Below are 72,089 nucleotides of genomic sequence, written 5' to 3'. Positions count from 1 at the left end.
GCGAACTTACTATTGTGAGTTAAATCGGCCTAATGCAGTAACTGCAACTACTGCTACTTATACTACTACACTTCAACTGATAGTAGTACTTTTATTGGTTTGATGGCTACTACTACTACTAATACAGCTACTATTATTCATATTTCTATTTCTTTCATCCTACTACCACTACTACTACTAATATTTGTATTATTCTAGTACTATTCTACTATTTTTACTACTACTAGTACTGTTACCACTATTTCTACTACTTCTACTACTTCTACTACTACTACTGCTACTACTACTACTACTACTACTACTTCTACTTCTACTTCTACTTCTACTACTACTTCTACTTCTACTACTTCTGCTACTTCTGCTACTTCTACTTCTACTACTACTGCTACTACTACTACTACTACTACTACTATTACCACTACTACTACCACTACTACTTCTACTACTACTACTACTCTATCTAGAATAGCATATAGAGGTTATAAACATCTGTGAGAGTTGTGAGTCAGGTATTACGTAACCACGTCAAATGTTACAGTGACCCCTCCTGAGTCGACCTTTGACCTTTCACTCCTGCTGTCCCCGTTTGATGATGTCAGCAGCGCCACACGCGGTTCACAGCTTCATGAACTCAAAGAAAGGTTCAGTAAATACAGCTGTGTCTCATCTTTAAACATGAGGACGATAAAGGAGTGGACAGAGCTTTTGGAGACATCTGGTGGCCAAGACGCTCATGTCAAGTTTTATACGTCTAAACTTTGTATATGGTCCTTTAATGGCATTACCTCCTCTTCCTAATATTTTTGACCACTTTAGTGCAAACTACATACATTTGTAGCTTTCTAAATCTAAGTGTGTGCTGCCTTCAGTGGCCCCTGTCATTTTCAGTAGTTGGTGACATCACACAGGACTGTCCTGATCAGACAGGTGTTTCTGCTACACACACTTGTCTGTCTGAAGTGTGGAGTACGGAAGCCGAGAGGGGTCACAACAAACGCAAACGCCGCAACAAATACAAATGCGACAACACAACAAAAAGCCACAACAAACCAAAAAAAGCCACAACACAAACGCAAATGCTGCAACACATTAAAAAGCCACAACAGAAGTGACCGCGGGACTCTATTTTCTGACGGACCGATCAAGCGGCAAGTGAAGAAGAACTACAACGTGAAAGGAATAATGATAAAACAATAAATTCCTTTTACGTTTCACTTGCCGCTTGATCGATCCGTCGGAAAACAGAGTCCCGCGGTCACTTCCGTTGTGGTTTTTTAATGTGTTGCGGCGTTTGCGTTTGTGTTGTGGTGTTTGTATTTGTTGCGACGTTTGCATTAAAATAGAGTCCCGCGGTCATTTCCGTTGTGGCTTTTTTTGGTTTGTTGTGACTTTTTGTTGTGTTGCCACATTTGTATTTTTTGCAGCGTTTGCGTTTGCTGTGACCCCTCTCGGCTTCCGTAGTGGAGATCTGTCAGACCAAACACACTGTTCCTTTATTTATTTATATTTATTTATTATAGATTTTCTGAAGGCATCAAAACTATGAATGACACATGGAATGCAATAAACACAAAACACACACACAAAAAACACAATAATAATAAAAAATATAAATAAATAATATAGGCTCCATCCACGTTTACGTCACAAACCAGGAAGTCGTTTAGAAACATGTGATGAAACTTCCAGTGTAGTTCCCGACACTGGGCTCGACCCACTGAAGTAAACGTGATCAGCGGTAAAATGAAGACTGCATACTGGATCTGCATCTGGAATTTGGCGCCTCATCTCTTCTAATCACACGTACCCGGAGCACTCGGGGTTGTGTGTCAGTGGGGAAATGATGAAAACTGACGTATGGTTGGAACTGTTGATGAGCCGAACATAACGGAACACTACAATGACACGGAGATGAAGAAAACTGGGCTCTGTTCATGGTAATAAGTCTGAGAAAATGCCCCAAAGGAAGTTGTCATCACATGTTTCCAAACTTCTTCCTGGTTTGTGACATAAGTGTGAATAGAGCCTTTAGCCTTTACCCTTTGCTTCGTACCCTGGTTTGCACTTTCGGCATGTCTTGACCGTGACGCACAGATGTGAAGTGAAAACCATTTCAGGAGACGTCATCATGGAGCTCACTGAGACACGGCCAAGGGTTTGAAGCACTGTCGAGTAGGGTTGCCAACTCCCTGAAAAATAAATAAGGGACACCTCATTGGCAGGGCCGGTGTACTGTCGTTTTGAGCTACATAGCACTACTGCGCATGCGCACAACCCCCAAGTGCTGTTCCAGTGTAAATGCAGTTGATTTGAACTTCCGAGGCAGAAGTGGAGTAACAAGTCACATTTTAAAAGTGTATTGGTTTTCTTGTATGTTTTGTTAAGCGTGTAAACATGTGCGTGTTAGATTTGTGGCAGAATACCTACGTTAGGCTAGGCTAGGTTAGGTAGCTCATTTCGATGGGGCAGCCCATTTCAACAGAGCACGCGGCCAGGCCGGAGATCAGAGTCAACCTCGACCAATGAGATGATGAGCGGGGTGTGTGTGCTGTCAGCTCATATGTCACAGAGCAGAAGAGGCTGAAAATACCTTTACTGTCAATTTTCTTATGAAGTGCATTCCACTGATTACACACTATTTCTGATTCTCGTGGTGATACGGGACAATGTGTGTCCCGTTTCAGTTCAATACGGTACTTTTGTTTCTCAATACGGGACGATTCCGTTTTTCAAGGGACGGTGGGCGACCCTACTGTCGAAGGTGGAGACTTTGAGAATTTGAATCTAATGTCAAAAAATATTCCGCTGAGATATTTAACTATTTTGTCTCACTACATAATTCCATCTATCTTCATATAGGCGAGTTTCAGCTGACGTCATTGTTATTAAAAGCCCGCGTTGCATGCTGGGAAATATTTTGGTCAGAGGCAAGAAACACGGTAGCGTCAAACACAGTGTGTAACCTCGCATATTTATCCCCGATAATGGTAAATTCCTGCTGCATTATCGGATGCACAAATAGAAGCACGGAAGAAGGAAAATGTCTTTTTCGTATTCTGAGTGAAAAGAACCACTAACAGAGAATTAAATGACTTTCAAACATTCGCAGAGCAAACGTAGAAGATCCTAACAAACCGTGGACTCATCGAGACTCTTGGAGGTTTTCATCTTTTCTGCTGTGAATGGCCCAGGAGTTTCCACCAAGTCATTGTGGATATCACCAAAGTGAATATTTGTCCAGGTAGTTGGAGATTCTGACCAGAAAAAGCGCTTTTGTCAACAATGAAACTCACCTATAGTTGAGAGTTGAAACATTCAGTGAGACAGTGTGTCCAGACTGGTAATGCAGTCTTATCCAGTTTTTGATACAACTTCCATATTTCCAGTGTTGGGAAGGTGACTTTTAAAATGTATCCCCCTACAGATTACAGATTACATACCCCAAAATGTAGTTTGTAATGTAATCTATTCAGTTACTTTAGGTGAGTAACGTAATCTGAATACTTTGGATTACTTGATTTTCTGTAGAGTAGCAAAGACTCAGATATCTTCACGTAAGATGTTTTGTCTGATAAAAAAACAATGAAAAGCCCAGACTTTATTGAACCAATTTAAATATATTGATAGAAGACAAGGACACACTGTTGCGCAGCATGGTTTAGTCCTTTTAAATCCTGTTTTAGATCTGGTTTAGTCTTGGTTTAGTCCTGGTTTAGACCTGGTTTTAGACCTGGTTTTAGACCTGGTTTTAGACCTGGTTTAGACCTGGTTTTAATCCTGGTTTAGTCCTGGTTTAGACCTGGTTTTAATCCTGGTTTAGACCTGGTTTTAATCCTGGTTTAGTCCTGGTTTAGTCCTGTTTTTTGTCCTGGTTTAGCGTCCAGCAATCAGTGGAATTACTGAGAAAAAAAGAAAAAGGGATTTAGCCCAAAATGTGAAAACGGGAAAATACCACCATGTAATCCACTGATTTCAACAAAGTAACTGTAATCCAATTACCACTCACTGAAACAGTAACTGTAACTGAATACAGTTACTCATAATTTGTACTCTGATTACATAACTCTGGTACATGTAATCTGTTCCTCCCCAAAACTCCATATTTATCCCTCACACCAGTGAGTTTACCTTTTCTGTTCTCTCTCCGTCCCAGATCGTCACAGTCACAGTTCAGTGGTCGTTCAGTTCTGTTTAGTTTAAAGCTGTATTGTCCATCTGTCAGTGAAATGAACAGCTCCTCTTGTTTACAACCACCACAGCCTCACCCTCTGGCCCTGTCGCTCTCCAATCTGTCACATGTGTGTTTGTGTGTGTGTGTGTGTGTGTGTGTGTGTTGTGTGTGTGTGTGTGTGTGTGTGTGTGTGTGTTTGTGTGTGTGTGTGTGTGTGTGTGTTTGTGTGTATGTGTGTGTGTGTGTGTGTGTGTGTGTGTGTAGGTGAGTGGTGTGTTCACTGTGTGTCGGGCGTTTCAGTTGCGTCACTGCTCTCAGCTGTGGAGCACTATATGGAGAGATCTGTGTGCTTATGTAACCAGCTCAGCCTCCTGTCTTCTCCTCCTCCATCCCTCTGTAGTTCCCCTTCTCTCTCTCTCTCTCTCTCTCTCTCTCTCTCTCTGTCCTTCCTTTCTCCGTCTCACTTTCAGCTCCCACTCTCCCTATAGTTTCAGTTCACTCTCTCTTTTTTCACTCCGTTCTCCCCTCTCCTCTTGAATCCATCTTTCTCCCTCAATGCCCCTCATCTCTCTCTCTTTTGCTTAACTCCCCTATGTGTCTATCTCACCATCCTCCCTTCTCACTCCTCTTTTCATCCTCTCCTTCCTCTCATCTTCTGAATCTCTCTCTCTTCTTTAATCCCTCTGTCACCTCTCATTCCCTCCTTCTGCTCTCTCTCTATTCCCTCTCTTCTTCCCTATTTTTCTTTAGTCTTCACTCTCCCTCTCTCGCTCCCTGTCTCATCCCCCTCTCTCTCCCTCTTCCTTTCCTCCTCTCCTCCCTCCTTTCTTCTGTCTGGAGGTAAACGTGATTCTACTCCAAATGACGGACTTAAGCTCCTCGTTTCAAATCAAGGCCACGGGAAACGAAGCTGCAGAAATAAACCCCGCCTCACAGGCACAGGGAGAACATGCAAACCCCATCACACAGACACAGGGAGAACATGCAAACCCCATCACACAGACACAGGGAGAACATGCAAACCCCATCACACAGACACAGGGAGAACATGCAAACCCCATCACACAGACACAGGAGAACATGCAAACCCCATCACACAGACACAGGAGAACATGCAAACCCCATCACACAGACACAGGGAGAACATGCAAACCCCATCACACAGACACAGGGAGAACATGCAAACTCCACACAGACACAGGGAGAACATGCAAACCCCATCACACAGACACAAGGAGAACATGCAAACCCCATCACACAGACACTGGGAGAACATGCAAACCCCATCACACAGACACTGGGAGAACATGCAAACCCCATCACACAGACACAGGGAGAACATGCAAACCCCATCACACAGGTACAAGAACAACACGCAAACTCCACACAGACACAAGGAGAACATGCAAACTCCACACAGACACAGGAAGAACATGCAAACTCCACACAGACACAAGAAGAACATGCAAACTCCACATATAGATCCATGAGTGAAACATGCAAACTCCAAGACAGACAGATCAATAATGTTACACTGTTTTTATCATCTTCAATAATGACTCTCTTCTTCATCTTTTTCACTATCAGCCATTGCCTGGAATGTTTCATATTATGGCATTAAACTTGTTTATCTAAACGGAGACGAGCAGATGACACTGCCAGGACAAGTTACGAGTCAGATCTGTGACGCGGCCTGCATGAGATGACATGTTTTTTCCTTCTTTGCATTAGAACCACCGTGCAAATAAATCAAATGCAAGATGTGAGTTTAAACCTCTACTGTGGAACATTCCAGTCAAAGCATTCAAATCTCCATGGAGACCAGAAGGAAACCGACGCCTCACCAGAAAAGTTACCTAATGCTTCTGGAAAGGCCCATGTCATGCTATTTTCTAATCTTTGTTCTCAAGTTGTTTCCTCGTCACATACCTGAAGTTGTTTTGTTTCATGCACATGTTTAACACACAAACTCTCTACAACACTCTGCTCCACCTTGTGATGTCATGTGGTGATACAGGAAGTGCTCCACTGTGTTTTTAAACTCCACACACCTTCACTAGAATCATTTGGATCATTTCAGCTCTGGAATTTCCAATCTGTACTGAACTAAATGTAAAACGAGTTGTTCATTTGAAAACTATCGTTATTCATGACATCACAAGGTGGGACAGAGCAGTTTGAGTTTTGGAGATGTAGACAGACGAATAATAAAAAGTTACTCAAACATGTGAACGAAACAAACACAACTCCAGGTCTGTTTTTGATGAGTTAACAGGATTATAACATGGCTTAAAGTTCACAAGAGTCAATTCTGTGTAGGACCTTTTAGTTGTTATAGTTGTTGGTTTTTTTTTTGGAACTTATTTTTATTAAATAATTTTGGTAATTATGAAACAGCAGTAAGATGCAATACAAGTAAAATGACAATAAAGTTCCAGTGTAGATACAGTCATACACAGTCTCCTCATTTATCATTCATAATATACACGACACACATACTACAACATAACAGAATAAAAATCCTACAAAACATAGTCATCCTTTTGAAATATAGGCCTGAACTGAAGATCATTTTTCCATGAATAAATCTGTCTTCATTTGTAACCTTGCAGTTATTTGCTCCATATGATATACATCCTTTATTTTATTTTTCCACTGGGTCATTGTGGGGGGCAGCGGCCTGAGCCAGGAGACCGTTATCATTTTTTTGGCAATTAAAAGTAAAATTTTCAGCAAATGAAAATGGCTATTTGTTCTTAAGTCATTTGGAAAAATTCCCAACAGCACAATACATGACTCTAATATAATTTTGATCCCCAAACAGTTTTCAATTTTGCATTGCACGTCCCTCCAAAATGTTGTTAGTTTAGGACAGTCCCAGAATATATGGGAAAGATCCCCCACCAGACCACAGCCCCTCCAACATTTAGTACTGGGCTGTTTGTAATTTTATATCCCTCCCGAAGTGTCCGATCCCAGTCCTCATCCTTAATTATTGTGTAGTTGTTATAGTTTTAATTGACTTTGGAAACACAATCTCATTTTTTTTTTTCTCGTTCTAAACTGCAAAATAAGCTTTTCATTTGTTCACTTCTTTCATGTTCCTATTTCCAGCACAACTACAGTGACTTCTGCTGCTCACGTGTTTAAATATAGAATTTTCCTTTGGGCCATTTTAGACCGAGCTTCCATAGACCTCGACAAAACCTCATTTACTATAAAGCTACAAAGAAGGAAGGAGGGAGGAGGAAGAGGAGGAGAGGAGTAAAAGAAGAGAGAATCATGGAGAGAGGGAGAGGAGGCTGAACCCTTTAAATAAATCAGGAGACACAGAGAGGACATGGTGTTCTGCTGCAGCTTTGGTCTTGAAGCTTTTTTAGGAGAATTTCAATGAATATTTTACAGTGAGTCCATGACACTCAGAACATGATGTCATACTCTCTGAGCTGGAGGGCGGGGTCTGTGCAACTCTACAGAGATTTACTGTTTTTAAAGAAATCCCCAAATCCATGATCCACAAATGTTTCTCCTTCTTTTATTATTGTTTGGGATCAGCTCCGCAAACCCGTCATATTCATCTTACGGTTTAAAGGACCAAAATTACACACATTTCTGATTTATGTTATAATATTGTCTCCTCATCACAAACAGACACTGCATATTTTTAGAGTTTTTTTCTCTCAAACTGAAAATGCACTGTTCCACCTTGTGATGTCATGTCAGGAAGTGCTCCATTGTTTTTTTTTTTTTTTTGTTTTTTTTTTAATTCTATAGGGTTTTTAAACTCCACATACTTTCACCAGAATCATTTGGTTGATTTCAGCTCTGGAATTACAACTGAACTAAATGTAAAAGGAACTACCACTTCATGACATCACAAGGTGCAAGAGCATTTTGAGCTTTGGAAATGTAAACAGACTGATAATAAAGAGTTACTTAAACATGTGTAGTGTTGTAGTGTAGAGCGCACTCATCCAGACCAAGACCTGGCTGAGACCACAGTGTCCAGAGACCACGACAAGACCAAGACCTCTGAGGGTCCAGACTGAGACAAGACCCAGACTTTTAAAGGTTTAAACTGAGACCACGACCCATCGAGACCAAATCAAGACCATCTTTTGTCATTTTCAACATTTGTATTTGTATGTAGTTATTTTGACACATTTATATCAATGTTTTTATGAATCTACATTTGATCACTACTTGAGTGTCAGACCTCGAGACCGAGACAAGACCGAGTCCAAGCCCCTTTAAGACTGAGACAAGACAGAGTCCAAGCCCCTTTAAGACTGAGACAAGACCAAATCCAAGCCCCTTTAAGACTGAGACGAGACCGAGTCCAAGCACCTTCAAGACCGAGATGAGACTGAGTCCAAGCACCTTCAAGACGGAGATGAGACCGAGTCCAAGCACCTTCGAGACGAGATCCAAGCACCTTCAAGACTGAGAAAGACAGAGTCCAAGCACCTTCAAGACGAGAGACGAGACCGAGTCCAAGCACCTTCAAGACGGAGATGAGACCGAGTCCAAGCACCTTCAAGACCGAGATGAGACTGAGTCCAAGCACCTTCAAAACTGAGACGAGACCGAGTCCAAGCGGATTCATGACCGAGACGAGACAGAGTCCAAGCACCTTCAGACTGAGAAAGACCGAGTCCAAGCACCTTCAAGACAGAGATGAGACTGAGTCCAAGCACCTTCACGACCGAGACGAGACCGAGTCCAAGCACCTTCATGACTGAGAAAGACCGAGTCCAAGCACCTTCAAGACAGAGATGAGACTGAGTCCAAGCACCTTCAAGACTGAGACGAGACCGAGTCCAAGCACCTTCACGACTGAGAAAGACCGAGTCCAAGCACCTTCAAGACCGAGATGAGATTGAGTCCAAGCACCTTCAAGACCGAGATGAGACCGAGTCCAAGCACCTTCAAGACGGAGAAAGACCGAGTCCAAGCACCTTCAAGACCGAGATGAGACTGAGTCCAAGCACCTTCAAGACCGAGACGAGACCGAGTCCAAGCACCTTCAAGACCGAGATGAGACCGAGTCCAAGCACCTTCAAGACCGAGATGAGACTGAGTCCAAGCACCTTCAAAACTGAGACGAGACCGAGTCCAAGCGGATTCATGACCGAGACGAGACAGCGTCCAAGCACCTTCAAGACGGAGAAAGACCGAGTCCAAGCACCTTCACGACCGAGATGAGACTGAGTCCAAGCACCTTCAAGACTGAGACGAAGACCGAGTCCAAGCACCTTCAAGACAGAGATGAGACTGAGTCCAAGCACCTTCAAGACTGAGACGAGACCGAGTCCAAGCACCTTCACGACTGAGAGACCGAGTCCAAGCACCTTCAAGACCGAGATGAGACTGAGTCCAAGCACCTTCAAGACCGAGACGAGACCGAGTCCAAGCACCTTCACGACGGAGAAAGACCGAGTCCAAGCACCTTCAAGACCGAGACAAGACAGAGCCCAAGCACCTTCAAGACCGAGATGAGATTGAGTCCAAGCACCTTCACGACCGAGACTAGATCGAGTCCCAAGCACCTTCAAGATTGAGACAAGACAGAGTCCAAAAGCAGTTGAGTCCAAGATCAGCCCAAGACCACAAAAAAAAAAAAAAACAAAGTCTCGAGGCCTTACTCAAGACCAAGACCGGTCTTAAGTTCTACGACACTGAACATGTGTGAATGAAAATGAAACAAAACACAACTCCAGGTCTGTTTTTAATGAGTTAAAATGATAACATGTCTTAAAGCTCACAAGAGTCATTTTTGTGTAAAATGTGTAATCTTTTCAACTGTTGGCTACATGCTGGCTTTTTTATTTAGATAATGCCCCCACATTTTGCCAAAATAGTTAAAAATATGCTGATTTATGCTGATGGAGAAGATCTTCCACTTTGTGTCTGTAAAACGGGGCATCTGGCTTAAAATCTCAAGATATATTGAGAAGATATATTGCTGTGGACTTGAATGAAAAATAAAAAAGTGCAGTGTCAACAGGGACGAGCAGGAGGAGGACGGGAGGGCATCTGACACACGCTGCACAGTCTGATCACTGCAGTCCTGGTCATGAGTCTGCAGGCACAGGGTGAATCAGCAGAAACGTGTGTGCGCCTTTGAAACGACCCCCACTGCAGAAACACACGGAGAGAAAGAGAAAGGGATGGAGAAGAAAAGGAGCAGAGAGGAAAGAGAGAGAGACAAAAAGAGAGTAGATAGAGAGGGATAGAAAGAGGAGAGGTGTGGAGGTGGGGTCAGAAAGATGAGAGGGGGTATGAGTTAGAAAGAGAGACAGGGAGGAATAGTGAGAGGGGGAATCAGAGGAGAAGGATAAAGAAAGAGAGGGGGAAAGAGTAGAGAGGGAAAAGACAGAGGGGATAGTGCTAGAGATGGATAGAAAGAAAAGAGGGGGAGACAGAGGAGAGGGACAAAGAAAGAGTAGAGAGACAAAATGAGTGAGGAGAAAAAGAGAGAGACAAAAAGAGGGAATAGACTGAGAGGGGATAGTGTGAGACAAAACAAAATCAGGACCAGAGCTTTTAAAGAGGGGAGAGAGTGTGTTTATATGAATGTGTTGAGAGCTGGTCGAGATGTTTCCTCATGCTATATTTGAGACTGAAGCACCACTCGTGCAGAACCTGGCCTCTTCAGCCCGGCTCCAGTGTTTCGTATAATTACCGTTTTGATCTCGGGACAATGAGGAGATAATGTCTGGCTCTGCTCCAGGTCTCAGGCTTTAGAGCTGTTAAGTCCTCCTCTGTGTGAAGACTTCACAGATGTCCCACACTGAAGGAATGAGGTGTCAAAAAGTAACAAATGTTATGATATCAAATTTGGTATAAAATATAATATCAAAATTCTGTGGCAAAAGGAGAAATTCTATTTGTCGACTGGACAAATGTTTATTTGGTCGAAAACGTTTCGCAGCTCATCCAAGCTGCTTCTTCAGTTCTGGTCAGACTCTGGTGGACACTTCCTTATATCTGCCTGAAGGGAGGAGCTAACTACACTGAAACTACTCTGAAACTAACACATCTACTTGTTTACAGTTTCATTTTGTTACCTCGGCCTATTGAACTGCACTGAGTGTGGGCTCATATTAACAGAATCATTCAGGGTCATAATGGTGCTGTTGTTTTCTGAGCTTGTTTTGTTTTAGATTTGAGGATGGAGTTGTAAACAGGAGACAGATGGTGTCTGAGTCCCCCGTTTCAGTTCAATGATGGCATCTCTTTTTTAACAAAAATAGATTATTTAACCCCCGTTTCTTTTCTCTGGCTCAGATCTGTACCTCACTGTCCTCAAAGGAGAGGCCTGAGGCTTTTAGGTGGAGATGTCCAGCAGACTGAGGTTCTTTTAGGTGGAGATGTCCAGCAGACTGAGGTTCTTTTAGGTGGAGATGTACAGCAGACTGAGGTTCTTTTAGGTGGAGATGTGCAGCAGACTGAGGTTCTTTTAGGTGGAGATGTACAGCAGACTGAGGTTCTTTTAGGTGGAGATGTCAGCAGACTGAGGTTCTTTTAGGTGGAGTACAGCAGACTGAGGTTCTTTTAGATGGAGATGTCCAGCAGACTGAGGTTCTTTTAGGTGGAGATGTACAGCAGACTGAGGTCCTGTGTTGCTCTCTCGTCTTTGTTGGTTCATCCTCTTGTGAAGTGTCTGTTTTGTTTCTCCAGTGTAGCTCTCACTGCAGTCTTCACTACACTGGAGTAGATTGTATTAAAGTATTAAAATGTATTAATATATATATTTTTTAATTATTGAAACTGTATATTTTCCTCACTTGTTGTGCCAAATTGCAGTAGTACTGTGTGTTCTGATGACCTTATAGGGCCCATATTTCCTTATTTTCTGATCGATGTTATACTATTGTTTCCTCCTCAAAAACAGACCTGTTGTTGTGTTTTGTTTCATTCACATCTGTTTGCATAATCCTGTTTTTTTAGTCTATGTTTCCGAAGCTCAAATGGAGGTAACAACATTATAACACGGCTTAAAGCACAAGAATCAATTTATGTAAGGACCTTCAACTCTTCAACAGGAATGTATGGGAAAAAAGAGTTCAACAGTTCTAAACCAGGTCAAAACTAGAATCTAGTGTACACAAACAGGACCAGGTCTAAACCAGGTCTAAACCAGGACTAAACCAGGACTAAACCAGGACTAAACCAGGACTAAACCAGGACTAAACTAAGACTAAAACAGAACTAAACACGGACTAAACCCAGGTCTAAGTCAGGACTAAAGTAGGACTAAAACAGAACTAAACAGTATTAAGTATTAATCAGTCCTATGTATCTAAACCATGTCTAAATCAGGACTAAACCAGGGCTAAACCAAGACTAAACAAGGACTAAATGAGGACTAACCCAGGTATTATTCAGACCCAAACATAACAAAACTAGGTCTAAATCAGGACTAAACCAAGACTAAAACTGAACTAAACAAGAACTAAACCAGGACTAACCCAAGTATTATTCAGACCTAAACAGGACTGAACCAGGACTAAACCAAGACTAAACCGAGACTGAACCAGGTCTAAACGAGGACTAAACCAGGACTAAACCAGAACTGAACCAGGTCTGAACCAGGTCTAAATCAGGACTAAGCATGAACCAACCCAGGTATGATTCAGGCCTAAACATATCTAAACCAGGACTAAACTGAGACTGAACCAGGTCTAAACGAGGACTAAATCAGGACTGAACCAGGACTGAACCAGGACTGAACCAGGACTGAACCAGGACTGAACCAGGACTGAATCAGGACTGAATCAGGACTGAGCCAGGACTGAACCAGAACTGAACCAGGTCTAAAACAGGACTAAACTAAAACTAAAACAGAACTAAACATGAACTAAACCAGGACTAACCCTGGTATTAATCAGACCTAAACCAGGACTAAACCAGGACTAAACCTGGTGTTATTCAGACCTAAACGGGACTAAACCAGGTCTGGAGCAGGTCTGGAGCAGGTCTGGAGTGCTCGTGCTGTCATCCTCTACAGCCCTTCTCCTCCACACCTCATGCCCTGTGAACCCGGCTCTGTGATTGGCTGCTTCCGATTGGTTCGCGGTGATTGGAGGAATGTGATTGGAGGATCGCGGTGATTCATGCGCGTGTTACTTCGCGGTTACGTAACGGGAGTCTGCACAGAAACACCCCAGGACTGAAGGGATGTTCACCACAGACGCACGAGGCTGGAGTGTGGCGCCATCTGCTGGACACGAGCGGAACAACAAGGCGACACCAAGAACTCAACAAGGACTGAAATGTCTGGATGAGTCAGGACCAGAGGACAGGAGAGTGTTGGGAAGGTGACTTTTAAAATGTATTCCCCTCAGATTACAGATTACATACACCAAAATGTACTTTGTAACAGAATCCATTCAGTTACTTAAGGTGAGTAACGTAATCTGAATACTTTGGATTACTTGATTTGCTGTAGAGAAGCAAAGACCAGGATATTGTAAAATAAGATGTTTTATCTGCTAAAAGAAAATAAAAAGCCCAGACTTTACTGAACCAAATTAAAAATATTATTGATAAAAGAGGAGGAGACACGGTCCACATGATTTAGTCCTGGTTTAGTCCTGGTTTAGTCCTGGTTTGGACCTGGTTTATTCCCGGTTTAGTCCTGGTTTAGTCCTGGATTAGACCCGGATTAGACCCGGTTTAAACCTGGTTTTAGTCTTGGTTTAGACTTGGTTTAGACCTAGTTTAGAGCTGGTTTGGACCTGGTTTAGACGTGGTTTGGACCTGGTTTAGATCTGGTTTTAGTCCTGGTTTAGACCTGGTTTAGACCTGGTTTTAGACCTGGTTTTAGACCTGGTTTAGTGTTCGGCAATGAGTGGAATTACTGGAAAGAAAAAAAAGAAAAAAGGGATATAGCTTGAAATGTGAAAACTGGAAAATACCGCCGTGTAATCCATTTATTTCATCAATGTAACTGTAATCCAATTACCATTGAAACAGTAACTGTAACTGAATACAGTTACTCATAATTTGTACTCTGATTATGTAACTCTGGTACATGTAATCTGTTCCTCCCCAACACTGAGTGAGGAGAGGAGCTAAAAACTGTACTGAGCGTTACTTCAAAACAGAGAAAAGTACTGGTCAAGTAAGTCAACTAACAGTTACCTAATTTGGAGGACAATACTTGAAATAATACACAAAATCTGTATTTTTCAAAGGACAGACACAAAAACAAGACAAACTGCAAATGACAAAAAACACAAATGTTCAAATCATTTCACATTGTCCCATAAAGATTTTGTCTTCGTGGGAAGAGGAACTACAACTTAACTCAAGTGAGAGTACTTGTACTTCAAATAAGCATCAAAATATTATTCAAGGAGTAAAATATGTGGCTAGAAATACTCTGAAAACTACATCCATCCATTCATTCAGGTGTTCCCAGGTTATCTGAGAGACCTGGTCCCTCTAGTGTGTCCTGGGTCGTCCCAGGGTCTTTCTCCCGGTGGGACATGAACACCTCCCGAGGGAGGTGCCAACTACAATGACTACACTACAAAAACTACTATTTCTTTTAAAAGTTACTTAAAGGGTCCACATTACGCTTTTTCTGATCTATATTGTTTCTCTGTTTCCTTGTCACAAACAGACCTGGAGTTGTGTTTTGTTTCATTCACACGTTTAACACCTGCACATTTAGGCAGAATTTTTCACTCTGTTCCACCTTGTGATGTCATGTAGTAATACATCAAATGCTCCACTGTGTTTTTAAACACCCACACCTTCACTAGAATCATTTAGATCATCATTTCCTGAAGACTGGGTCGTGACCCTCAGGTGGGTCGCAAGAGATTTTTTTTGGGTCTCCTTGGCAGGATCTGCATGTAGATCTGAAATACAGTATACAGTTGTACATGGATCTGTGACCTTATCATAATTCTGGATCAGCATTTGGTCAGAATATCTTATCCTCAGTAGGGTCAGTATTTCTCTGCTTATTCCTTTCATTACTACATATATTTGTGTGAAAGACAAAACACAGAAACAGACTGAAGCTGCTCCTGATCTGCAGCTGCGTCTCCTCCTGCAGCCGGACTGAACACACTACAAAAACACACACAGACCAAACTATCTCACTAGAAATGTTCAGATGTTAAGACATGTTTTGTATTATTTCGAATTTCTTTGTAATTATTGTATTGATTATTTTGTTCCAGTATTACTGGTTCATTTGAATGTTGAAAAGAAAAATAAATGTTTTACATTTAATGTCCAAATAGTTGACTTCTGGATCCTTTTATTGCTGCTTCAGTGACTGTTTTTCATTGTTTTAAACTTGAGTCATACTAATTGTTCAGAGACACACGATCAAACTATCCTCATTAATGTTCAATAATGGTCAAATCCACCTTTATTTTGTGATTCATGAAGAATGTCTATTGACTTGGGTCGCAAAGATTTGTGACTTTTAAAATATGGGTCACCAGAAAAAAGAAACACTGATTTAGATAATTCAAACCTTGGAATTGCAAAACTCTACTGAACAAAATGTAAAAAGTATCTGCTCACTGAAAACTACCACTTCAGATGGAACAGAACATTCTGAGCTTTGGAGATGTAGCTTACTCAAACATGTCTGAAAACAAAACACAACTTCAGGTCTGTTTTTGAGGAGGCAACAACATTATTACATGGATTAAAGCTCATAAGAGTCAATTTTTTGTAATATAGGACTTTAAGTAAATGTAACTGAGTACTATCCACATTTGGCCATGGATTAAACCAGGTAAATATTAAGTTGGTCACAGTAGAACCTCTGTAGTTTAAACTGAGCTGGAGACGGGTGAATCGTCAGGTGGAGTCTGCTGTGGAACCGTCAGATGTAGATTTGTTGACCTGGTTTATGGTTCATATCTCTGTCATTACTGAATCAATGAAACCGGTGCAAAGTCCAACATCTTCTCTGTCAGTATAAATAACCTAAAGTGAAATTATGAGTTCACAACAGCTTCAGAAAGTGGTGCCATTATTCAACCCCAAAGACGTGAAAGGACTTTAAACCTTTAAGACTTTAAGTTTGTGGAGCTAAACCCAAACAAATAAAGAGAAATTTCTACATTTGTGGATCAGAAGTTTGGAGATTTCTTTGAAAAACACTGAATCTCCTGCAGAGTTCTATAAGCCCCTCCCCTCCATCTGAAATCATGACATCATCAGCATGTAAAATATTCATTAGAGCATTTAAAACAACAGAATTCACACGTGTATTTATTTTTTTGCTGAAAGAGTTTTTATTCGTCCGGGTTTGTTTCATTCACACGACACATCACTTCACTGTGCTTCTGTACAGGCAACGATCTGAAACCATGACACGAAAAGCCAAAAACACCGTCCAAAATCTCCAACTACTCGCACGTTAAAGGCGACTGAAGAGAAGAGAAGACACCGGTGGAGGAGAAAATAGAGAGACATGTCCAAGGATTTCTATCAGCAGCGAAGAAGCGAAATCAAACGAAACTTAAACGGTGCGTCGTGTAACTTTTCTGGAGAAGAGTCCGTCGAATGCTTTTCTTTATGGAGCTTTGTCTGGAATGTTTCACAGTATGATGTTTTTAAACCTTTCTATCATCATCGAGACCAAATCAGACCATTACAGGCCAGATCTGTGGAGAGGCAACCCTACTCAGGGTCAGAATAGCTGTTTTTGTAAGTATTTTTGAGCTATAAACCCACCTGTAATTGAATAAATGTAAAGTAGAGCTGTTTAATGTCACATGACCCTTAACCGAAAAGTTACATAATGCACCTTTAAACTCAAATAAAAGTGCATTAGTTGAAAATTTACAGATATAAACACATTTGTTGCATTTGTTTACTTCTAATTGTCCGTTCGGTTTCATTAAATACAGCAGTGCACACTCGAAACAGGAGCTGAGGAGGACCACGCCATCACAATGTTCAATACTGATTTAAAGATGTAATGTGGAACTTCTTTGAACCAACACCTGCTTGTCCACATGGAGATTAAGGGATTATGTTTTTCTTTTCATTTTCATTGTTTTAATTTGCTTTATTCATTTAAGATTAATATGAAATAATGACGAAGCAGAAGAGAATCTCGTGGCCAGAGCGACTTCTCAAAGTCTGATCTCGTCAGATCTCAGAAGTTCAGTAAAGCCAGGTCTGGTTAGGACTTTGATAGGAGGCTGCTGGGAAAATCAGGTGCCACGGTGGGGCGACAGTCACAAAAACTGTCGTCATGTGCTTAGGCAAGACACTTGGCACTTAGCTGTGGTTACAGTAATAGTTTGCCACCACCGAATATGGAGTGAGTGAATAATGCTCTGTAAAATGTCTTTGAGTGTCCAAAAGTGCTGTATAAAACCGATACATTAATAATAATAATAATATTATTATTATTATTAAATCTAGACTTGTAATATCTGCTCCTTTAGGTTATTACTTTGACTAGTATGTTCTATAATGTGACATTAAGCTTAATTATGTCACTGCAGACAACAGCTGACACAGCCAAACCAAGTTACAGGTCGGATCTGTGCAGAGGCAAGCCCGCTGATAGTAATTTAATGTTTTTCAAGGTTCATCTTTCTAACATAGCAACTCAATGCAGTATAGACAGATCAGGAGTCTCCGACCTGTAGCTCTCCACCCCCTTTTAAGTAGCTCACCAAAGGATTTCTGAAGTACACAAATTGATTTGATGAACCACCATTCTAAATGTATAATCCTGATGTCTTTGTGCACTAATAAATGGATAAAGGTTTATATTTTATAGATATCTAACTTTGCCCCATCTAAGGCTTTCCTATGCCGTTTCTTGTGACCACTAAAATGAGAAGCTCTTTGGCATTTTCTTTTTGCACATGTAAAAGGTTGAAGACCCCTGAGGTCGATATTCTCCATGGAGACGAGCAGGTGGCAGAAGATCCCACATTTGCACGTTAAAGTGTACAAATGAAAAGTATATATATTAAAAAAAAAAAAAAAAAACATGACGTAAACAAACAAAAGTAGAGCTTATAATACAGATTTGACCCTTCCTTCAGTGTCTCAGGCAGGACACCCAGACACGGGGAGAACATGCAAAACCCCATGACCACCTCATACTGACAACATTTCAAAACTATACTGAAAATAATCCATTAGTGTTGTTTAAATGTACAAATACATCAAGGATTTCAAAATAAAACTCAATTCACAGTTAGATTTTAGGTGGTGTTTCGTTTCTTAAAAAGTGCACGATGTAATTTTTTTGGTTGGGGTTCCGTCACCTGCTCGTTTCTATGGATACGTCATTGCTCTGCCTGGAATGTTCCGCAGTATGACATTAAACGGATCTACTTTTATTCAATCAGAGGTGGTTTTAAAGCTCAAAATAAGATCAAGACAAGATCTGACCTGTAACTTGGTCTGGTTTAGTTTCCATGAAGATAGAAAGGTTTAATGCCATACTCTGAAACATTCCAGACAAAGTAATAACATCTCCACTGAGAAAAGCATTTGACGAACCCTCCACCAGAAAAGTTACACAATGCACCTTTAAGTAAATCTAAACTGTATGGCCCTCCTCAGCTTCCTTACATACCAACAACTTTTAACTTTTATACATTTTGCATTCTCCAAAAACACAATCCCAGATATCTCAGTCTTAAATCCATCTTCTCTACAAACTTTAACTTTTAAATAAATAAAATAAAACTTTGGTGCAAGCAAAAACGTGACAGAACATTCAAAAACTACATTCAGAGATAGAGCTGGAGGAACAAAACGTGAGAAAAACCAAAAAACGTGAAGATTTTTTTGATCATTTTTCGAGATTTTAAAAAGGACTGAGGGGTCTGTAACACTGCTGGTCTGCTCCCGTTTTCTTACAAAAGTCTAGGATCAAAAATTGTAAATATTCTGTGTACAAATGCGTGTTACAATAAGAGGCAGGTTTTTGTGGCGTCTCAACTTGCATATTTTAGATAAACATAAGCGTGGTTTCTCAAATCTCAACTATTTACACACAAATTTAGTTGGAACTTTTAGTTTTGAGTTTAGTTAGTTCCCATTTCGACGAACGTGATGCAATTCATTCAGTAATTACAATCTGCAACGAGTAGAGGTGGATGACAGAACATAAGATAATACTGGAAATACTGAAATTGTACTTTTGTTGTCTGTTTGGGTTGAATAATTCGGAAAAAATTGTGATATTTTTTGACACGATTTATGTTTCACTACTAAGATTCTGTTCAAAGTTCACATTTTGTTAAAAAAATCAGAAATCTGAACTGAGAAACTAATACAAGAATCATATTTCAGAACATAAAGTAAGAAAGGAAAAACTTTGGACCACTGCAAACTATTTTGGATCGTTTCTAATGCAACATAAAGTCAACATAAAAAAATGCTGTTCTCAACTTATCCACTTAAATGTTGAAATCCTACTCAAAAAAACTGGACTCTTTACTTGTTTGTGCGTCCGAGTGTGAAAATGTTCCGTAATGACTCTATGTCTGTGGGTCTGAGAGAGAATATTCCGTAATGACCCTTTAAATTTGTGTGTGAAAATGTTCTGTAATCACTAGGGATGTAACAATAACCAAAATATCATGATATCGTATTGTCAAAGTTCTCACAGTGATATCATGGACCATCAGAATTGATCTCTTTGCTTAAATCAGGCATGTCCAAACTATGGCCCTCAGGCTTCCAAGTGAATTGGCCCAAATGACCTTGCATCGATTAAAAATTTACTTTTTACTGCACATTTGTTTGAAAATCTACCTTGATAAAGCTCATATTTAATATTTAGTGTGTGGTTTTAAAGTTCTTAATATGAATAAAGACTGATGGCTCATTCTAACGTGTTCAACATGCACATATTTTAATTATTCCCTGTATTGTGCACCAGTCTACAGCCCTCGATCAACCCTCTGCTTCGTCTGTGTTTAGATATGTGGCCCTTGATGAAAAAAGTTTGGACACCCCTGGGTTAAATGAAGAGTTATGGTGCAGCAACTGGAAAAAAGACAGAGGGAACTACATAGACCATGATCCTTTGCTCCATTTCAGTGCAAACTATAGGAAGAAATAACAGGTCTAACACTTTTAAGTCTTAGTTCTTTGGATTAAGTTCTGTCAAGACATTTTAAGAGGAAAAAGGAGAATATTAACAGTTTGTTTGCTTCCAAAAAATATCACAATAAATATCGTACTGTGAGTTGTATATCGTGAAACTATTGTATAAAGAGATTTGGATATTGTTACATCCTTAATCGTGAGCTTTCCCATGATATCACAATAAATATGGTACTGTGAGGTTCATACTGTGACGATATCGTATCGTGAGACTTGGATATCGTTACACCTCTAGTAATGACTCTTTACATCTGTGAGTGAAAATATCTCGTAATGGCTCTTCATATGTGTGGGTCTGAGAGAGAATGTATCGTACTGACTCTAAATTTGTGGGTGAAAATGTTCCGTAATGACACACAACATGTCCACAACAGCTCCTCAGATGCTCCTCAGATGTTTTTTTTTTTTCTGTTTTAAGACTGTAAAAATCAGGTCCTTTAATGTCTCCCTCCTCTATAATGCAGTTGAACAGTTAGACAAAATTATAAGTTTTTAAATGACTATTGTGTCCTTAATTTTTCACTTCAATTCTGTTCAATTTTGTTTCCATTTCTGCTTAATCAGATTCATCCACTGAAATGTATGAAACCAAAATATGCAAAGTGAGACAAAATTTCCATTCGAATTTCACCCAGATTCTTTCAAACACTGACTTCATCCGTCCTTTATGCTTTTTTTTAATCAACGCGTGGAAGCTGAAATGCACTTTATAGAATTAAAAATCTTATCTTACACCACGGTTTCAAAAATGTAATGTTAAAAGTATAACGTCTGTCCGGGGCTGTTTTGGAGATACTTTTTGCACCAGTTTTAGGTTTAAGTTATTGTCCAAATGTTCATCTTAACCAGTGTGTTTAATACTGACTCCAAAAACGTGTCATTTTTGAGAATTAGTGCAATTAAAGACTTGGTAAAAACTACAAACTAAATGTGTGTATATGGCATAGCGCTTCCTAACTGAACAGACATAGAAGTTTTGTTTTTAGAGTTATCCACAGGAGCATATGGACTTTAAAAATGCAATTTCACCAAATGAGATGATCAAATCTTTACCCATTTTCGATAAGACAATGAAAGTTGAATTTTTTTCACAGAATTTTCAAGATTTTAGAAGCATTCTGATAGTTGCTTAAAGCTGCACTATGTAACTTTTTGGTTGGAGGGTCTGTCACCTTCTTGTTTCTATGGAGATGGCATTGCTCTACCTGGAATGTTCCACAGTGTGACATTAAACAGTTCTACTTTACATTTATTCAACTATAGGCGGTTTTAAAGCTCAAAAACACCTAGAAAAACATTCTGAATGAGCGGGGTCGCCTCTCCACAGATCTGACTTGTAACTTGGTCTGGTTTAGTCTCCATGGAGATAGAAAGGTTTAAAGTAATACTCTGAAACATTCCAGACAAAGCGATAACATCTCCATGGAGAAAAGCATTTGACAAATCCTCTGCCAGAAAAGTTACATAATGCATCTTTAAATATTGCCTTCAGTGTTCAATAGGGCTAAAGTTGCACTGTGAAACATTTTTGATTCTTGTCTCCATGGAGATGTCATTGCTTTGCCTTGAAAGTTCCACAGTATGACATTAAACTTATTTTCAGGGTTCCCCCTCTTATTCACTGACACAATTTCCAAACTGATGATCATGACCTAAAGTGAATTTTCCATGACTTGTGTAGAATAGATCAGACTTTTAGAGCTAAATATGAAATGTGAACTCTTTCATTTTTAGGGATTATAGTTTTGAACATGACTGACAAATCCTGTCAGTGCATTTATTGTCCTCTCTTTTAAACAAAAGGCGCAGACGTTCAGAAATAATCAGAACAGTCTAATGAGAACTTAACAGAACACTGGAGTTGCGTGAAAGAGATACTCAAATTCCATGACTTTTCCAGGCCAGGAAAATGACGTTTTCAATTTCCATGACATTTCCAAGATTTCCATGACCCTGGATCTTACTTTAAGAATACGTGTTTTTCAAGATTTTTTTTTGTTATAAAAACACATACAAGTTGCTATCATTTATATCACGGGTGTCAAACATACGGCCCGGGGGCCAGATCCGGCCCTCCAAGACCTTTAATCTGGCCCTCAGCTGATTTTCTACTAAAATATTGTAATTATATTTTCTATTAAAATATTGTTAATTTTCTGTGGTGTTTATCACAGCAGTGTCTCCAGCGTCTCTGTACGTGGCCCCTCCCACCAGAGCAGCACAAATGAAGACTTGTCTCTTTCCAAACGCTCTTAAAGGACGATCGTTTTGACTGTTGACCGTGACACCCTCATCAGAAAAATGTCCAACATGAGAAAAGTGGAGCCAAGTGCAAGATTTTACAAGAAAAATGTTAAAACATTGTGTTGAAATTGTATTTTTCTTAAAGTTTCAGGTTGTTCATAATATTATAATATTTTGTAAAAGAAAGAGTTCATCAATTCAAAAAGATTTCTGTAATAGATTTGTGTTTCTCTGCACAAATATTTGAACTTATTGTTATTTTTGGGGTTTATATGACATGAGTTTTACTGATCCGGTCCCTTTCGGGATCAAAGTTGGTTGGATACAGCCCCCGAACCAAAATGAGTTTGACACCCCTGATTTCTATCAAAGCATATGTTTAATGCCATATTGTGGAACATTCCCAGCATACCAATGTAATCTCCATGAAGACATCATGAAGAATCCCTGCAGAAAATTTACACATCGTTCCTTTAATATTTCGCCATGTCTGATTTGACCAGGTCTGACCACAGCGCCGTCATATTTACTCTTTTAAAAATGTTAAAGAGTTAATAGTTATTCTAGAAACTGATTGCCTTGTATATCGCATAACGACGAAGTGATACTAAACAATTCAATTTCAGTTTAGAATTTTTAAATGAAGTCCAATTTTGGTTCCAAATGCTTTTTTTCAGTCCACGATGGTTTCCTGTGTAGATACTTTGCACACACACTTGTTCACAACACGACTTAGACAATCGAAAGCAGATGACAAAAATAAAGGCACAAATACCTCCTTATAACCTTGTGGAAATATTTCTAACAAAAAAATAAGTCTAAATGTCATCTTCGTTAGTGTCTGTAAGGTATATAGTCCACTTCTTTCTCTGGGGCTTCAAAATCAAACTGAAATAATGGCAGTAGCAGCAGGATTCCTCAAAATTTTCAACTACACAACTTTCAATTTAAAGGTTCGATCCATTTTAGTTTCAGACACGTCCCACGTGTACCAGGCTTCAGAGGACGAGGAGTTACAGTGGAACTGTCTTGTTGACGTTTTGCTGGCGGACGTTTTGAGAGCGAGAGATAACACTAAGGGTTTAAATCGATGCTTTTATCAAACTGCTGTTGCTGGTGACGCACGGAGATTGTAGAGAAAAATACAGCCTTTTCTTGATATCCCAAATTCAAACTATGATAAAATTGGTTTGAAAATATCTACCAATATTATTTATGCAATTTAAAGTAAGAATTTTGGACAATACAAAATAGAAAAGTGTGTTTATCTAGACAACAGAGGCCTGGGATCGATTGCTCTAATCATATATTAGAAATATTTTTAGCTCCAATGAGGGGTCCATGTCCTTTACAGAAGGTTCTGGGGGAAATTACAAAAATGTAACTGAAATCTGAATTGATTTTTCCTTGTAATTTTTCCCTTGTAGATTCAAATAAATTAGTTAATTACAATGCCCTTCACTAATGCTTAACCTATACAGTTCTCCAGCAGGACTAAACCAGGATTAAACCAGGACTAAACCAAGACTAAACCAAGACTAAACCAGGACTAAACCAGGACTAAACCAGGACTAAACCAGGACTAAACCAGGACTAGACCAGGACTGAACCAGGACTAAACCTGAATTAGACCAAGACTAAACCAGGACTAAACCTGTATTAGACCAAGACTAAACCAGGACTAAACCTGTATTAGACCAGGACTAAACCAGGACTAAACATGAATTAGACCAAGACTAAACCAGGACTAAATCTGAATTAGACCAGGACTAAACCAGGACTAAACCTGAATTAGACCAGGACTGAACCAGGATCACAAAAAACCTTTAGAATCATCCTGTTTCGACTGGATGTTCATTGCTTCTTAGGACCCAAGTTTAGTCAAATCTGAAATGTAATCCAGTGATTTCTTAGATTTTTTGTCTAAATTAAAAAAAAAAAAAATCTAAGTTTTCTAACACATTTTACTTTTCAATATTTGATCAGATATATCCAGGATTAGTGAAAGGCATTGTAACCATTTTGCTTTTCAAATCATTTTCAGTGTATTAGAACCACTCAAAGCTGATTGTAATTGTAATGAAATACTGTTATAAACTGTGATCCGTCCTATTTTCAGCGTTTTCTCATCAAAGTCTAGCAGCATCTGTCTGTCTCTAACCAGGTCAAAATAAAAAGTTGGGGAATACTCCGGGGAACGCTCCATATTGGGAGAAAAATTGACTTGTGGCGTTGTTTTTCTGAATGAGAGTTTGAAACAGGCGCGTGGTGCAGCTTTGGCAGCGGACACAGAGGAGACAGACACAGCACTCGGACAGTAGAGGGCGACAAAATCCTCCCAAACAAAAGTCAATGAGGAAACGGGGCTGCTGCAGTGCACTCTGGGAGTTGGAGTCTATTTACAAGCTGTGGAATGACCAGTGTTTGTTCAGAATGTGTTCAGAGAAATGAGATCCAGACTTTTCAGCAGGTGTGTAAGGAAAAACAGGACTGGCCATGACATACACTGTGTAGAGGACACTAAAGGGGTATTCAATAAAACAAACTTAATATAATCCAACACCGCGCTGTGCTCAATAATCAGAGTGTGAATCTTTCAGCAGGAGATTAGATCATTTTGTTCCTCGTTTGATTTTTTTCTTCTTAAAACAAGAATTTCCCTATTTTTATTTCACTGTGGTCTAATTTCTGTGCCAAATTTCCAGCACATCCCCCTTAAAATTTCCATCAAAAAAATCAAGAACTCAAAAATCAGTAAGGGAAAAATCAATTTGTACAGTTTAGAAATAAATATTGGGCATTCCAGTTCCAGTTAGGGCTATGAAAACTGCTTGTTGTTGTGTCCTTGGGCAAAACACCTGACCTACCTTACCAGTGTATATATGTGAATGTTGATATTAGGGATGGGCATGATTAGTCAATTAATCGATAACTGATCATTAAGAATTTTGTCGATAACGTTCATTTTTAATCGACAAACCAAATGTAAGTTGCTGTGCGTAGCGTAGGGGGACCAAATGTCTGTTTTTCCCCAGACATGTCTGTTTTCCACGTCCTGTCCTGTTAAATAAAGTGATGTAAATGTCCGGGTTTTCATTTCCTTTCATTGGGTCATTAAACTGAGCGTCTCTCGTAGCGTCTGTGCATCAGAAGGAGCGAGCAGACACAAACAGTCGGTCAGTCTGCAACATGCTTTCCGTCCCGGTCGAGAAAAGTGAGAGTCCATGTGCACAGTGTAAAAACAGGCACATATGTTTCGGTGTCCAATGGAGGTGTCAGGGACCTCAAAGCATCAGGACACCGAAAAACATGAAAAAGCTTTGTCAGGTGAGAGTCGCTCAATGTCGATGACGAGGCCCCACCTCCCTCCCCCCGTACGGTGTCCTGGTTTTGACAAATGCAAATATGGTCACACTAACCTGTATTCCACTGAGTCATGTCTGCATCAGTGCACAAGAGCTGTTTTTTTCTTTGCTTAGTTTATGCAAATGAGCCATGTGGCTTTAAGTTTGGTTTCTGTGAGACTTGCACAAAGCTGCATTAAACACATTCTAATGTCAAACGGGCTGATGTGGATCTAGAGTGGTTTTGGTTTATATGTAAAAAAATTAATTTATTTATGCAGATTAATAGTGCAGATAGTAATGATGATGATTTTAATAGAAAAACGTTAATGATTAATTGATAATCAATCGTTAATTCTCCCGATGACCGATTAAGAAAATTTAATCGAATGCCCATCCCTAGTTGATAGTCTGCAGGGTTATAACTAACTGCAGATTGGAAACAGATAAGGTAGCCGAATAAATTGGGTAAATTGATTAATTCCTCACATTTTTTTTTAGATGTTTAGGTCAATATCTCCTAACACACTGCATTTGTCGTGTCCTTTTCCATTTCCAGATAGCGGAGGATGGTTGCTGGTTTAACCCTCACACTGCTTACTACGTCTGTGCTTGGGCTAAACACTTGATGTACTCAAAAGTTAAAGGTGCTTTTTGGAGCTTGTTTTATTAAATACCCTTCCTTCTGTGATTCTTGGACTCATTTCTCTGCACACACTTGCATTAGTCTCTCAGTACTCCCACTCGTCCGTCTTCATGTCCAGGTAGCTCAGGATGTTCTGGGCAAACTTCACGGCCTGTTTCCTGGACACTTTGGTGGGTTCGTGTCCTTCTGGATCCACGGCGTCAAGGGCCAGGAGCTGTTTGGTCAGAAGCTCCTCCAGCATCAGGTAGCTCTTATCGGCCCGTTTCCCATCGAAGCCCAGGACCTGCGCCTGGAGCTCGGACAGGTTCCCCAGGACGGTCCACACGGCGCGGTACGCTGGGTGCTCCGCGGGGCACGGCTGTCGAAAAGTCTGAAAGAAGATGTAAGGTTATTTCAGAAGACGTAGTGATGAATTAAGTGAAGAGTTACTTCTACATACTGGATTAGTTTTATTTTATGAGCATCAGACTGAATATAAAGCATGGAGACTGTAATTAGTTACTGTATTACTGTATTTTCCAGGCTATTAGGCGCTCTGGATTATAAGACGCACTGTCATTAAATGATCTATTGTTGAACTATTTTCACAAATAAACCGCACCGGACTTTAAATGAAACCCAACAGTGTGATGGGTGAGTGGTTTTGTTTGTTTGTGGCGTTCACGGTGACTCTGGGCTTTGTTCAGTTGTGGCGTGTAGGGAGGGTGTGTCTGGGACCAACGGATTGTCGGCGTGTTCGCAGTGACTCAGTTGTGTCTAGAAGTGGCACATTGCACTCACTTTCTCAGTTCATTCCTTCATGTGGAGTGATGAGTGTGTTTGTGGGTATGTTTTGCTGTGCGGTCGCTGTCTGCTCCGTGTGTGTTTGTGTGTTCTGCGGGTGGTGTGGCTTTGTAGTTTACTGAAGTCGTGCTGGGACACCCGAGTGGATTAGTGTATAGGGCGCTCTGGATTGTGGGGTGCGCAGTCATTTGTTGATGGGGTTGGAGGTTTAAGAGTGCGTCTAATAGCCCGGAAAATAAGGTACATTAACCAAATAAAAGTAAAGTAAATAAAAAATGTGTTAGTGTATGACCTGGTTTGGGGCTCTGGGATTGAAAAGGGATTCATTCAAACAGAAGCAGTCGCTTCTTTAACCTTTCCTTTCATTCTGAGTTGGCATATCTTTACTATATCGACTTACAGTTCAGTATATAAAAGTAGGAAGATATATTTTGGGGCTCAATACTTCTCATATACAGTGAGCAGTGAGTTTGTGTATGAAAATTGAGAAGGAATTAATTCAAACAGAAGCATATTGTCCCCACTGTCCCTTCTATTCACATTCCTTTCTTTCTGAGTTGGCATATCTGTGTCTGTACGTTTTATCCTCAAATATGATTTTCTGTGAAAATATCACGTTGCAAATAGTACAGTGCATAGTTTTTTCAGTCATTCACAGACATAGCCACCTCTGTATGTGTCTGGCTCACGCATACTCCCTGGAGTTATGTCGAACCGAATGTTCCATCACATACAATCCTCATGTTAAACTATATATAAAATGTTTATTTCATGATATTTCTGTCATGTATGTGATGTTCTCAACAATAATATGTGGTCACGATCAAGTTAAACCTGGTTAGTCTTTAGCTCATTTTACAGGCTATTGAAAATGCACCAAAAGGTTCACACGCTCAACAATGACTTCTACATGCAAATGACTCTGACCTCACCTAAATGTGGTCGATGATTTGGAAGAACACCCTCTGGATTATTCATAATTTCTGTTTTTTGAGGGCTAATCCTAACAGCTTTTGGAGAAAACACTGGGGACTGGCTCTGGAGCTCTACCAACTTTCTGGACTTGATGCAGAGCGGTCGATAACATTAGCTAATGAAAGTCTATAGTGTTAGTCACCACATGTACACGTCTCACCAGCGCCTCCCTCAGGTCCAGGAAGGTGATGACGGCCTGCACCTCCAGCACTGCTCTGCGTCTGGCCTCTCGGATACAGGGGTTTTTGGCTGTGTCCACCTGGTCCAGACGGGTCACCAGACTCTGGAGCTCAGCTTTGGGTCTGAAGCTGAAGTCTCCCATGAAGCAGCTCCGAAGCACGGCCTCTCTCAGCTGGGACACATGGCCCCGCACGCCCTCGATCTCACGGATGGAGTCATTCTGAGCCAAATCATATCTGAAACACAGACAAGGGTGAGTCTGGATAAATGGCACACAACTCTGACTTAAAACACACACACAAACAAGAGAGACACACACGCAGACAGACACACACGCACACACACGCACACACAGAGACACACACAGACAGAGACACACACAGAGAGACACACAGACCTACAGACACACACACAGACACACACACACACACACACACACACACAGAGACACACACACACACACACACACATGCAGACACACACACATACAGAGACACACACACATACAGAGACACACACACAGACAGACAGACACACAGACACACATTCTGACACACACAGACACACACTCTGACACACACAGTAATTTACAGAGAAATTCTATGTGTTAAAAGTTAATCCTGTCCAGTGGGAACCTTTATGGTTCATTATTACGCTCTGGATTAAATATATTTCCTTCTGTCCCAAATCATATCTGAAGATGAGAAACAATACATTTACAATCCAAAAATATCTGTAATAACTGAGGGCAGTCTCACAATCCAAGACTTGAGCTCAGGAAAAAATGTGACTGCAGTGAAAAAATTATTTACAAATTCACTATTTTACATCTGAACTGGCAGATCCTGTTATACTTCACGATAATATGAGACAAAGTTGTCATAAATGAAACAGCGAGGTTTAGAAAACCACACCAAACATATGTTATTCTCCAGCCCTTATTAAGACACCCACCCGATTTATTTGCAGTAACTCAAATCCCTGTACACTTCTAAATGAATCCTTATAATGCACCTCCACAAATTTTCATCTCCTTAACTTTGTCATATAAATTACAAACTGCCTCATAGGGCCGGACAGTTAATTGAATTTAATAAAGATCAGGATTCAGTCATTTGGGTGTTTTTAATGGAGCCGTCTACAGCCAATTCTGTCTTTGGAAGAAATTTGAATGTTTTTTGAGTTAACTGGCACAGATAAAAAGTCAGTATTGTTTATATTTGTGAAACCGATATGAAAAAACATATACATTTTGTTTTTGAAAGATTAAGAAAAAGAAAGTGGTGGTTATTTTTATTTTTTTTCAAAATTTCTCTGTCCTAGGCCGCATCTCATTTCTCTTTTATTGCTTCCTTCTCCTTGACTCCTCTCCTCGATCCATTTTCAGCTGTCAATCAAATGTGTCATATCAAGTACTGTCCCAAAAAAAACAACGGAAGGAAGGAGTAAAGCTGAGGGAGGCTTCAGGAGGCAGACATCAGATAAAAGAATCAAACTTTACTGCTCTGAGTGAGAATTTCTCACCCATTTCCTGCAGAATCGAGGAGAGGAAACAAGGAGAAGGAATCGAGGAAAGAGAAATGAGACACTGCCCTACTGTACCTCCCTTATGCCTCAGCTCTACTGCCCCCCTCTAATGCCCCAGCCCTAGTGTCCCTCCTTTATACCCCAGCCCGATTGCACCTCCTTTATGCCCCAGCCTTACTGCCCCTCCTTTATAGCCCCATCCTTCTCCCCTTCCCTTACTACCCCTCCTTTCTGCCCCAGCCTTACCTGCGCGTGTCGTCTCCCTCCTCCTCCAGGTCCAGCTGCTTTAACAGTCCGTTGATCTCCTCCACCACCTGCTTCCTGTAGTTTCTGACCACACTGTTCCCAGACACGTCCAGGGCATCCAGCTCGACCTGCAGCTCCGTCAGGATCCGGGACAGGTGTGCACAGCTGTCCCGCCCGCTCAGACCCATCAACAGCGCCACCAACTGGCCTCTCGCCACGCTCACCTGTTCAGAGGTAAAACACATCACGGGAATGGAGCTCAGAAGTAGAAGGTTTTAAACAGGACACACTGGAGCATAAGCCATGTTTAGTATAATTATATTAAATGGTCTATTTTCGAACTTTTTTCACAAATAAACCGCACCGGACTTTAAAGGAAACCCAACAGTGTGATGGGTGAGTGGTTTTGTTTGTTTGTCACGTTCACGGTGACTCTGGGCTTTGTTCAGTTGTGGCGTGTAGGGAGGGTGTGTCTGGGACCAACGGATTGTCGGTGTGTTCGCAGTGACTCAGTTGTTCAGTTGTGTCTAGAAGTGGCACATTGCACTCGCTTTTTCGGTTCGTTCCTCCGTTCCGTTCCTCGTCGGCGTGGAGTGATGAGTGTGTCTGTGGGTGTGTTTGGCTGTGTGGTCGCTGTCTGCTCCGTGTGTGTTTGTGTGTTCTGTGGGTGGTGCAGCTTTGTAGTTTACTGAAGTCGTGCTGGGACACCCTAGTGGATTCATGTATAGGGCGCTCTGGATTGTGGGGCGCGCAGTCGTTTTTTGATCAGGTTGGAGGTTTAAGAGCGCCCCCTAATACGTATTGTGATGCGTGAGCTACTGTGTGAAGTCATTTCCCTTATAGATCAGTAAAGTTTGTGTAAAGGGCCGTTCACGCCAAAGCATCAAAAAACACCTTGATGCCTCCAAATGTATCCCGCACATGTTTCCATCAAGACCTGGTTTGAAGTAACAAACGTTGCTCTTTACTGCCAGAGCATGATCGCGCTCAACCACTTGATCTGGTCGCTGTTCCAGACGCTCCTATAACAGGTGCCATATCACTATGTCGTGTAACAAATAAACATGGTCAAACACAAAAATGCTGACAGTGACAATGACAGTGAAGACACGGACAACATTTGTGTTTGACCATGTTCATTTGTTACACGACAGCGATATGGCACCTGTTATAGGAGCGTCTGGAACAGCGACCAGATCAAGTGGTTGAGCGTGTTCATGCGCTGCAGTAAAGCGCAACGTTTGTTACTTCAAACCAGGTCTTGATGGGAACATGTTCAGGATGCATTTGGATTATTTTTCAATAGAGAAATAATACGCCACGATAAAGAAGGTTTAACGCGACAATACAGCTCTGGCAGTTTTGCGTCTCTCTATGGGAGTGAATGGAAGCGAGAGGAGGACACCCCCCCCCATGCTTCCAGGTTTGGCTCCGCCTTTACCAGTTACGCTGATCGCCAGACAATCCGGACAGGGGAGTCAGCGCTGCGCTGCACAGCATCCGGCGTCAATGGGTTAAATCATAATGGCAATTCACAAAAAACATTTAGTAATTCAGAGTTTGTGGCGCTGTGAGATGTAATTAAAGCTAAAACCAGACATGTCAAACTCAGGCCCGGGGTCCAAATTTGGCCCGCGATATAATTATATTTGGCCTGCAAGATCATATCACATCTGTATTAGAGCTGCCTGCTAGCTACAGATCGACTATAGAGACATTATTTATTTAAAATGTTATTATTTTCCATTCTGCTTGTTCTGGATTAAATGTTTAAACAAAACTATTATTAAACATTTATTTCAATCAGAAAAGATTTAACATTACATATCTCGAAAGAAGTGAAAACATGCAGATGCTGTTGACATTTTTCAATTAATATTTAGTTTGGCCCACGGCTTAGTCCCAGTTTTTAATTTTGGCACTTGGTGAATTTGAGTTTGACACCCTTGGCTAAAGTAAACAAAACCCTACTTCTGGTTTACTGACAGGTTTTTCTGCTTTTATTTCACTTCACTTAAGACTTAAAATACTTTTGGATCGTACCAGTTTGCACCAAAGCGAATCCACGGCTCTAGCTCTCTGCAGAAGGCTTAAATATATATACACATTACTCCCTCTAATTAAACCTCCGCACATAATCACCTTGACCATGATGTTGTTGATTCGGTGCACAGCTTCGTGTGTATCGTCAGACAGAGGCAGAGAGAGGGTCTGCTGGGTCCTGCCCTCGATCACCTCCTGAACCGCACACAGCCGAGTCAGAGCACGATACCGGGCTTTCCTCAGAGGGATACGCCCCTCTGTCTTCACCTGCAGAATAGATATAAAAAATTATGAAACCAAATGATATGTAATCCCAATAAAATGAGCTGGAGGACAGGACCGAAACAATAGACTAATCCACAGATAACGAATACATCTATAACATTCGTGCAAACTATAATGCCATGTGTGGAAATGACTAATGAACAGAAAACCTTCAAACAGAGGCCCTAAAGTACAAAATATGCAAATGATTCTCTTTTGCATTCCAAAATACAAAAGAGAATTGAGAATATTAACACTACAGGGAATACCCCAACAGAATGTAGTTGAACCTTATTCATTGTTTAGGATTAAATCTATAAATTTCCCATATTACTCTGGTGTAAGATAATTTCATTTAAGTCCCTAAAATGGCGCCTGTAAGAGTAAACTAATACCTATGATTTAAACTATAAGCAATTTAGAATGTTGTGGACTTTTGCTCAAGTTTTCAACCTCTAAGTTCAATGTTTGTCTACTTAACTGACTTTTTTATGTACAATTATAGTATAGTTGTAGTACTATAGCGCAGTACAGTATTGAACCTGTTGTATTACCTGTGTGAGTTTGAGCACCAGCTGCTGCAGTGCGTCCACCAGCTCGTCGTTGATTTCAGCCACTCCTCCTGACCTCTGGGGGGCGACGATCTTGTCCTCCACCAGGCTGCGTGCCTCTGTGCTCAGCTGTTCGATGGCGAGTCTGGAGGGGTGTGTGGCGTTTTCCTCCATGTACCGGAGCAAACCCTCCACCTCCTGAGCAGCGCGTTTACGAGCAGCCTGCAGGTCCGCACGGCCCTCTGTGTCCACCTGAACCAGAGGCAGATACAACTATGAGCACAGTCCTGGACACAACTATAGCATCTGTGTCCACCTGAAACTTTACAAAGGGCCACATATGGAAACATATTTGTAGCTGATAGAAACAGACTGGTGGTTAATACAGCAGGTCTTTAAGATGGTTGCATTTTACATAAGTTGGACAGAGCCACTGTACCTATTCATGGGTTTGAAGAAAACAACTGCCTTCTGTGGTAGTGATTAAACAAGTCAAATCAAAATATTATATCTTTTGACTAGGGAAAGGTCTGCACAAAGTACTACAAATGAGAAATGAATTGTTCGTCTGAAAACCCATGAATAAAAAGGGCTTGGGACACTAATTTAAGTTCTTTATCACAGCACAGTGTGATGTTATTGAGGTCACAGTTGTAGAATTAATTAAAATTGCAGCATAAAGCACTGCCTATGATCATCTGGGCCAATGTAGCAGTTGTATTTGGCCCCTGGGCCGGAGTTTGGACACTTTATACCAGCTCTACTCTACTCAGCCTTACTCGGTCTAGTTGTGTTTACATTACTCTGTAGAATCTAGAACAATATCTATGGAAAACGCCCATGACAATATGGAATCTGATAACTATGGATTCGGCAAGGACTCTGACCAATCAGAGACCAGTTTGTCAGTTTAGTATTAAAAAAGTACCTGGTACAAGTTAAGGGTAGTTAAGACAAGTGCCAAGTAATGGTGGGAAACACTCCATAAGACTCCACATTACTACATTATGATCTCCTTATTTGCAATGGTTTATTAAGTGGAGGTGGTCAGTTGGTCAGAGCAATGACTCAGACTGGCATCACTTCACTGCCCCAGGGCAACCGTGGCTACAATAGTATCTTAGCACCACTGAGTATGGAGCAAATGAATGATGCAGACACTTGTTAAGTGTATTGAAAAGCTGGAAAAGTGCTCTATATACAAACACACACAGGGAGTACAAGCACATTCCACTCAGACATCAGGAGTCTTACCCACAACCACCTCACTGAGGCTAACCACTCTGCCACTCTCACCTGGTCCACCTCCAGCTGTAGCTTGGCGAGCTCTCTCTCCAGTCTCTTGTATTCTCTGTCGTTTTGGAGCCCACTGAAGGTGCAGACGTGAGGCCCGAGCGTCGCCACCTCCCTGTGCACTTCGCCCAGTCGGATCAGGGCCGGGTGGTGCTGGACGGTGAACCCGGGTACAGTGAACCCGGGCACTGTGAACCCGGGCACCATGAAGGCGGGTACAGTGAAGCCCGGAGGAGGGGGCTGAGTCTGTGGAGGGGACTGAGGCATGCCTGGGTCCATCCGCTTCCCCCCATCAAAGGGCTTCCCAAACAGGCTGCAGAGAAACAGGGACACTCACATTAGTGTTGTCATACAAAAATTTCAAACTCGATTCAAACACGCTGAGTCACATTGTGATCATCTGACAGACGGGACAGAATCAAAACTTGACCTCTATCTGTTTCTGTGGCCTCCATCTTGACAGTAATTTGGTGGAATCTGTTCAGATTATCTTGTTAAACACCAGATCTGGACTCTGCTCACATCCCATCATGCACTGCTCTGGTCTGTGCTCCCATCCTGCACTGTTCTCTCTTATGTAAGGACCCTGTGATAGAACTGCTGATTCAATATTCTTCTCTAATGAGGATTCACACTGAAGGAGAAATACCAGTCCAAGGACAATTAGGACTTCTGCAGAAAATTATACATTTTGTCATTTTAGTTTTTACTATATTTATGACTATTTACTATTACTTTTTTAAACATTTTTTGCAAACTGCACATCAAGTTTAGTTCAATCCCACTGTGGGCTTTGCTAGATTTTCAAAATCTTTATAGGCAAGATAAATATGACAGAGTTAGCAGGACAGATATTATTATACTACTTTGTATTATATTATGTTGTAATTGCACCATTTGCAAATCAGTCTATACAATATTCTGCAGTGACGTCAGACTGGTGGGCTTCTTCTGTATGTCTATGCTGGAAAGTTCAGCAGTTACCATGGCAACCCAATGCACACATCAGAAAACAGTGCCAAAAAGTAAAAAAAAATATATAAAAAGGATTTTCAAAATGCATTTTCAGGAGCATTTTCCTATGATCAAAACGAACATTACTGGTCCCGTTTAGGTGATTTCTTACAAAAAAAGGTGAGAGTGACTAACTGAAAATCTGCATTAACTAATACTAGCCAGATTGTGACAGTGATTTTATATGAGATGGACTTTAACCACAGAAATCAGCTCATCAGTTGCACTTCAAACTAAATCAGCTCTTTCTGGTCATGTTAAAAAAAAAAAATCCCAGGTTAAATTCTAACAGAAGACTAACAGAACTTCAGACAGAGCAGTGCCTCCAGTTAGCTTCACCTCCATCAAATGTTGATGACATCTGCTGCAAATTGCTAAGTTAATTGATATACTGACTTCCCTACTCCATAACCCAATCCAAAAACATGCAACATAGGTCTCCAGGAAGAATAACTGATGGAGATGAAGATCAATTAATTACAACACAAAGCAAAAAATGACACCGATCAGAAAACAGATTTGCTGCTTGGACTGAAGGCGTTTGTTTTTCCTCTGTTGCGCTCTTCCTCTTTCTCTCTGTTCATTCTTGTTGGGAGTGAAGCTGTGGAGCGAGGCCTGGATGACTCACTGTGTTTGACCACAGCAGCTCCGCACAGGCCCATTACACAGCAGCAGCTCAGCACAATAACAAACACCACCACGCGGGGTTTATACGACCTCCGCTTTACCAGGCACAACATCGCATGGACCGCAGCAGCAGTGAAGGCCCGTAGTACACAGTTTTCTGATCTATGTCCTAATGTCGTTTCCTCATCACAAACACACCTGGACTTGTGTTTTGTTTCATGTTTAACACACAAACTCTGCATATTTACTGTGGGCTGAGTTCTTCTCTCAAACTGAAAACACTGGTCCAACTTGTGATGTCATGTGGTGATACAGGAGATGCTAATAGCTGTTAACTTGAAAACTACAACTACGTGACATCACAAGGCGGAACAGAGTATCTGGAGCTTTGGAGATGTAGACAGACTAACGATAAAGGATTACTCAAAACACAACTCCAGGTCTGTTTCTGAGGAGATAACAGCATTATAACATGACTTAAAGCTCACAAGAGTCAATGTTGTGTAATTTAGGACATTTAAAGCTGCCCTTTGCAACTTCTCTGATTAGACTGCCACTTGCTCGTCTCCATGGAGATATTATTTCTTTGCAAGGAATATCAAGTGCGCCATTAAACTCAAAAGCATGCGATGTTATGTTATTAGGTTCTTTTTTCAGACCAAGAGTTTGTGTTCATCCCTGATAGTTTCGACTGCTCCCTGCGTTCTTCTTGTTCGAGTCTCGTGATGTTGTTGTGACGTGTCGCTCAGATGATTTAAACAGGTTTTGGTGCCGTCTTCCTACTGGTGAAGGCAATACGACAGCACCATCTGCAGTCCCACTTCCTCAGGACAGTAACCCAAGTGTGTGAGAGTAAAAAGACCCCTCGTCCCGATTTATAAACCCATGGGCATGCAACATCACGTGACCACTCTGAGGAAGAGTGCTAGTGAGCAGTCCAAACTGTCAGGTATGAAAACAAACTCTTGGTCTGAAAAAAGACAAGGAAAAAATTATCTGAAGACCAAATGAACCTCATTGGACTAGCATGAAATGTTACTGTGAGCGGGGTCACCTCACCACAGATCTGACCTGTAAGTTGGCCTGGTGGTGCCGAATCAAAATCACAACTATAGATGCATCAAGAATCTCGGACTTCCGGTCATTGCGCAATACATTCTGGGAAGGATTTTCTAAAAAAGTGAGCATCAAACCTCCATGTTTGTTTTCCCAGTGGAATGTGTCTATTGACAAGGCCGATCTTTTCAAGTCTTTTGAACCATATCACTTTTGTTTCTTTTTGTTTCATTTTTTTCAATTCCGTTGGAAGGGAAACAGTTTGAACAGAGGTTTTGCAGTCACACACATCTGATTCCCGTTTGCAGTTATGGAGTTCGCAAACACATTTCTCGAGCCATTTTCTGCTGTTAGGATCCAACAACCACACAATTACGATGTCCGAATCCCAAAACTAAAATATGACAATATCAGAACCAGAAACAAAAGCGATAGGGTTCAAAAGACTGGCTTTGACAATAGACTTATCCCACTGGGAAAACAAACATGGAAGTTTGATGCTAAATTTTTCAGAAAATCCTTCCCAGTATGCATTGCACAATGACCGGAAGTCTGAAATTCTTGATGTGTGTATGATTTATTAGAAGCAAAAGCTGTAATTTTTTTTGTACTATAATTTTACTATAAGTTCCTCCACAAACAACAAAATCTCTTGTCTTATTCTGTCTTATCCTGTAGTTTAGATCTGTACAAACATGTTCTGAAATGAGATCCTTCTATTAGTTTTTGTCAGTTCAGATTTCAGTCTTCTTGTCAATTCTTCTAGATTTGAACATGTTTAAAATGTGAACTTTGAACAGAATTCTATTATGAAAACATGAATCGCAAATCTAACACAATACTTGTCTGAAAAACACAATTAGATATGTTTCCTAAACCGAGCAGCTCTAACTCGATATGATTTCACTCTGTTGCACATTGGTTTCCCAGTGTTCACCATGGCAGATCGCATTTCCTTTAACATGGCCTACTGTTGTTCAGCTCGGAGAGAGTGGTGCTCTGGAGTCTTCTCTGGCCCGTCTCCAGAGCGGAGGAGGTGGGCGGCTCGGATCTGGGTTAAAGTCGATTCAGTTTGAGGCTCAGTCACAAATGGATGTTACAGTGATCTGGTTTCGAGGGCCTGTAGTCTGCTGCCTGTTTTGTGGGTTTTAAACTGTTGTAATGTTGTTTGTTAATCCAGAATAGAGCTTTTTTTTTTCAATATCTGTATCATTGCTCTGCCTGGAATGTTCCACAGACATTAAACAGTTTTACTTTACATTTATTCAATTACAGGTGGTTTTAAAGCTCAAAAATACCTAGAAAAACAGACATTGTGACTGTGAGCGCGGTCTCCTCTCCACAAACCTGACCTGTAACTTGGTCTGGTTTGGTCTTCATGAAGATAGAAAGGTTTAATGCCATACTGAAACATTCAAGACAAAACAATAACATCTCCAGCAGGAAAAACATTTGACGAACCATCCACCATAAAAGTTACACAATGCACCTTGAACGATGTATACTGACCCCGGGGTGAACATAGCGCTATAGTAAAGTGACCCCCCCATAGGATTTGGACTCCCCTTACTTTCTTCTTTAGTAGTTACTTATCTGATCATTATTTCTCATGTCATTTACTTTTATTATATATTGCTACATATTCACTTTCTTTTAAGGTATTTTAAGGGATGTTTTGATGGAGAACAACTTGCTATTTTGTGTAAATGTAACGTATTGTTAAAATTGCATATACACAGCAATCTTGTCACTTTTATATTGTATTTTACATTGTTCTGGTTTTTAATTTGCTCTGTTCAGATAATCCTTAATCATAATGTCAATTTAGGCAATGGTTTGTAAGAATAATGATCTTGAATTTAGTTATGTTAACACACTGATTAACACAATATCTAATAAAGCAGAGTCCAGAGTAAGTAATCCAAGTGACAAGAACTGTATGCAGACTTAAGTGATAGGAAATTGACCTCCCATGGACGGACATTTATATCCCACCATGACCATAATTGCAATTAAACTGATCTATTCATAGCATAAAGAAGCCCAAATAAATCTATTGTAAGACTTAAAAAGATCATTTAAACACATTTTTAATTGTATGTAATTTAAATATGTAATTTTAAGTGAAGTTATTGATTACAGAAACCATTTAACAAATCTTCTCCTATCATCTATTTAACTTCTCTATTGATCTTTAGCAAAACTTCTCATATCCCCCATTTAACTACTCAACTGATCAGCCCTGTCTATTTGAACAAGAATCCAAATCATTATACATCACTTTGATGACCTAACTCATTAATAACTACTTATCTCATTTTCAGTCAAATATGTGTTTAAACAACTAAGTAGTTTTTAACATTCAAAGGTTTATAATCGACATGAAAAATACATCTGAGTTCTTCAAAAAACACTTTTAAATATGTCAATATGTTTTAATTTGTAGATATAGTATTAATATTCAAAGTTTTTCTATAGAATTCAAGTTCTTTATTAATAAAATATAGATTTTCATAGGGGGGTCAATATTCTATAGGGAGGGTCAACATACCATGGATTCTGACACCTCACTGCAGGGTCAAAATACTAAACCACACCAGCTTCTCGATACTGGTTCCTGGTTCCTTTCGGTGCCTGTATTTTTTCTATGATTAAATGAATGGCCAGTATTATTAAAAAGACTGCATAAACATGAAATAAAGGAAATAAATGACATTAGCTGACTCCACAAAATGTAAATAAAATGATTCAAATGAACTTGATTTCTGTCTTTATAGTCTCTAGTGTATTTAATGAAATCTATGGAAAACACTGTCTGAGCAAATAACCCACCGCTAATTAAAGATGGTTTAGTTTAATGGAAGACATATGGCATCTCCATGACAGCCAGCAGGTGTTGCCCCCTCCCCCAAAAATATAACATAGTGCATCTTTATACCTACATATCTGGGACTGAATCACAGTGGAAAAAGGAGCTGATTTCCAATATCCACAGAACTGATTTTAGTAACGGGGCCATTCTCAAAATAAGCCACTTAATTATTTTGTCTCAACATGTTTAAAATATAAAGTCAGAACAGATGTTACTGACTCACATGCAAAAGTCAAACTGTCTGAAAAAGACGCTTTTCAAAGCAAACTTTAGTCAAAACTTCCCACCACAATTTCCTGGGCACAAAAATGGAGAAGAATGAAAACTTTTGACTTTCAACAGGGTGACTCATTCTTGGTGCAACAACTTCTATTGTTAACTTTTACAAACGGGTCTTATACGGCTGAGAAATGTGCTATTTTTCTGATAAATACTGGATTGTATTTTGAAATCAATATTAAAGGTGCGCTGTGTAACTTTTCGAGTGGAGGGTTTGCCACCTGCTTGTTGCCATGGAAATCTTATTGCTTTGTCTAGAATTTTCCACTGTTCAGATTAAACCTATTTATCGCAAGGGAGACGAGCAGGATACAGCACTTCTACATTACAAGTCAGGTCTGTGGAGAGTCGCTCGTATTCACAGAAGGATTTCATGTATTTAACGATATCCAAATCTCTCGGTACGATATTTATTGCAATATTTTGGAGAGACTGATGTAATTGTAGATAGGACACTTTTTTGCTTTTAAAATACCATGACAAGGTTTTGGTGTGAATTATTTCAGTCATAATCCCAAGAATTCAAGTAAAAACATATTTCTTCATGTTGTTTACTCTGAAATGAATCATGAGATATGTAGTTCTTGATGTTTATTAGCTTTTGTGACTATAAAACCTGCATTTAAGCAAAGGATTTTGTAATTCGATATACAGGGTATCCCCAGGTTTGACTACCCCAAATTTAAGACTTTTAAAGACCTTTTTAAGACCACTTAAATGAAAATTAAGACCAAAATGGCACTCATTATGTGGGCGACAAAAAACATCCAATTCTAATAATGACCAACCAACTACGGTAAGATATCTAGAAACTAAGAGCCACTGTGGATTAAATTTACACTTCCCCATGAATCCATCTAACGTCTTCCTGCACTCTACTGATAGTTTACTCATTGCCACCAGTGCCCGAAGCCAAAGTATTGTTTGCGCATACTCCAAATTGGAAGTTCATTCACGTTACTTGATTTCACGTTGTTTTGTTTTCCTCCTTCCATTTAACATCGCACTGCATCCTGGCCCACGGTGTTATTGTGAGACTTTTGAAGATACGTTGTCACAATACACACATCAAGAATCTCGGACTTCCGGTCATTGCGCAGTGCATACTGGGAAAGATTTTCCGAAAAAGTGAGGATCAAACTGCCATGTTTGTTTTATCAGTGGGATGTGTCTATTGTCAAAGTCGATCTTTTCAAGTCTTTTGAACCATATCACTTTTGTTTCTGGTTCTGATATTGTCATATTTTAGTTTTGGGATTTGGACATCGTAATTGTGTGGATGTTGGATGAACAGCGGAAAATGTCTCGAGAAATGTGTTTGCGAACTCCATAAATGCAAAAGGGAATCAGATGTGTGTGACTACAAACCTTTGTTCAAACTGTTTCTCTTCCAAACAGAATTGAAAAATAGTGAAAGGTGAAGGTGATGGGCAGGACTGATCCACAGGAAGAACCAGAAAGGAAACTTTGACTGCCTAAATCATCCCGATTTTGCAGCAAACATTTTGTATGTGGAGCAACAACAAGCAAAATCCCGATCCCTCGCTTAACCTTGGTTACAAATTTAAAAAGTCAATGCGAACGTGAAAGGCTCCAACTGTTCACCAAGAAACACCTTCCACTGCAAAGAGACCAAGACTTAATGTTGCTGTAAAACCACAAGAACAAGAAAGTGCAGCTCAGTCTGTTTGTCTTCTGCTCCTCTCACTTAACAAACAGGATCCTGCTTTGATGGAGCTCCACAAAATGTTCGCTGCAAACTCAGGATGATTTCTTAGGCAGTCAAAGGTTTCCTTTTTGGTTCTTCCTGTGGATCAATCCTGCTCATCGTCTTCACCTTTCACTATTTTTCAATTCCGTTGGGAAGAGAAACAGTTTGAACAGAGGTTTGCAGTCACACACATCTGATTCCCTTTTACATCTATGGAGTTCACAAACAAATTTCTCGAGTCGTTTTCCACTGTTAGAACATCCAACAACCACACAATTAACGATGTCCGAATCCCAAAATTGAAATATGACAATATCAGAACCAGAAACAAAATTGAAATGGTTCAAAAGAAAAGATCAGCTTTGTCAATAGACACATCCCACTGGGAAAACAAACATGGAGGTTTAATGCTCAGTTTTTCGGAAAATCCTTCCCAGTATGAATTGCGCAATGAAGGGAAGTCTGAGATTCTTTATGCATCTATATTTTGGTTATTGATACATCCCTAGTAATGAATAAATGCTAGATGGATATGTTTAAAGTCATGGAATATTCCAGGCAAAGCAATAACATCTCCACAGAGACAAGCAGGTAGCAGACCCTTCACCAGACAAGTTGCGCAGTGCATTTTTAAATGTGTATAAGTGTAAGACCGTGTAAAGTGTAAAATCCGAGCTAGAGTTAAACTAATCCAAGAATCCCATTTATTTCATAACATGTTTGTAGACGTTTAAACTACTTGTACACAGAATAAGACCACATGGAGACACAGGGAGGGCATCTGACACATCTGATGGGGGTGAACATTTTAGAACATGTTTGTAGAGTCTAAACTACAGGGCTGGCAGCTTCTACACAGAATAAAACCCCATGGAGACACAGGGAGGACATTATAATACCTATAATCGCATCCTTTTTCCATCCAATTGGAGAGCAGCATTTCTTTAAGGACGTACATATGAAGGAAAAAAAACCTGCAGAACCGGTTTACGTTCAAGAGAACACCAGGTAAACAACTGAACTACTGCATTTAACACAATATAAAGATCAATAAGTAATCAGAAAGAAAAAAACAAACAACATTCTAAGTAAAAGCTGCTAACCCTGTAGTTTAGACGTCTTCAAGCATGTTCTGAAATGTCCCTATGTGTCAGATGCCCTCCCTGTGTCTCCATGGAGTCTAATTCTGTGTCAAATCTGCTAACCCTGTAATTAAGACTTCTACAAACATGTCCTGAAATCCTGTACACGGGCCTCTTCAGTTCACTTCATATTCCAGTCTTATCTCAAATCTGATCGCAATTGCAAAACTTGTCAGAAAAATAACAATTCTTATTCAAAGCAGCTCCAAAATGCACATTACTTTAAACGACATTGTTCCAAAACGCAAATAAATGCAACAACAACTTTACAAGCATCAATAAATCCAGTTACTCACCGGATCTTTGTCACATCCATCCAAAAAATGCTCCTACGTGAAGACATTATAGAAACCCTACTAATTATTTTACATCAGATGAAAAAAGATGAAACAAAACTATAGATTTCTGATGATTATCTGCACGTATGAGCAGGACACAGCGACTTACCCGTAGTTTCATTTTTAAAGTTGCCAAACCAGATTTATCATACAACATGAGGTTGGCAGTGTTATGACTAATACCAAACATGAGATGCACACAGAGGCAGGATGGGGGAGAATTTCGAAGAGAAATTACACAACTAGAAATGTTTTTTTTTTTTTTAATCCCAGGAATCGAAATCACAGCTTGAATGGATAAAATGAGCAACTCGAAAGACTGCAGTTTTGAAGTACCATCATTTCCTCCACGAACAATAAAATCTTCTGTCTTATTCTGCATAAAAGCTGCTAACCCTGTAGTTTAGATCTGTACCAACATGTTCTGAGATGTGACTCTTGTGTTAGTTTGTCAGTCCATATTTCTGTCTTTTTGGTGATTCTTCTTGGTGCAGTGTTTACATCTTGAACTTTAAACAGAATCCTATTATTTAAACATAAATCGCAATGGCAAAGTTAGTCAGAAAATTCACAATTACATATTTTTCACGAAGGACGCCCTGGTCCTTGAATCAGATGGTAATATCAGGAGTATCTTGACAGTAAAGCCCTATTCCCACAGGATAAGTCCAACCTGGGGAAGTCTGGAAATTTACAAATTACGGCCCCACCTCTGTTAGTTGGAGCCCATTTGCACGGGATAAGTGAAGTCTGTAAAAGATTATACTGACTGACACAGAGACTGAAAGAGGAAAGAATGCAGAAAGAAAAGAAAGAAATGGAAAAGGCACAATTACAACAACAAACAGTGAGATGCAGATTCGCACAAGACTATTGTTATCACTGGACGTCTGCGTTTGATGCAATATAATAATAGGTAATTTTCGGCTGAATATTTACTTTACAAATTACAGACATGGCGCTTTCGCACGGGATTAAAATCTCAGGCATCTTCACAGGTAATGCGAAAAGGGCATAAGACAACAAAATTATGCAGAATTCTATACATTTTTGACAAATCTATAGGTCAATAATACTTAATCCAGATGGGGACAGCTCAAAGCAACATTGTTAAAATATACTGTGCCCTTGTGGATCAATAAAGTTTGTCGAAGTCTAAGTAGAGCTGCTCAATTATGGAAAAAAATCATGATCACAATTATTTTTGGTCAATATTGAAATCACGATTATTAAAAACGATTATTTTTCAGTTATATGCTGCATTTATCCAGCATTTCTCTCTCAAAAAAACCAAAAAAACTAACAAAAAACTGTTATTGATAATTTATGCAAAACATTAAAATATAAAATAGACATAAACTACAAATATGAACCTTAGAGCAGTTTTGCGATGTATAAAGCATAAAATGAATAAAATATACTTTGGACATGATATAAGGCCAAAAAACCCATAAATGTGTCCAAAATAAACCATAAATCCAGCTGTTCTACAATCTCTACATTTAAAAAATAAAATAAATACACTTATTTATATAATAAATATCCCAAAATAAATTTAGTTAAGCTTTACATTGTTTCAACTCGATTTTATTAGTTTGGAGATTGTTTGACACACACATTGAAATCGCGATCAAAATTCGATTAATTGCACAGCCTTAAGTTGATTAATTGCACAGCCTTAAGTTGATTAATTGCACAGCCTTAAGTTGATTAATTGCACAGCCTTACAATGAGTTTTTGAGTCTAGTCACAAACAGAAATAATCAGACTCATCAGATGCAAACTCTTTTTCTAATCTAAAGGTAAACCAGATCTAAACGAGGTCTATAACAGGACTATTGCAAGTCTAATCTAGGGCTAAACCCGGTCTAAAAGTGGACTACACTTTTACACTCTACTTCTAAACATGAAATGACTGAAAGGAAGACAAAAACTGAATAAAATGAAGCAAACTCACAAGCTGAAAATCTGTCCAAGTATCACCTGCAGGAGCTCGCCGCACAAACCACGGTTTAAAGAAAACTGCTCACAAATCCAGTGTTTCTCAAAAGACGAATACTCTGCAGCCTTAAATACTGTTTTCGTGCTTTAGGCGGTGATTCACGAGAGGGTCTCAAAGACTCATTCAGAACGACAGAAAAGAGTCAGTAGTTCTTGAGACAGACACACAGACAGAGGCGTGACCGGACCTGTAGTCAAAGAGTTTGGTTCATCCGTGACTCAGATGGTGACGTACTCTTCAAATGTGATCTAATACAGGTGGAGGAAGGGAAAGGAGGGAGGTCTAAGGGGGTCTGTGACGAGAGGAGGGAGGCCGAGTCTACGGGGGGTCTGAGGGGGGGGTCTGGTGATGGACAGATGACTCATTCTGAAGTGACTGGAACACACATTAGAGCATTTACGAGCAGCGACATTCAACACAAAGAGAGAAAAACTAAACAATAACAACCACATCGAGTTAAAGGGCCCATATCACGCTATTTTCTGATGTATCTCTGTTATGTTTCCTCATCACAAATAGACCTGGAGTTGTTGTTTTGTTGTTTTTTTCCCCACACATGTTAACACACAAAACCTGCAGATTTAGCAAACTCCGCACACTTTCACTAGGATCATTTGGATCATTTCAGACCTGGACCTTGCCAATCTCTACTGAACTAAAGCTAAATAGAGCTGTCAACTTGAAAACTACCACTTCATGACATCACAAGGCAGATCATTTCAGAGTATTATGAGCTTTGGAGATGTAGACAGACTAAAACAAATAAAGGATTACTCAAACATGTGAACGAAACAAAACACAACTGCAGGTCTGTTTTAGAGGTTTTAAAAGCATTATAACCTGTCTTAAAGCTCACAAGAGTCAATTTTGCGTAATATCTGACTTTTAAAGCAGAACTAAGTAACATTTTGAGCATTTAAAGAAACGTCTTTAAATGTCCCTGTGATGATTCAATATGAGATCATCACTTTCCTTACTTAGTTCTGCTTTAACAGAGTAAAATGCCAAATTGACAGTATTTAAATTAAGTTTTGTATTACTCAATGATAACTTCTAGAAACCATGCCTGGATTGTGTAAAATTATTTGATTGGAATTATAGATGAGTACATACTGTAGATCAGGGTCTCCAAACTTTTTCCTCCGCTGAGTTAACTTTACTATACGAAAATGCCAGAGAGCTATTCATTTTAGCGAGCGCAATAAAGTAAGAAGAATAAGAGCCACGGCAAGACTTGGCAAGATGAGGGACAGTTAGAAAAAACAGAAACCATTATTTATGAGTACACAAGGTCAGGCATCAAAATGACAGTTTTACAATAATAATGAACAATAGACATTTAATTCATCAAATTTGAGTTATTCAGGACAACACATGTAATTCAGAAACCCCCTGGTGACCGACTTGCCTGCTGTAGATATTAGGGATAGGGATGGGCATTCGATGAAATTTTATCAATCGATCGTCGGGAGAATTAACGATCGATTTTTGATTAATAATTAAGGTTTTTATATAATAAGTATCATCATTATTACTATTACTAATCTGCATAAATGAACTCAACTTTACAACATATAAAACCATAATGACTCTAAAGCTACATCAGCCCGTTTGACATTAGAATGTGTTTAATTCAGCTTTGTGCAAGTAGAAACGAAACTTAAAATCACATGGCTAATTTGCATAAACTAAGCGAAGAAAAAAAAAAACACTCGTGCACTGATGCGGTTCAGCTTTTGTTGGACTAAAGGACACAACCCAGTGGAATATGAGTGTTCTTTCTGTGACAGAGTTGTCTGTGTGTGTGTCGCGATGTTTTCAAAGATCAGACGAGTGCAGGTTTAGCGCAGCTCTTTATGTTGTAGTAACCGCGATACTGTGTTTACATGTACAAGTCTCTCCATGGCCGAGCACCAAAGTACATCTGTGACATGTTAGTGTCATATGAACCATCTCGCACTCTGAGGACCTCAGGGACCGGCCTCCTGCTGGTGCCCAGAGTCAGGACTAAACAAGGGGAGTCAGCGTTTCAGGTTCATGCAGCTAAAACCTGGAACAGTCTTCCTGAACATGTGAGACAGACTCTTCTGTGACGCTGTTTAAATCCAGGCTCAAAACATTTCTGTTTAACTGTGCATATAACTGAAAGGTTTTCAATCCGCACTCCTCTCTCCGATTTATGTCTCTCTTTTTAATTTTAATCTTCATGATTATTTATGTTTTGATTTGTTTTTATTATGATTTTAATATATTTCTTATTCTGTAAAGCACTTTGAATTACTTTGTGTACGAATTGTGCTATACAAATAAACTTGCCTTGCCTTGCCATGCACCATGACGAAACCGGGACACAGATGTGCATGTAAACACACTCACTGAGTGGTACAGTGTCTCCAAGGAGGTGCCAGAGCCCAGACTGAGGCTGCAACTCCAGTAGCATCATATCTACGCCCAGAAACCTACATTCGGTTTATCGATTAGAAATTAACATAATCGACGAAATGCTTAATGATCAATTATCGATTAGTCAACTAATCATGCCCATCTCTAATTAGGGATGTAACAATATAACTGAAATATCGTGACATCGTATCATCAGAAGTCTCACAATAATATCGTGGGCAATCACAACATAACAAATTACAGGTCTCTTTAATAGTTATGGCGATTTTAATGTCTTTTGTTATTCTGTAAAACTCTTCGAATTTGTGTACGAATTGTGCTAAACTTACTTTGCCTTGGTTCAGCAACAGCTAAAACCAGAGGGAACTACATAGACCATGATCCTTTGGTGTTGTCAGTGCAGACTACATGAAGAAATAACTATTATTAAGCCCTTTTAAATCTTAATTCTTCATATTATAACAGTACCAAAGGCTTTCCCAGGCATTTCCAACACTTAAAAAAAAAAGAAAAAGTAGCATATTCACAATTTTGTAAGCCTCCACAAAATATTACAATAAATATCAAACCGTGAGATGTATATCGTGAAAATATTGTATCCAAGGATTTTGATATCATAATAGCCCTACTAGATACTGATCAATACTAAAACTAATTTGAGCAAGTATCAATGTGAAAACATAACATTAGAAAAGGACAGAATTTAAGCTTTTCTGAATAGTTTTAGAATCATTTTAATCTATATTAGAACTAGTATTTAATGTTATGTTGAAAATGACATTGCATTTAAAGTTTATAAAAGCTGCAAAAGACCTCTGGCTAAAGATGCATTGTGTAGCTTTTCTGGTCAGTCACCTGCTTGTTTCTATGGAGATGTCATTGCTCTGCCTGGAATGTTCCACAGTGTGACATTAAACAGCTCTACCTTGCATTTATTCAATTACAGGTGGTTTTATAACTCAAAAATACCTAGAAAAACCTCTCCACAGATCTGACCTGTAACTTGGTCTGGTCTTTATGAAGATTTAATACCATACTGTGAAACATTCCAGACAAAGCAATAACATCTCAATGAAGTAAAGCATTTGACGAACCCTCGACCAGAAAAGTTACACAATGGAATGAAGTTATGTTATATAAAAAGGGTAAGAAACAGGGCTTGTAAAAATGGAATTGTGAGCTCATCCTTGTGACGATCTGCTATTTTTATCATTCTCTGATTTTTTTTATTTTTTTATTTAATGCAGTTCTGTGCTCAAACAGACTCTCCACCACCCACTCCTGACCCTGCTTCTTAGAAGATAATACCATTTATTTTATGGCATATCTCCCACTCCTACTAAGAACTGATGTTTCTGCACCTTCATGAGTAATTTTATATTAATCCTTTGTATGAAACTAAACCTCAGCTCAGCATTTAAAGGTCCTATATCACCCAAAATTAACTCGAGCTTTAAGTCATGTTATAATCCTGTTACCTCCTCAAAAACAGACCTGGAGTTGTTTTGTTTCATTCACACATAGGGTTAGGTATTAAGAATTTGCCGATATGAAACATATCTCGATACATATTCCACGATAGGATACAGAACTTGATACAGTGAGCTTTTGATATATTTCAAATCAATTCAAGACGTTTCAATAAAAAATAAAGGCTAAATTCATGTCTGTGATACTAAAAGTCTTTGTTAAACCACTTCTTGTGCAAAGTTCATATGAAAAACACCCATTTTACTCATCAAAACAGTGAAAATGTCAAATGTGTCGCATAAACGAGTTTCCTTCCACTGAACAAACAAAACTGCAGTGCTGTAACAAAATAATTTAGTAAAAGATACCAAAAAGTACTCTTGGCAATACAGCAATCGATACAGCAGCCCATGATATCCATACCATCACATTAAATGATATATATCGATATTTCAATATTTTTGTACACCCCTATTCACACACATGTTTGAACATTATTACAGGTTTGAGTCCTGCATTATTAGGCCGTCTACATTAGGGTTGGGTATCATTAAGAAGTTGCCGATATGATGCATACCTCAATACACAGGCCATGATACAATACATATCTCGATACAGTGCACTTTCGATTCAATACGATATATTTCAAATCGATTCGATACAGTTCAATAAAAATAAAGGCTAAATCATGTCTGTGATACTAAAAGTCTTTGTTAAACCACTTTTTGTGCAAAGTTCATATGAAACACAAACATTTTAATCATCAAATGTCAAATGTGTCGCATGAAAAAGTTTCCTTCCTCTAAACAAGCAACAAAACTATAGCTGTAACAAAATAATTGAGTCAAATATACCAAAAAATACTCTTGGTGATATATCCATACAGTAGCCCACGATATTGGTACTGTATCATCACATTAAGCGATACGATATATCGATATTTCAATATTTTTGCACACCCCTAATCTACATCTGGAAAAATCAAAATGCTCTGTTCCACCTCATGATGTCATGAAGTAAACAGCTCCTTTTACCTTCATTTCAGTAGAGATTGACAATTCCAGGACTGAAATCATCCAAATGATTCTAGTGAAGGTGTATGAAGTTTAAAAGCACAGCTTAGCACTTCCTAAAACCATGGCTAGATTGTGTAAAATTATTTTGGAATTATAGATCATGACATCACAATGCGGAACAGAGTGTTTTCTGTTCGAGAGAAGAACTCAGCCTAAATCTGCAGGGTTTGTGTGTTGTGTGAATAAAACAAAACACAACTCCAGGTCTGTTTGTGATGAGGAAACAACATTAGAACAGATCAGAAATCACTTAAAGGGCCCATCTCATGCAAAATCAACTTTTCAGAGCTTTCTACATTCTAAGAGTGATGTGTGGGCCTGGTATTTGTCACCCAAGTGGTTTTTAGATTAATTCTGGGATTTTTTAACGAACTGCAGCGTATTTCTGCCACCCTCCCACGTGACAACAAACTAAAGCTGCTACAATGATGACGCGGCAGCTACACCTATGACACCTTTGACGTAACAGAAAGAGCTTCACAATAAAAGTTTATTCCTACCGCTATCAGGGTGCACGCCTGTCTCCCCCTCCCTCCCTGAGATGGGCGGAGGAAGGGCGGCTCACTCGTCGCCTACGCGGAGCCTGTGCTTTCTCAGGACGGGCGGGGGGATGAGTGATAGTCGACCTTTCATAGTTCCTGGTCTGTGACTGTCTCCAAGAAATCAGTAAGATTTGAGAACTATTGTGTAATGGATGTTCCAAAACCCAAATTGTGCTTGTACATGTGCAGAACATACAATGTGAAAAGACTTATTTTACATGAGATTGGCCCTTTAATATGCACTCTTTAAAGACAGGTTTCTGTATATATATACTGGATTACTAAAATGTTTTCTGATCAAAATTTAAATAGATCAAATTTTGTTTGTATTGCCCTCCCCTAATTGCCTGTAATTTAATTGTGATCTTCCCGTGAGCCATGTTACCAGATCTAGAGCTCATATAACTGCAGCCTGGGACAGTTCAAACCTGAATGGACTCATAAATAAACAATGGAAATAGCAGGACAGTGGTCTGAAAACGTCTCTCTCCATCTCACTGTTCACTGCTCGCTCCATCGAACTCATGTTACATAACTCAGACTTTTCACAGTATTTTATGATCCAGTGTGACACCACTTCACTCTCATCATCACAGATTCATGGGCCTATAGTCGTCCCGTGAAAAGCTTTTGGAAAAGAGGGTCTGAATAAAACAAGGGAGCAGGTATGGGCTGCGGGGGCTGCACGCCATCATAGAACGATCAATATTAAAGGACTGGCTGATGCAATAATTGACACCGCAACAAACTCTGTCCTAAATAAGCCTTGATTTAATCTTTGTGATATTAAAAAGGTGCACTGTGTAACTTTTCTAGTCCATCAGCAGGTCTCTGTGGAGTTGTTATTAGCCTCTTTTCCATTGGCACGGTTCGCTTGGAGCCTTGGAGCGGGTCTGTGGGGCGGCTCCCTCCATCACTGTTGTGTTTCCATGCTCCGGGCTCTGGGTCCATGGGCAGGGCTCTGGTACATGAGACACTGACTTCACCCAAGCATAACTAATATGAACTTAATAGCCTCAATTCTGCTCTTAATCAAGTTTGTGGCTAAAGCTAAAACACAAACTTCTTCGGGTTTATTGCCAGTTTTTTCTACTTTTATTTCACTTCTCGGTGCCGCTACGCTGCACTTTAGCATCTCTTTAGGTAATGCAGTGGGTTTGGCTCATATTCTCATATTAGATCCATTATGTACTGGAAAATATGTCAATATCAAACTTTATCTTTATGTGAGTGCTGTGCATCCATAAACAGGAAACAGATGGCTATTGTTTTGTGAGGCATATCAGCTAAGATAAGTGTCCATCACTGGAAAAATCACAGTTTATCACATGATTGAATTAGTGTTTGGTGAGAAATGATTATTTTATGTTTATAATTGTTTTTGCAGTCTTAATGACAATCGTTTATGCAACGTCATCATACAAGGCTTGCACTATACAGGGATTATCAGACTACGTCACATGGCACTCTACTGTGCAAGTCTCCTGCAGAAAGAGCCACTGTCATGTCTGGGATCGTCATGTCGCGTCACGTCATGTAACGTCACATCAGTGTCTTGTAGGATTTCAACAGACAGACTTCAGGCTCTTGCAGGGGGCGGGGATAGCTGTATTTATCACGTATAAGTGGATGTCTAACTACTGAAGTTCCATCTCTTCATTTACACACTCACCTGCATTTAACGCATATCAGTTAATAAGATGTATCCCAGTCACTAATGTTCATTTAGCATCATAATTTATTTGATCACACAGCGATAGTGAGTTAGTGTTGACAACAGCACTAGTTAGTGTTGTAACTTCATGTAAACCGCTCAGACAGTGGCATTTTCTGCACGAGCATCTGCTGTGATGATAAACAATCTATAAACAATAATCAGTCTGTGTGTTTTTCCAGGCGTGCTGCTGCTCTTCCAGTGACTCTGTGGAGGCACGTTTAGCCCCGTCCCCCGTGACCCGGTCCCAGGTCCAAACTGCACCAGACCCCTTTGGAAGGTAGTACCTCAAGCAGCCTGTTTGGGACCCCTCAAAGGGGGCAGTACCATCTCTATGGAAACAAGGATATTGCTCCATAGTAGGGATGGGCATTCGATTAAATTTTCTTAATCGATCGTTGGAAGAATTAACGATCGATTATCGATTAATCATTAACGTTTTTATATTAAAATGATCATCATTATTATTACTATCTGCACTACTAATCTGCATAAATAAATTCAACTTTACGACATATAAACCATAATGACTCTAGAGCCACATCAATCCGTTTGAAATTATAATGTGCAACTCTCACAGAAACGAAACTTAAAACCACAACTCGGCGAAGATAAAACTACAGCTCTTGTGTCGCTGATGCGGTTCAACTTCTGTCGGATTAAAAGACATGACTCAGTGGAATACAGGTTAGTGTGACCAGATTTGCGTTTGTCAAAACCAGGACACCGTACGGGAGGTAGGAGGTGGGGACTCGTCATCGACATTGCGCGACTCTCACCTGGCAAAGCTTTTTCCCACTGGACACCGAAACATATGTTCCTGCTTTGTACACTGTGCACATGGACTCACACTTGTCCCGAACGCAACGGAAAGCGTAGAATTTCTTGTACAAATCATCGTTAAATACGCATTTGTGCTTCGGTACGCTGCAGACTGACCGAATGTTTGTGTTTGCTCGCTCCTTCTGAGTGCAGAGCTACATGTACGGACCCTGTTTTGTCACGCTACGCACAGCAACCTACATTCGGTTTGTCGATTTAAAATTAACGTAATCGATGAAATTCTTAATGATCAATTATCGATTAATCGATTAATCATGCCCATCCCTACTCCACAGTATGGCATTACACTTATTTACTGTATCTCCATGACAACAAGCCAGTAACTCCCCCTGGCAAAGTTACAGGCCAGATCTGTGAAGAGGAGACCCTGTTCATAGTAAGAATGCAGGTTTTACAAGGTAATTCTGAGCAATTAGAACACACAAGACAGTATATTGTAATACTTCACAGTCATATGGCTTCTCCAGTATCGCACAGCCCTGACCGGTGTAATACAGAAGTAAACAACAAAGGATTCTGCAGATTCTCTGAGATTCTACAGAACACCAGAGCTGCAGTTCTGGAGCTCTGACCCAGTTGCAGAGGTCTCTGGGTTCATCTTCACACAGCTCGCCGACCGAGAGAAACCGTATAGTTTGCATTAGGACTGAATGATATGGGAAAATATTGTATTTCTCTATTTGCTATTATTAATTCATCTAGTATTGTGATTAGATTTAGGATATAGAACAGAGGGATTTTGTTCAAAGTTCACATTTTAAGCACATCCAAAAGATTTGACAAACCGACTAAAATCTGAACTGACAAACTAATAACATTTCACATTTCAGAACATGTTTGTACATTTCACATTTCAGAACATGTTTGTACAGATCTAAACTCCAAGACTAGCAGTTTTTATGCAGAATACGACCCCATGGAGACACAGGGAGGGCATCTGACACACATGCATTTCAGAACATGTTTGTACAGACACAAACTACAGATTTTTTTTATGCAGAATAAGACAGGAGATATTGTTTGTGGAGGAAATAACAGTACTTAAAGGTTGTATGGAGGATTTTTTTTTGTTTCAAATTGTCAATGATAGCATTATAGAGATGCAGTAGCCTTGTAATTATGATGACCCCAAAAAAAAAAATTCATCAACTCTGGACGTGGTGGGGCTAAACATTTGCCAATAGATAACGACACTGCCTCGTTATCTGTTAGCTGACAAGCTGTCAATCAAACTCCCTACGTTTCTAGCGTGACTGACTTGCCTGCGCGCTGCCATTACGTGGTTTGCGTACGCCTGTCACGCAGTCCACAGACGCAAGACGCACAGACGCTGTTTACTCCACCAACGCAACAGTTCTTAGCGGCTTTTTTTGACCTATATCTTCCTCGCAGTTCGCACAAAGTTTGTTGCAATGGCAGACAAGAATCCAGGAGCAGTTAGCCGCAAAAGAAAGTCCGTTTTTGAGGTCGCTGAAAGAAGAAGACAAGGGGAAAAGCAGCGAAGCCAAACTAAGGTGATTCTTGAAGATTCATTCCAGCGATGGCGCGACTGAAGCAGACGAAGGGTCTAAAGACTGACGCATTGGTCTGTTAGACGCACTGTAGTTAGTTGTTTACAAGTCATGTGCAGCGAGTCAAGTCATGTACTTGTTTTCTAGAAACAAACCTGTTACTGGCGTAAGGAGGAGGTATTTCTACGTAGGAAGCTGTGTGCTAGGGGAGTGGTTTCACGCATGCGCAACATTTGAAAAAGGACAAACAGTCGCTGGATTTCTCGTTCCTTGGAAAATCCTCTAATACAACCTTTAATAAATGGCAGCCTTTGTGATTTGTTAATTTCCTTTGCGATTTTGTTTTAATTGCGATTAATATTGCCGCCCTCATTCCACAACTAGTTAACTCCAATCTGTATTTTCCATCCGTGATTTATTGACAGCTCATTATTAATAAACATGTAATAAAAAAGGTAATAAACATGAATTTTGACTGGCTTAACTGTATTCCAAGTTAAAATGATCTACCCTAGGAGATGCATTTACCTTCTGCATACAGAGTAATTATTGTGTAACTGTTGCATATCACAGGCAGCTTTATTTGTCCCAATACTAGAGCGAGCTTTACACTAGTGCTAGCAAAATAACCCTAACTAGATTCTCATTTGAGCAGATATTGATACTAAAACGGTCACATTCACAGGACCAAAACGAGCCTTTCCTGAATAGGTTTAGAATGATCTTGAGCTGTATCAGAACAACTATAAGAGCACATAGACTGGTATACACTCATGGACACTATTAGGGGTGTAACGATTAGAGCCCGACAGATATAGTTTTTGTTGTGGCCGATATGAAACCGATATAATGGGAGCTGAAGCTGCCGATAGCCGATATAATCGCTGATATATTTAGTGATGTAAAAATTCACTGTAAATGTTGAATTGTTTAAAAAACTTAGGTTTGGCTCTGGTAGGTTTTAAATTGGGTTTATTTAGGCAACACTTATTGTTATTCTACCTCTTTATATCATATTTACAGACAGTAGGTCGGACTAATGGCATTTTTGCATCACATTCTAGCAGCTAGTGATGGGTATTCCAGTTCAGTTTTGTTGCAAGCAGGTCTAAAGCAGGACTGAACCAGGACTGAAAAAGGACTAAACCAGGACTAAAACAGATGTAAACCATGTGTAAAACAGGACTAAACCAAAACTGAACCAGGACTGAGTGTGGGGACTCGGTCTATCTCTCTCCGTCTCTCGAGCCCAAGATTAGTCCTGGTTTATTTATTTTATGCTGAACTACAGACAAACATGCACGTTTTTTCTATCCTATGCACACGCATATTTCTGAAAGTTTCGTTTTCAGCCATTGCCGCTGTCAAACTACCACGAGTCTGCACGCGATGTGAAGAGAAAAAAGTGAGAGAAAGAGAAAACACGGTTCTCAATAAGGAGCCGGCTCCAGTTATAATATTGGCCAACCAATATATCGGTCGGGCTCTAGTAACAATATCCAAGTCTCACGATAGAATATGGTCATGGTATGAATCTCATGGAACGATATTTTATTGTGATATCGTGGGAAAGCTCACGATACAGTGGAGAGGCTCACGATTAGGGCTGTAACAATATCCAAATCTCTCTGTATGATGTTGTCACGATATACATCTCACGGTACGATATTTATTGTGATATTTTGTGGAGGCTAAACAGCTAAAACTGTTAATATGCAACTTTTTCCTCTTAAAATGTCTTGGCAAGACTTACTCCAAAGAAATAAGACTTATTTCTTCATGTAGTCTGCACTGAAATGGAGCAAAGGATCATGGTCTATGTAGTTCCTTCTGTCTTTTTTTTTTTTTTTAGCTCTTGCTGCACCATAACTTTTAATTTAAAGGTTGTATGGAAGATTTTTTTTTTTTTTTAGTTTCAAATTGTCAATGAAAGTTTAAAATACCATTACAGAGATGCAGCAGCCTTGTAATTATGATGACAAAAAATGAAATGAAAATCTATCAACTGTGAACATAGTGAGGCCAGATAAACATCAGCCAATAGATAACAAGGCTGCCTCATTTTCTATTGGCTGTTAGGTTGTCAATCAAACTCCCTACGTTTCTAGTGTAACTGACTCGCCGGCACGCAGGGATTACATGGTTTATGCAGCGGTTCTTAGAGGCTTTTTTAAACTGTAGTTTCCTCGCAGTTTGCACAAAGTTTGGTGGACAAGAATGCACGACCAGTTCGCCGCAAAAGAAATTCCGTTTTTGAGGTCGCTGAAAGAAGAAAAGAAGGGGAAAAGCAGCAAAGCCAAACATGTGATTCTTGGAGATCTCTTCCAGCAATTGCGTGAATGAAGCAGACAAAGGGTCTAAAAACTGACGCTAAATTATTTCTAGACAGGTCACTTCAGCAGTAATTCTGAACGCGCACTGGCTGTAAACAAGCGTGATTTCTAGAGTAAAGAGGTGGGAGGAGATGTTTCTACTGAGGGAGGTGTGGAGGAGGAAGGTGGTGCCAGGCATGCACAACATTTGAAAAAGGACTGTCGTATTTCCTTTCCCTACAACCTGTAAGCAAAGAGACTTGTAATTCGATATATTGTGATGGTCCATGATGTTACTGTGAGACATTACAATATCACGATATTTCGGTTATTGTTACATCCCTGACCACTATGGTACCTACTTGGACCACTGAGGGATTACACACATGGGAATAGAAAAGAAAGTATGATTTAATGTTGAAACTCATATTCTGGTGTCTAAAGATCGTTATTGAGAATCAAGTCTATTACCGTATTTTCCGCACTATAGGGGGTGCTCTTAAGCCTCCAACCCCATCAAAAAATGACTGCGCGCCCCACAATCCAGAGCGCCCTATATCCACTCAGGTGTCCCAGCATGACTTCAGTAAACTACCAAGCCGCACCACCCGCAGAACACACAAACACACACGGAGCAGACAGCGACCACACAGCGAAACACACCCACAAACACACTCATCACGCCAACGAGGAACGGAACGGAAGAACGAACTGAAAAAGTGAGTGCAATGTGCCACTTCTAGACACAACTGAACAACTGAGTCACTGCGAACACGCCGACAATCCAGCGGTCCCAGACAGCACCCTTCCTACACGCCACAACTGAACAAAGCCCAGAGTCACCGTGAACGAACAAACAAACAAAACCACTGACCCAGGGGTGCTCAATACGCCGATCCTCAACGTCGTGTGGGTAGATCGCCTTGTCTTAGCACTCGTCTCGGACTTGATCGTGTTTGGACTCGGTCTTGTCTCTCACTCGAGGTCTGACACTCAACAAGTGTGATCATATTTCATTCCGGCCGCTGCTGTTGGTAATAAACTTGTAGCGGGTGCAGGAGCGTGTGGGGCGTCTCAGTGCAGCCTGTGCGCTCATTTGAAACCCGCGGAGACTCTACGGCGCATCACAAACACACACGCTCCCTATGCACGGCTCGTCTGCGACAGCGTGTGTCCTCGTGTACCAGCGTGCATCACAGGGCAGGTTCAACTTCCTAAACATCCTACCTGTCCATCTGCCTCACGTCAGCACGCCGCCCCTCGCCTTTTCACGCTCTCGCTCCTTCCTGCGTACAGCGAACACAAGCCCCTCCCACAGTGCGGCTGATTAGAAGAGCAAGACCAAACGTGAAGCAAAAACCAGTCTAAATTTGTGTTCCAGTGTTGGCACAAAGCAGGTCTACAGCATAGAGCAAATCTACAGAACAGACCTACTGCCACATTTGGCTGAAGTTTGTCTAACAAAAGTCCACAAATGCATCTGTGTTTGTCACGATGTGCGTTTGGTTTGGTAAACGTGCAGAGGCTGGTAAATATCACTGCAAAACCAGAAAAGAATGAAACTCCAGTTTGGAACTTTAAAAAACAGGTTTAAAAATCTTACCTACTTCTTTCACTTTTTTCACAGTTTTGTGTAAAGTGCCAGAGGAAGTTCTCTTAAAGAAGGGGTTCTCAAACTGTGGGTGAGGGTCCAAAAAAGGGGCACAGAGTGTTTCAGTGCAGTTTGCTTGGCTTTTAGGTAGATCATTTTGACTTGGTCATTTTGTAAGTAGCTCGCATGCTGAAAAAGTGTGAGCACCCCTGCACTGACCCATCCAACTTTTGTGTTTCCTTTAAAGTCCGGTGCTGTTTATTTGTGAAAAAAGTTTGAAAATAGACCATTCAATGACAGTGCGCTTTATAATCCAGAGTGCCTAATAGCTCAGAAAACACAGTACTTAATGCCGAGCTTGAGTTTCATTTGAGTTTATTATTATGACAACACTACTGTACACATTGCACAGAGCCTGTTGCTGCTATCTTTGGATTAGCACGAGTGTGGCCATATCCTTGTTTTGTTGCTATGGCATTTCCTACTATTATCAACAAGCTTCCGGACTTTCACTTTCTCAAATTTATTATTACCTTCAATTACAATCTAATCTATTGCAAACAAGAATTTTGCATCTAAATAATATCAAAATATAATGTAAACAAGTTACGACTACAACTTATATCCAAAAATTTAACAGGACTTTGCATAAATTGCTGTGTACCCCAATATATCCACTCTGAAAATTATGTAATCTTTGGCCAATGCTGCAACCTACACATTCTATACCTAAAACGATTTCTGTGATATTAGAAAGTGCATTGCTCAACGTTTCCCTACGCGATTCAACTCATACATGACTAACTTTATTTTGCACCTGCTATTTCTTAATATTAGGTCATGTCTTTTTTTTTTTTTTCTACACAATGCATGGCGATCCAGCTGTTTCTAGCATCTTCGTCCCAAAACATGAGCAGACACGCGGCCACGGCACAGATTTGCGCATTATGTCATCGCCACTTCGTTAATCCTGCTCAGGTAGTACACAACGCTTTTAGCCACGTCCTCCTGTCTGTTACGCACGAGTACTAACGATCTATAGGAGCAGACGTAGCCCAGAGACATGTACGTACGGAGAGATCACTGGTCTGGGTGGTATTCCAACGCAACAAACCAGGATTAAAGTGGGAACTAAACCAAGTGTAAACCAGGAATAAACTAGGGATAAACCAAGAATAAACCAGAACTAAACAAACCAGGATTACTCACACGTTTACCGCGTCAGAATTGGAACTAAACACGAAACTAAACCTGGACTAGACTAGAACTAAACCAGGACAAGAACATGGCCAACCCAAATGACACATAAGCACTTGAATGGGCTTAAATTAGGATCAAATAACGACAAGTGTGAACGCAACCTAAACCAGGACGCACTCGCAGCTAAAACAATGCTATATGGGCTAAACCAGGACTAAACCTGGATCTAATGCTAAAACCAGGACTTAAATTCGTATGCACGCGTTGAATTTCCGTATTTCTCACTGTTTGTGTGCGCCACGCATCATTCACTGACAAGCCCCCCCTTCCCAAAACAGGCACCACACCTTCCCCGTGCAACAGCAAAGCATCGCAGCATCACGCGGAGGCAAAAGGTTATCGTAATACTCACCCCTTGATGGCTCCAAATACGTGCGCACACATGTCTATAGACGCGTAATCCCATCTGACAACGCCAAACGCAGCGGTAGCATCCCGGTAGACGCCAAAACGCACGGTACACGGTGAGGTTTTTGCATGCAGATGGAGCGGAGCGGAGTGACAGCGAGAGGGACTGACTGCGGTGGGCTGGGTGCACGGAACAGCCCCTCCTCCCCGCGCTCGCTGCTCCGTCGCTTCTTCGCTTTGGAGTGAGGGACAGTGCGTGTGTAATGCGCGTAATGCTGCCACCCAGAGTCAAAGAGACGATGATAGAGTTTTCCATAGCAACAAAGAAAAATATATATGTGTATTTTAACAGATTTCTTATTGTTTTTAAAAGTGCACCGTGTTTTTTTTTTTTTGGTGGAGGGTCTGAAACCTGCTTGGGTACATGGAAATGTAATTAGCTTTTTTCCACTATATGACATTAAAACTATCTCTGCAGATCTGAGCATGGAGAGGTGACCGTTCTCACAGTAAGAAGAATGTAAGCAACAAAAACACTTCTCACTCATTAATTATGTCATTTAGGTTTGCCAGTATACTAGACAATAACAGGTAAAGTGACACAGCAATGCTCAAAAGAAGTCGGCAGAAGCAAAAATCTTACTCAATGAAAATTAATAAGTGATGTTTAATGTATTGCAAATTTAAAAAGAAGGTGGGAACAGTGTTTAAAATAGATTTCAGCCAATGATGACTATGGTGGCTCTTTATACATCTATGGAATCTTTAAATGACTGTAATTAATATTTTAATTAATGGGGTGAAAATTGCATGGTCACTAATTAATACATTTCCACAAGCTCCTTCAGGTGGTGCTTGGACAGCTCTTCAGTGGATTTGTTGTAAGCCTGTTAGAATATTTTGATGAAGTAAATAGAAACAATGAACGATAATATAGAAACTAAACACAACGGATTCCAGGCACTCCAAAAAAGTAGAAAAAGTAAAAAAAATCACATGAAGAAAAATATAGTTAAAAGGCCTTTATTTGAATGGACAAAGCCAACATGTTTCGACCTTAACTGGTCTTCATCAGGGCTTAATTCAAACATGTTGGCTTTGGCCATTCAAATAAAGGCCTTTTAAACTATATTTTTCCTCATGTGATTTTTTTTTTACTTTTTCTACTTTTTTGGAGTGCCTGGAATCTGTTGTGTTTAAGTTTTGATCTTTTTTCCAAGAGCACCCTCTACCTGCTCCTACTGATTGGAACACCTGCAGCAAACAACCACACTTTAGTTCTTTCTGCACAATATAGAAACTAACTTATGCCACTGACACAAAAACCCAAGTGTAGATTTAAATCACAAAAACTATTCTATATCTACAATATTGTTAAAAACCATGAGCTGCAATAAAAATATAGCAGAATGAAACATGTTAGCATTTAGTTTGCATCTGTAATGACTCAGAGAAGTTATAAATTCCTTTACAGCTTGAATCTTATCATATAGGCAAAACAAAACAAAAAATGTTCCAGTAGAGCGAAGAAAAAGCACACACAAAATATTGTTCCATCTATCACATACTGAAGGATAAGACGATATAGTAGTTATAGTGCCAAGGCTTGTTTGTTGTTATAGTATTTTTGTAGTTTTTGTTTTTTACAGAAGATGCATTATCAAATTGTGAAACTATTTTATTGCCCAGCTTGTTTATAAGACAACTGAGAAGAAAACTGGATTATGAGGAGGTCCAGGTTCTCCTAGCGTTATGGTCATGGGTCATGCTACTTCTCAAATAGGACAATTAACAACTCAACAATTAAGAAATAATTTACAATGATCAAACCTTAACTGAAACATGGTATAAATCAGATGATCAAAATAAAAAAAATAATTCCTTAGTAACCCACAAAAAATTATGGGCACTTGTTTTGACCTCTACATAGAACATTCAAAGCCACATTAATGAGATATTAACCATACTGATATTATCATTGTGTAACAGCCCACCCACTTTACGCACAGACAAAACATCTCCACAACATACATTTACGTAGGACTCCAGTTTAAACTAATGATCAAGATTATGTAATATTATGAAGTAAACAATGTGACATGGCAGCGGGGACGGTTACATTCACACTGGGGTACGGATTTGGACAAAACACCGGTGGTCAAGAGCACACCCTAAATTGGAAGTGCACCCATTTTGTTCTAGAACCGACTATTTTACTGAACATTGCCCACCCTCTTTCAATTAAAACGGCCCTCTTTAGCTAATATATGCTTTACACAAGTCGTAGCAATCATAAGATAATTTTACATTTTAAAATAAGCATCAGTATCTTTTGTTTGTCGTGGTTGTGCTTGGAGAGAGGAGAGCCGCCAGTCACCTGACATGATCCCACCACTACCTCGGCTAAAAAAACTCACTATTTTGCCACTAAAACCGGCACGATCCACATGTTTAAGTCAATCATTTAATAAATCAATGTCTTACCTGCATAACCAACGTACAGCCATCTGAATATTCTCCAAAAGGCGCCTTTACGCAATGTTTATAGCTCAACATTAGCCCACCTAGCTGCTGCCTAGTTGTTACTTTGCGGATTACAAGTGAAAAGCTAGCACGGAGTTAGTCTGCGCTCATATCGATGAAAAGTGAGAATTTTACGGAAACTACGGTATAAATTTACAACTTAAATAAACCAAAATGCACCTTTGTCACAGTGATAGCTTAGCAGTTCCGGAAAGAGTTATATAATTCGTTTTTTTGTAAGATAATATCAAAAACATGCATGAACGCAGGGCTAGTTTTGGTTGGCCAACAGCGGTAGGCTCGTCCCGTTTGGCCCATGGCAACAGAAACGGAGGCGGAGCAAGATATAAAATAAAATAAAACAATAAAATAAAATCGTGAACTTTTTTTTTTATATTTATATAATGCACAAGACTTATTTACCATGTCAATTAAAAAAAAAAATATATTATGAAGCAAGTTTTTGTCTTTTTAGTTTTTTTAGTTTTTGTTGTTGTTGTTGTTTCTTTGTTGTTTTTCTGGGGAAGAAAAACGTTTATTCTGCAATGCGAACAGTGAAATAATTCATATTAGTTGCCAAAAAATATTTTATTGTAAATCTGACAATAAGAGCAAAGCACAAACTACGAGAGTCACGCAGATTTAAAAAAAAAAGTTTTATTTATTTATTTTTTGCCTACGTTAGACGAGTTGATATGGTTTACTTTCTCTCAAGTAATAATCTTTAACCAACTATATATTGTACTACTGAAACAGAAGCATTTTGATAAATATCTATTTTATAATAATGAAGTTTGTAAGTTGTATTGTCCTCCACTGCCCTCTGCTGTTCACGTCTGAGTTTACATCGTACTCATTTCTATTTCTAATTCATCAACATTAAACTGCTTTTAAAGTTATTTCGCGCAGGTAAATTTTCCATAAAAATCATCTGCAAATCTAGTTAAATGTTTTATTACAGCCAATCTTCTGCTACTAGGAACATAATTGTAATGTTTTCTGAATGTTATTGTCAGTCATTTTTAATAAAAGATACGTGCAAATCAAATATCATGATCGAGCTAGTTAACGCTAAATAGCTAAAATTTTAAAACATGAGCAATATTTTTTAATTTATGACAGCTGAGTAAATTGTCTAGGAATACGTTTATTTGTACATTATCTTTATAAAAATGCTAAATATAAGTGAATTAGTTTATTGTTCATTTTTACAGATGTTTACAGTTTAATTACAATGTTTTCACTATTTCTTATCTAAAAGTACTCATAGTGTAATTTGAGAGGTATATACTGCTCCAAGTAAGTATCTGCTCAGTATTTTTTTCATGTATTTATATAGTAACTGATATGAATAAACACTGCATATTAATCTGTATTATTATGTTTTTATTCTCTCTCTTACTACTTGCTTGCATTGCTGTCCGCTTGTGTCTCCCTCTGAACCTTTGGCCCACAGGTGACGGGCTCCAGTGCCATGGCTCTAAATGAGGGGTGTGTCATCTAAATTTAGCCCCAGAAAGAGTCCCCTACCCCTGGCCATGGCTCTGGCTTCTCCTGTGACACTTCCACCAGTGCCTCCCAGCCTGTCCCCAGAGCTCTCACTGCCCTCTGCCAAACCGAGCTCCAAGTTTCTCCTCTGCAGGACACCAACATCACGGAAAACGATTTGGGATTGGATCTCTTGTGTGCTTCTCTGCTACATACATCTACTACTACTGTGAGTAAACATTATGTGACAGCAGTTTTCACTTTTGGAGTATGGTTGGAGTTTCAGTGGTGGTATGCAAACTGCTGCTGCTGCTAGTACTGTTTTTGCACAACTAGTCCTATGTAGTTTCAACGTTTCGCCTTATTTTAGGTTCAAATCTGCGCTGGTTTAGATTGGGTTAAGTCTACATGAAGTTGTAGTTTTGATTTAGTTCACTGCTGAATTTGACCAAGTTGAGTCCTGTTTTAGTCCTTGTTTAATCCTGGTTAAATCATGGTTTAGTTCTTGTGTGGTCCTGCTATGATTCTCGTTTAATCCTGGTTTAATCATAGTTTTGATTTTGTTTAGACCTTAATTCTGGTTTAGTCCCGGTTCATGAACAGTCAGTCCTAGTTTTTTCTTAGGTGTTGCCCTGGTTTAAATCTTGCTTAGACCTGGTTTAGTCCAACTTGTTCTAGCACTTTTACAAACCAAGTTTTAGTCCCGATTTAATCCATGTTCTGTTGTGGTTTAGTTCTTGTTTAGACCTGCTTTGGACCTGATTTATGTCTAGTTGGTGTTGGTTAGTCCCGCCTTGTGTAGTACTATAGCATTGCCCCAATTCATTCTGGGTCAAGTTTTGGTTCAGTCCTGGTTTAGGTCTAGTTAAGTCCTGATTAAATCCTGGTTAAATCCTATTTAGCAATGCATAACTTCTGTATTGTTTCCTATTTTAGTCTTTGTTTTAGACCTGGTTTAACTCCATTTAAGTTTGCATTTATAAACCCAATCCTTTCAGACAATTCACAGAAACATCTTGTATCTTTCTTGCATTCATCCAAAGACATTTCTATTGTGTATTGTTTTGCATATCTTATTTATTTCTCCTGATTTCATTGAAAAGTCCTCTGCTTCTCGCTCAAGGACTAAAGGACTGAACCAGAGCCAGACTCGTGTTCACGGGTCTATTTCTGTGGCACATTCCTCCAGACACGCACTGCACTTTGTAGCACTTCACAACATACGACTTCCACATTACATTTTACATAGGCACAGTTAGGATTAAGTCACGTGGTCATAAAATATAACAGTATTTGTATAAGGCTTCCTTCAATTAATCAATCACGTGTATATGCAGCTTTTTTGTCATTTGAGTATTTTAATATACTATTTTTAGTAATTGCAATTAAAATATCAAAAAACAAACAAAAAAAAAAAAAAAAAAAAAACAACAACAATAACTAAAACAATATGAGGTTTATGAACAAAAAAAAAAAAAAAAAAGGCAAGACAGACTTTTAAAGCTGCACTGTGTAACTTTTCTGGTGGAGTGTGTGCTGCCTAATTGTCTCCATGGAGATATTATTACCTGGAATGTTCCATAGTATTGCATTAAACTGATCACATGTTACATTTTATATACAATCACTTAAGGATTAGGTCACATGGGCATAAAATATAACAGTATATATGTAAGATTTTCTCCAATTAATCAATAATATTTTTTAAATTTAAATTTTATTTTTCAGATTAAACAAAAAATATGACTTTTTTTCTAATTTGAAGTTGTATTATTTTGTATTAGTAGCATAGTAACAGAATTAAGTCAGAATTAAGAATTAAGTCACATATAAAACATATAATAGTTTGAATGTAAGATTTCCATCAATTCATCAATCACAATTATTTCTATTTTATTATTATTATTGTTTTTTTTTTTTTTTTTTGTAATTTTAACATTTAGTATTATTTTTTGTTAGTAGCACAACACAAAATAAAATACAAATACAAAAAAGCAATAATAAAGTTTATGATTTATGATTATAGGCAAGAAGACAGTCTTTTAAAACAGCACTATGTAATTGTTGTGACCTGATTGTCTCCATGGAGATGTTATTACTTTGCCTGAAATATTCCACAGTATTACATTAAACTGATCTATTAAAATGTTTTTATTGCTACAGTGAAAAACATGTGTGTGAGTGATCAACTCTCCACAGATCTGACCTGTGACTTGGCCTGGTCTCTGTGGACATATATGTTGTGGAGCAATTTAGGCAAAGCAATAACATCACCATGGAAACAAACAGGTGGCGGCTCATCCTCCAGCAGAAGAAAATACAGAGTGCATCTTTAAATAACAAATGCATGTTGTTGTTTTTTTTTTCTTTAATCACACAAAAATATGTCTTATTTATTTGTTGATCCATTTTAAAGGTTCACTGTGTATGTATCTATTTTGGTTGGGGGTCCTTCACCTGCTTGTGTCTGTGGAGATGTCATTGCTCTGCCTGGAATGTTCCACAGTGTGACATTAAACAGATCTGCTTTACATTTATTCAATTACAGATGGTTTTACAGCTCAAAAATACTTACAAAAACAGACATTCTGACTGTAAGTGGGGTCGCCTCTCCACAGATCTGACCTGTAACCTGGTCTGGTTTGGTCTCCATGAAGATAGAAAGGTTTAATGTCATACTGTGAAACGAAGCAATAACAATCCATGGAGAAAAAGCATCTGATGGACCCTCCACCAGAAAAGTTACACAATGCACCTTTAAATAATGTTAGTGTGATTTGATTAAAATAAGACAATAAATGGAGTATAGCTCATAATATTATGCAAAGGAATATACGGTAAAAGTGTGGTTTAGATAAAAGCTTTAGTTCCTCTGCATTAGAGTTTAAGCTTGGATTTAGTGTCCACTGCTTCTGTTACACTTTGACCTTTTGAGAGATCCACATTTACAGTCAGTGCACCGCAATCAACAGAACAAATCACCCTTTTATAAATAATTATTCTCTAATTAAAGTTTTGAGTTATAGCTTAACACCTTCTCCACAAGTGTCACTTTGATCTACAGCTGAGCAATGATGTTTCCATTTTTATATTCAGACTAATGAAGATATGGTGTGACACAAACACTGGTGCGGTGACAAGGACAAAAATAAAGATATCACTATTTTTTAAGTTTCCCGGCAGAAATGTGTTTGCCTTCACACATATTAGTTATTAGATGTTTAAGTGTCAGATAAATGTAATGTAAAATGGAATAGCTGCATAATTGTAGTGCAGAAATGTTGTTACACTTGTTTGGAAGTTTACAACTAACATTTTAAACAGCTTTTTGCAGCATTTTGTTTTTATATTTGCATATCCTCAACAAGTATGAATATTTGTATAAACTATCCCCCCTAACAAACATCACACTAAGACTGGGACTAAACTCTGGTCTAGATGAGGACTAAACCAGGACTATTACAGGACCAAACCAAGTCAACATCAAGACTAAACTGAACTCAAATTAGGACCAAATCAGAATGTGTGCAAATGTAAACTGTACTTTGTAAACAACATTATTAAAGATGCACTATGTAACTTTTCTGTTGGAGCATCTGCCACCTGCCTGTCTCCATGGAGATGATATTACTTTGCCTGTAATGAAGTTATCTCTCTTCATGGAGGTGATGCCATGAGGTCAAGTCACAGGTCAGATCTGTGGAGACAGAGGCCATTCACAGTGAAAATGTTTTTCAACATATTTTAGTGATTAAAAACATCAGTAACTGAGTAAATGCATGACAGATAAAATGAAAGCCATACTGTGAAGGCAAAGTGTTGACATCTCCATGGTGACAAAACCCCTGTCAGAAACATTAGATTGCACCAGTATTAAAGGTCCACTATGTAACTTTTTTGGAGTTCAATCATCTGCTTGTTTCTATGGAAATGTCATTGCTCTGCCTGGAATGTTCCACAGTGTGACATTAAACAGCTCTACTTTACATTTATTCAGTTAAAGGTGGTTTTATAGCTCAGAAAACAGACATTCTGACTGTGAACGGGGTCGCCTCTCCATAGATCTGACCTGTAACTTGGTCGAGTCTGGTTTGGTTTGGTCTCCATGACTATAGAAAGGTTTAATGCCACACTGTGAAACATTCTAGACAAAGCAATAACATCTTCATGGATACAAGTATTTGACAGACCCTCCACCAGAAAAGTTACACAATGCATCTTTAAGCTGTTACTTTAATACTGAAACAATGAAGCGTAACTTTCTTTGAGAAGATGAGTCTTTTTCTCTTTTTCTCCAGTGAAATGTATTTTTGTTGTCATTATAATCAAGCTAACTGTATGTTTAGAAATCATATATACTTAAGAATGTGCAGAGACATGACTTCCCTGGAGTGGAGCCATTCTCAAAATAATTTAAAATGCACACTCTGAGAACTTTGTCAGAAACCTGAAGCTACAGTTTGAGGCGCTGCTTGTCAACAGCTCTTTAGACAAATGCATTTACTCCCTGGACATTAGAGCTCTGAAAGCTCTGTCAGAAATACACAACTGCTGCCGGTGTGTGGATTTTTACACACAGGATTCCTCTGGTTTATGATGATGTAGTGGAGGAAGTAGTAAATGTTGTGATTGTGGCTGTAGTGTTGTCCTGTCCTGGTCTGATCCCTGTTTAGTTCTGATGATTTGTTTTAATCTTGTGACTAGTCAGATATTAGAATAACCATAATCATAAGTTTTCTGAACTTTGCAGACTCTAAAACACATGCCAAGAGATTTTATAACAAAAACAGCATCAATCAAAATGTCAAAAAGGGAACTGAATTTTTATACTTTTGAGAACCCTAGTGCCAGCATATTCAAACTTTGAAAGCCTCTACAGCCAAAACATTTTCATTTCTTTGCTATAAAAAACAAAACAAAACTGTATATTATGTAAATTTCACTTTTTTATAAATATTTATGTAGTATCAAGTTGGACATTCTCTAAATAAATGGGCCTAGATGATAAAATGACAACTATAGTGGGGCAGGTGGTGGTTGTATTTCCTCCTGACACAGTATAAGCTCAGTCTTTTGCTGTTAAATGTCCAGGATTGACTGTCAGAGCAGCTCAGAGTAAGAGGGTAAAACAGGAGACTGCATCTGATAATCTCCCTGGATTAAACTGAGAGCAGAGCAGCGTGAGGGGCGGAGAGAGGGGCTGTTACACTGACAGAGGGGCTGTTACACTGACAGAGGAGCTGTTACACTGACAGAGGGGCTGTTACACTGACAGAGGGGCTGTTACACTGACAGAGGGGCTGTTACACTGACAGAGGAGTAGAGAGGGGCTGTTACACTGACAGAGGAGTAGAGAGGAGTTGTTACACTGACAGAGGGGCTGTTACACTGACAGAGGGGTTGTTACAAAGACAGAGGGGCTGTTATGCTGACAGAGGGGCTGTTACGCTGACAGAGAGGGGCTGTTACACTTACAGAGGGGTTGTTACAATGACAGAGGGGCTGTTACATTGATAGAGAAGGGCTGTTACACTGACAGAGGGCTGTTACACTGACAGAGGGGTTGTTACAAACTGACAGAGGGGCTGTTACACTGACAGAGAGGCTGTTACACTGACAGAGGGGCTGTTACGCTGACAGAGGAGTAGAGAGGGGCTGTTACGCTGACAGAGGGGCAGAGAGGGGCTGTTACACTGACAGAGAGGGGCAGAGAGGAGCTGTTACACTGACAGAGAGGGGCAGAGAGGAGCTGTTACACTGACAGAGAGGGGCAGAGAGGAGCTGTTACACTGACAGAGAGGGGCAGAGAGAGGCTGTTACGCTGACAGAGGGGCTGTTACACTGATAGAGGAGCAGAGTTCAGTCCTGGAGCCGCAGGTTTATGTGGTGATAAGTATAAATGCCTTTCTAATGGGACTGTGGTTAGACTCAGCTCCTGTTATGTCAACTTTTACTTTTCAACATGTTTTCACAAACTGCCTCTTGACTAGGGTTGTGCAAAAATATCGAAATATAGCTATATTGTATTGTTTAATGTGATGATACAGTATAGATACTGGGGACTGCTGTTTGCTGTTTTTTGGTTTGAGGAAGGCAACTTGTTTGTGCAACACATTTGACATTTTCACTGTTTTGATGATTAAAATGGGTGTGTTTCAACTTTGCACAAGAAGTGGTTTAACAAAGACTTTTAGAATCACATACATGAGTTAACCTTTATGTTTTATTGAACCATATTGAATCAATCTGAAATATATTGTATCAAACTGAAAGTGCACTGTATGGAGGTATGTATCATATCTGCAACTTCTTAATGATACTCAGCCCTATTCTTGACTGATGTAAAACTATGAAGCATATTAATCACATGTACTATCCTAACTAACAATATATTAATAAGAATATGGACTTCAAACATTATATTTAAAGCTGCATTGTGTCACTTTTCTGGCGGAGGATGTGTTAAATAATTTTATTCATGGAGATGTTATCGCTTTGTCTGGAATGTTTCACAATTATGCATTAAACCTTTTTATGTTCATGGACACCAAACCAGACCAAGTTACAGGTCAGATCTGTGAAGAGGCGACCCCTCTCACAGTCACAATGTCTGTTTTTCTGGATATTTTTGAACTATAAAACCGCCAGTAATTGAATAAATGTAAAGTAAAGCTGTTTAAAGTGTGGCATTACCTTATTACATTCATTTAATTACAGTTTTCATTTCTCAAAAACATGCATTCTTTTTGGTGATGCAACCTCCACATACAGTAGATCTCACCTGTAATTCGACTTGGTGGTGTCACGTTCTTTTCACCTTAGAGACATTAAAATGAATAACCCTTTGTGGTCAGATTAATTCAGTCACTGTCAAAATATTTGAGTCCATATTTCTTTTGTTTGTTGACGCTGGCCCGGTGAAGTCATGCGAAGACGCAGAAGAACAATGCCGTTCACAGTTTTGTATGTGGAGTGTTTTGGTGTGTCAGGGCCCTCCAGCTGTGTGACTGTGTGACTGTGTGACTGTGTGTATGTGTGTGGCTCTGTGCGTGGCTCTGTGTCTGTATCTTTGTTATGGTGAAATCGTGACTCATGTTTTATAATGATGTGATCCGGGCGTGTCGGTGGATCTGACCGGCTCTGCTGCATTCACACTGTAGCTCACATGTTTACTGCTTTATTTGAGAGAGAAAGAGGCTGTTAATGAGCAGTTAGAACCATAACTTTGAAGGATCCCATTAAACTGCATGATAATTATAGGACAATTAGGATTTAAACTTATGGGAAAATAATGATTATAATCTTTGACATTGCATTATCATTTTATTACAATTTATGTTTTAAAATTTCAGATCATTTGCCAGATCGCATTTAAAAGTTTTGAGAGAAGACTGGAATCTGAGCTAATACAAGAATCCCATGCATTTCAGAACATGTTTGTAAAGGTCTAAACTACCGGGTGAGCAGATATTACACAGAATAAAACTCCATGGAGATAATAGATGTTGATGATTAACCTGACACAATGTTTTTATACTGGCAACATTTCAAACAAGCCCAATCAGAGAC

At 39.5% G+C, this 72,089-nt stretch overlaps 1 protein-coding gene across 2 annotated transcripts; it reads right to left on the bottom strand.

The window, feature by feature from the left end:
• Window positions 1–16,910: 16,910 nt before the first annotated feature.
• Window positions 16,911–63,318, bottom strand: bag5 (BCL2 associated athanogene 5). 2 transcript variants are annotated; one of them, XM_020917316.2, is made up of 7 exons: window positions 62,994–63,318; window positions 34,402–34,711; window positions 33,109–33,357; window positions 32,390–32,557; window positions 30,248–30,471; window positions 28,455–28,710; window positions 16,911–26,906 (listed from the first exon to the last, which is right to left on the bottom strand). In XM_020917316.2, the coding sequence occupies exons 1-7, from the start codon at window positions 63,014–63,016 to the stop codon at window positions 26,622–26,624; spliced, it is 1,515 nt and encodes a 504-aa protein (XP_020772975.1). In that variant the 5' UTR covers window positions 63,017–63,318; the 3' UTR covers window positions 16,911–26,621. The 2 variants fall into 2 exon arrangements, with proteins under 2 accessions (XP_020772975.1, XP_020772974.1); XM_020917315.2 differs by lacking the exon at window positions 62,994–63,318 and adding an exon at window positions 60,514–60,722.
• Between the last annotated feature and the right edge of the window lie 8,771 nt (window positions 63,319–72,089).

Source organism: Boleophthalmus pectinirostris, unplaced genomic scaffold (assembly GCF_026225935.1).
Source record: "Boleophthalmus pectinirostris isolate CB_2022bp ecotype Guang Dong unplaced genomic scaffold, ASM2622593v1 HiC_scaffold_10, whole genome shotgun sequence".
In the NCBI taxonomy this organism is placed as follows: domain Eukaryota; kingdom Metazoa; phylum Chordata; class Actinopteri; order Gobiiformes; family Gobiidae; genus Boleophthalmus; species Boleophthalmus pectinirostris.
This window is presented reverse-complemented; position numbering and strand designations above follow the sequence as displayed.

Excerpts from the sequence above, each read along its gene's own strand:
- bag5 (XM_020917315.2), bottom strand. The coding sequence starts at position 60,545 with ATGTGTGCGCACGTATTTGGAGCCATCAAGGG. Across the intron at positions 30,472-32,389 it reads TCAACAACATCATGGTCAAG|GTGAGCGTGGCGAGAGGCCA; the intron begins GTGATTATGTGC and ends ACCTCTGAACAG. Across the intron at positions 28,711-30,247 it reads GAGGGAGACGACACGCGCAG|ATATGATTTGGCTCAGAATG; the intron begins GTAAGGCTGGGG and ends TCTGTGTTTCAG.